Source organism: Nuphar pumila, chromosome 6 (assembly GCF_984573655.1).
Source record: "Nuphar pumila chromosome 6, dmNupPumi1.hap1.1, whole genome shotgun sequence".
NCBI classification, from domain to species: domain Eukaryota; kingdom Viridiplantae; phylum Streptophyta; class Magnoliopsida; order Nymphaeales; family Nymphaeaceae; genus Nuphar; species Nuphar pumila.
Window position 1 is genome coordinate 108,363,253 of NC_143254.1, and position 72,089 is coordinate 108,435,341.

The 72,089-nt window shown below is 35.4% G+C and overlaps 2 protein-coding genes across 3 annotated transcripts in view; one reads left to right on the forward strand and one right to left on the reverse strand.

Moving 5' to 3' along the window:
- Nucleotides 1–3,161: 3,161 nt before the first annotated feature.
- On the forward strand, nucleotides 3,162–52,609 carry LOC149835622 (Protein kinase superfamily protein). Of its 2 annotated transcripts, none has more exons than XM_090010595.1 (15): nucleotides 3,162–3,282; nucleotides 3,376–3,499; nucleotides 3,662–3,755; nucleotides 3,860–4,106; nucleotides 5,159–5,200; nucleotides 26,024–26,095; nucleotides 27,319–27,454; nucleotides 27,597–27,754; nucleotides 37,611–37,695; nucleotides 40,767–40,966; nucleotides 46,911–47,072; nucleotides 48,275–48,424; nucleotides 49,501–49,761; nucleotides 51,143–51,424; nucleotides 52,342–52,609. In XM_090010595.1, the coding sequence occupies exons 2-15, from the start codon at nucleotides 3,436–3,438 to the stop codon at nucleotides 52,591–52,593; spliced, it is 2,205 nt and encodes a 734-aa protein (XP_089866721.1). In that variant the 5' UTR covers nucleotides 3,162–3,282; nucleotides 3,376–3,435; the 3' UTR covers nucleotides 52,594–52,609. The 2 variants fall into 2 exon arrangements, with proteins under 2 accessions (XP_089866721.1, XP_089866720.1); XM_090010594.1 differs by having other exon boundaries at nucleotides 3,170–3,300.
- A 17,002-nt stretch (nucleotides 52,610–69,611) lies between these two features.
- The window catches only part of LOC149835623 (putative protein phosphatase 2C 59), a 3,768-nt gene continuing 1,290 nt past the window's right edge, over nucleotides 69,612–72,089 (reverse strand). The window contains exons 5-8 of the mRNA XM_090010596.1: nucleotides 71,377–71,463; nucleotides 71,176–71,267; nucleotides 70,032–70,106; nucleotides 69,612–69,930 (exon numbers count right to left, since the gene is read on the reverse strand). Coding sequence (XP_089866722.1) covers nucleotides 69,784–69,930; nucleotides 70,032–70,106; nucleotides 71,176–71,267; nucleotides 71,377–71,463 — 401 coding nt within the window. The 3' untranslated portion in view covers nucleotides 69,612–69,783. The remainder of the gene's footprint in view (nucleotides 69,931–70,031; nucleotides 70,107–71,175; nucleotides 71,268–71,376; nucleotides 71,464–72,089) is intronic.

A 72,089-nucleotide genomic window follows, 5' to 3' on the forward strand; every position in this document is an offset into this window, starting at 1 on the left:
ATAAATGCAGACGTTACTAGAGGAGGTTTGAGACCTACAATTTTGAGATTGATAGGGCCGCTAGAGATTAAGAAGTATAGTCGACTTATGGATTATGTATTAGGGTATGAGTTTTAGGACTAGAGGACAAAATAGAAGCCCAAGACAAAGGAGAAGCCTATATCTAGCAACCACAACGTGATTGAGTCTTCATAGAGAAAATTTTAGCAGAAGAACGTTTCAATCAAAAGTACCAAAAGCCATACGGAGGTCAGAGTAGTAGGCATAACAACATACCACAAGATAAAACTTCAAGCGGACATCATGCATAGAGGCAAAAGATGCGAGAACATACTCACTCTAACAACAAGTGTAAGACTTGTGTTCTTCAGAGGCACAAAGGTTAGTGTGAAATAAACAATATCAGATGCTATAACTGTGATCAGATGGGTCACTACGCTAACAAATGTTTGAAACCTGACCGAAGGAAGAATGCAACTCCAAAGTAGAAACTAACCATTTCTGGTCATGTGTTCATGAGTTTCAATATAATATGCATGTTAGAGAAATATTCTATTTCAGAAAAAAATACATATACTAAGCTTCTTGAGAACATAGAACTACAACATGAGAACAAGTTTGAGCAAATTTCTTTTGTGTCCCTTGTTTCAGTTATGAATTACTCAAAATCGAGTTATCATAGCATGTTAGACTTAACTCCTAAATCCTGAAAGTGATGACCTGTAGAAAGGGCTACCTTACGAAAGTCATAGTAAGAAGCGACACATCGTGGGCTACCAAAGTTTTATTAACGTGGAGGCACTGCATCTTTTGCATGCTTAGAGAGTTAAAATTTTGTGAATAACAGAACCCTATGAAAACTTTGAGAAATTATAGAGATTCATAATAAACAAATTGAAATTCATTCATGTGAAAAAACAAGGGTTGCATAATGTATATTTAACACAGTGTATGAGACTTTAAGCAAACCAGTTTATGGTAGAATGTAGCATGAACCAGAACCTTAGGGACAAGTATAGCTCCCCAGTTTGACTCTCCAGCTAGCAATCAGTGGGTCATCTTTCACTACAGTGCCTAGTGATGCACAATATGAGATCACTTAGAGTGGTATATAGTTTGGTCAACACCTTAAAATTGATGTATTCTACACGGGTTCCTATGCCCATAGTAGGCTATGATCGGTATAACCAACCTAGCTTGTGCGTTTGATAAAGTTAAGGGAGAATTAAAATAAACAAAGTTTTGTGTTATGTGATGAAAACTAAACTCAGATTAGGGGCTTAAAGTCCAATTATAAGTTAGTGTCTTAGTTGCTTATAATTATTCCTTATTGAGTTTTAGACATACTCATATAATAATTATAATTGTAGGTTCCAAGGACAATGTTTGAGGCAAAAACTAAAAATCTGACGTAGTCACTTTTTTCACAGGAGTGTGTATGCGATCTTAGAGTTGAACAAAGACTTTTATTTCATGTTTTATTTTGTTGAATCTTATTATGAGTTTGTAATCTTTTTGTTATGGATGATAAAGCCTATGAGGCCTTTTGTTAGGAATGGATTATGTTTGATTTTTTTTTATGCCATGGTTATTTGATGCTCACTTTAGACTATTCTTTCTGGGAAGTAATACCTACGAACCCGAACTTGAGAGGTCCCAAATCGGGGTGTTACAAAGCAACTTTAACAAGAATGGACAGAAGGGTTAGGGTTCTAGAGGCAGGAGAATTGGGGTTACCACACTTTTTAGATACAAATGAGAAAAATAAAAAAAACTAAACACACATTAATTATATGGGATAAATTTTCACAAGAAAAAGTAATTTCACAACTCGGGTATGATTCAAATGCAAGATTTCACAACATCAAACTTTCACAAATATTTTAGAATTTCACAATACTTCATGCGATACTCATTAATAATTTCGTAATTATCAGACTTTCGCAAATTTTATGATTTTCGCAGGTTTTTGCATGAAACTCCTAATGAGTTTCGCAAATTGTTTAGATTTTTGCATTCTTTTTTGGAATTTCACAACTTCAGATGCAATTTTGTTGATAAGTACCGTGAGTGTATTATTTCAACATCATGATGTTCGAAACTCAAAATTTTGCACATGCGAGAGGTAAAAGTGACAAGAAATTTTAAGAACATGCGATATTGTTCATTCGACGAATTTAGTAAATTGTGGGGAATTTTAGAAAACACGTAATGTTCGCTGTGCTGTAAGATACAATCATTTTTTGTTTAAATATAGTAGAAAAAGGTTGTGCCAATTAACCTCTACTATATGTCGAAGGTGGGAAACACTTACCAAAGGACTTCTCTTGCAAGCTCCTGTTTTTTTTCTTTAACCATGGGTTTGTGGTCCTTAATGACTTAGCTGCATCCCATGGTCTCATTTACATATATCTGTTTTTTTTTTCACGGTTAATGTTTTAAAAAACACAAGCTGTAAAGGAACCACCATAGTATTGTAAAATAATGTAAGTATCCCATTTTTTCACAGTTCTCGTGCCCGCACATATTTCTTCTTCTTCGTATTTTAGATCGGCAAGCAGGGGTTAGTCCGACCCCGACCAGTTACATGGATGGATACATTACATATCATGAAGGCTTGGGAACCAGTTCAGAGGTTTGTCCTTGCAAATCCTGTCCCGTTGAATAGACTGCAAACGAACATCGGAACTTGTTAAAACTAAATAACAGAATCACCAACTCAGAAGTGACATAGGTAAGGGCTCAGTAAAGCTTGCAAACTCACAAAATCACATGAACTTCATTAGACTTTTTTGGTTTGTGCAGCTTGTTGGCTATTAAGGTATTTTTGACCTTGGCAATGTTGATAAACTGGCTAGGGTTCCTCGTGGTGGGCCATCGTAAGGCAGGGTGGTCATGGAGATCTACCCCGGATTTTCTTCGAGCATAATGAAGCGAGCTGAGCTCGGTCCGAGCTTGACACAAGCCGAGCTTGAGCTGAGTTTGAGCACCATTTTAAGTGGGCTGGGCGAGCCGAGCTTCAACATGCCAAGTGTGCATTCATAGGTCACGCCTCTTAACCGCGTCCACGCGTCTCGTGTGAGCCGTGTCTACCGCAACTTTACGCGCGACAAATAAATAAAAAATTTCAAACAAACTGTTACTTTTCTTTTAGGTTTTTCGCGGAGAGGGAGAAAACTCTCTCTCTGGAAGGCTTCGGTTTCCTCCCCAATCCCACGAATCCCTACGAAACCCTATCACTAAATTTCCTTTCCGAGAGGAGAATTCAACCCACGAATCGATGTGATTACCGCCCACATTGTATGAGATTGCTCTTTCCCGTCTCTTGTCATTTCGGTTCTTCGGATTTACTGGCGGGAATTGGGTGTTCTGCAGATGATTCGTCGTGGGGTGGGAATTCGATCGGTGGTTTCATGGTGCGATCTGACATAGCTCATGAGGAATGCTGTTGTTTACGCGAAGAGGCGGGGCTTTGCGGTGGTTTCCCGCCCTTCTCCAGGTCAGTCACCTGTTTGGGTTTCGTTTTAGTCTCTATAGATATAGACATCTAAATTGTATGTTATCAGCTAATTTCCTCTATGTTCGCGTGCTCACGGGTTTCAAAATTGTGTGGATTTTCATCCCTAATCTCCATTTTTTTCGTGTCACTCGTCATTTCTAGGTATAGCTGCACTCTTGAGCAATCAAGCACAAGATGAAATGAGAAAAGCGAAGCAATTTGGTCGCTTCTTTACGAACTCGCTTCGTAGGCATTTGTACGTGGATGATCTCCACTTTGCATATCCTCCTTGCTCATGTCTGACTGATCCAGCTATGGTGTTCTAAGAGTCATTACTATTTCCTTTTTTCATTTATTCAGTTCTTCTACGGGGTTTGCTAGCGTGCATGGTGAAAGGGCATCAGCAGAGTACGCGAAATTAAGAAAGGAATCGCTTGAAACAAAATTCGGGCATTTGCTCGGGAAGTTTGGTTCGAAGAACGTTTCTCCGTATCACCATTTTGGCCCCTATTTAGCTTTGTATAGAGCTGCCATTATATCTTTCCATGTTGTAAAGCTAACGATATGGCACATCTTTGTTCGCGACATCCGTAAACGAGCTGTTAAGGTAAGTGGGTTTGCATGCATTTCACTGTGACTTGCCTCCTTTTTTCTTTTTCTCCCTCCAACATATTCATGGTCAGCTTGCTTTAGTTGGTATCGGCTGTCCGATAAAGTTTTATCTATGATAAGATATTTTAACATTTCAATAATCGTTTGTTGTCAATGAGAGATAATTATAATGTTTACTGTTATTGCCTTTCATAACTTTATTCCATTTCTGAGATCACAACTGGGTCCTATGCTGCGACGTGCTGATGTGATCCGTTCGATGAAACTCATTATAGTTTCTTCATTTGCTTTTAGCTGAAGATCTGATAAATAGTTGGGGAAAAAACTGCCTTATCAAGACTCTCAAGTGGTAGCTCATATATTCTTCAACTGCGTTGGATGAACTGGTTTCTGCACATTTTTTGTTAATGTTCAGTACGTCAGTATATCTCATGCTAATTACTGAATTCTTCGAATATGTCGAATATAAAAAATTTATTTTCAACTGCCAATACATAATAAATACATGCCTTGCCATAACAAGCATGTATCTAACGTATTTGTAACTAAAACTGACGTGGCTGCAGAGTTCTGTTGCTTATCTTGTTAGATAGAATTCTGGATTTATACAATGTTTCTCAGTTCATTGGTAAATGAAGTGAACAAATTTGATGGACCTTTTTGTTTCTTTTGAAAGAATAAAGAGTCACGTTGGCTTATAAATTGAATCTTTGTTGTGAATGCACCTTGTGACATTCGAAGATATCATTGCTGTGCCACATTCTATTTGCAATTTGTTGTTGAAATGGCCGTGCTTTCCTCTCAAAGGCTTTCTTAGTAAATTTAGTCTGTTGTATTGTGTTTTTGGTTCTGTTTCACCCCTGCATCCTACTCTAAGTTCTTTTGCAGGATGTCATTTAAATTTTTTATACGAGGATTCATTGAATGCAAAAGAATTGTAATTTCTGAAGTTTTTGGTATTTATTTGTTAATGCATTTCTAGCCCATCTCCCTATTTTTTAGCACTTGAGGGATTAGATTAATACAGTACCTTTTGGTATTTTGTAGTTTCGGGAGACCCTGATTCAGTTGGGACCTTTTTATATCAAGGTAACTCTGCTTTTTCCCTTCACATGCTGATTTGATTTTTTGGAAGCTGTGTTTTTCAGTAGGAATTGTTCATCTTGAATCTCTTTCGTACCATTTGGCTGTGCTTAGGATATTAGAGAAAAAATGGCCCTTTTAGGCTCAAATTTGATGAAATAAAACTGAAAACAACAAAAGAAAATGCTAGAAATTCATGTGTCTAAAAGTGGAAAGCCTTGAGTGGAACTGTTAGTTTGTGCACTTTCTGCATATGGTTGAAAGTTAAATGGTACTGTATCAAGTCCAGGGATCACAAAATAGTGAACATTACTAGTGCTGATCTTTCTCTTTCCATAATTTTCATACAACAAGCAAAATCTGGTAGCAGATTTGCAAGAGAAATATGCATTTAAGGGTGCAAGAGCTCATCAGTAAATCATTAATTTGTTAAAAATAATATCTTTTAAATTTTAAATTTAATGCTACAAGAGCTAATCACTAAATCATTAATTTATTAAAAATAATATCTTTTAATAAAGCAAGCATTGTTTAACAGATTTCATGTCAACCACTCTTGGGATCTGAATATAGTAAGGTGTCTGATATCCTCCAAATATGTTATCCTATATTTAATGATATCATGATCTCCTAACAGATCCTTTCTTGCACCTTGGTCTCAATAGCGTAATCCTCCTACTTTTGCTATTCACTCTTTTCTTTTACTTTTAAATGATTTTTGTGCCCCCAATTGCCTAATCAGCAAGCAAGATGCTATTGATTTTTCTCTGTTGTAACTTCTGTATATGCTTCTATGTATTTTAACTGCATTCTGTCTGTAGTTCCTTATCCCTTGTTGAATCTAGAAGTGAGAAACCAAGAGGAAACAAAGAGAAGTAAAAGAAAAAAATGAGAATAAGATAAGGAAAGGGGTATGCAAATAATAAGAACAACTGGGCTTGTTATCTTCAGACCATAGTCACCAATATCGCTGATATTTTGAAACCATCGCGATATTATCAGTATTTCAAGGTCAGCCGATATTTTCAAAATATCGCCATAAACGAAAATATCATGATATTTTCCTGAGACATTCTCTGGATATTAAAAAAGCATCTTTTTTTACATATTTAAAGTATATTTTCTTGTTTCTTTTATATTTTAAAAACTTTTCTATTTGTTTCTTTATATTTTTTGCAAGAAAAATAATATAAAACCTATTATTTTCTTATTACTATATATAATTTTTCAATTTTTAAAGTTTCTGATATTTTACCAAAAAAAACACTTTTTGAAAATATCTCCGAGAAAAACCCTTGCCGAGAAATTATCTTGAACGATATAGGTGACTATGCTTCGGACCATGTTTAGGATGTTCATTTCTCTCATGTTAACATATATTAGCTGTGAATGATGAGGAAAAAACAGACTATCCAAAAGTGGCACTGGATAAAAAGCCTTTAAAAGAGATAAGGAGATGTCAAGCATCACAAAATTGAATGTTAGCATATTTTATCTAACTCTTACTTAACTTGGGCTGTTTGTGTTTGAACAAGAAATTTTGATTAATTATGTGTGTTTTATGTTCACTGAAATTTTTTGCAATGCTAGTTTATTGTGGTAATATTTTATCTACTGACAGGTCGTTGAGGGTCGTGAGCATGTGTTGCTTACAAAATATTAAATTGTGATTTTTGCATTGCAAAATGATTTTGTTGGAAATTGGTTTTCCTAAATTAATTACACTGTTCAATTTGATGGGGCAATGACTCAAATTTGTTATTGTATGTGGATTTGCATAACTATTCTTGTGTAAAGAACTTTTAATTAATTAAGATGGTAAAAGATACCAAACAATGTAATAATTTTCTTTCCTGGTGTCTCTCTGAAAGGGTGGGAACCTTGGATGACAGTCGTGGAGGATCGTGAGAATACTTAACATTGTGTGCATTTGTTGTCCCCAAGAACCCGATGAGTAGTTCATGCTCCAAGCCATGGTTGTAGGGAACTTTCAATCACTTTACATGGGGGTGTTGTTGTTGACTCAACTATAGTTATTGGTATACCAAAAAAGTTGCGTCAATGGTTGTGATTTTTCATTGTTGTCTCAACATTAGGTGTAGATTCCTAATGTTTCGATGGATGGTGTGGATTATTGATATCGGTCGGGGAACAAGTGTGAAACTCAGTAATTAAAATACAAATTATGTGTTAAGTTAAGATTGAGAACTGCATTGAATCTCGAGAACTTTACCCGTTTTGAGTATTCGCGGGTTTGTAAGAAAGTGAAAATTAAATTTATGTGCATTAAATAGGGACATGCATGCCAAAACAATTCTCATAATTTAACTTAAAAAGTTATTCAATGCATGTTACACTGATTCATTCATCCCTAAATGTTTAACATTTATTTCATGGATCCCTAAATATTTGATTTAACATGAAATTGTTGAGTGCATGCTTGAACGGTTTAGATGGTAAGTTTGTTCTGATGATACGTTGCCTGTGGTTCCTCTTGAACTTGTGCTTGATTTACTTTATGTTATTTCCTTACTGTTGGAAATTTATAGGGTCTTGTACGAGAACTTCGGTTATTACCAGTTTTTTAAAAATGTTTTTCAGGCACTGAGACTCCGTGATGATGGGACTGGCTGGCAGGAGGACTTGAGGGTTATGGATCTAGTGGCTCGTGTTCTGAATGATATGAATGTTTTGTCTTTTTGTTTTGGGAACAGTGTGAAACTTTGTTAAGACTATTCAATTAAGTTTAATTTAATTTCCGTTCATGGTTTAAATTTATTCTATGTCTGAAATGGTTGATGGGTTGAGAATATTAAATCTATAATGTGCCCCTGGTCTTTGGGAGGTTTTCCGCAATTGTTAAAAAAAACAATTTCACATTTTTCGAGGGTAAGTTTGGGGTTGTTACAAGGAGAATAAATAACCTCAATTCCTAGGAAAAATCTAAGAAATCCAAGATCAATTATTTAAAATATTTTTTAAGAATACACTTAATGTACTTTACTGACTGTTTGTCTTCACCTATGATGATCATGTCATCAACATAAAGGAGAACAACAATCCGTGCTTCAAATTTCTTAGTAAACATGGCAATAACAGTATATTAAGATTTAAGCTCAAGTTTGAGCATAACAAAGCTAAAATAATCATACCAAGCTTTTGAGTGCTTATTTTAAACCATAAGGAGCCTTTCTTAATTGAAATACCTTACTAGGACGGGCTTCATATCCAAGAGGCGTATTCATATAAACTTATTCTTTTAGATCCCCATTAAAAAAAATATTTTTACATTCATTTGGTAAATAGCTCAACCTTTAACAACAACTATGAGGATCCTGACAGAAGTCATCCTAGTTATAGGTGCAAATGTTTTATCTTAGTCTATCCCGTATTCTTGTGCATAGCTCTTGGCAATTAACCTAACCTTGTTCCTTTCTAGGGTCCCATCACTCTTAGTTTTAACTTTATAAACCCATTTGCAACCTATAGTTTTCTGACTTTTAGGCAAATCAGATATTTTCCAAGTCTTAGATTTTTCAAGTGCTCCTAATTCTTTATTTATAGCTTTTATCTATTTTGGGATAATCCTTTGCCTGATTATATGTGACAGGTTCATAGTAGGACAAAATCTTAGTTAGACAAGCTCTATATTGTGGAGAAAAAGATTCATATGAAATAAATCTATAAGGGGTCTAGAATTCTGATATGATCTTCTAACTCCTAGTTGTTGAGTTTCTGAGGTATTATAATTTTCTAGAGCACTTGGTTGTCTATTATTTGCACGTCTTCTATATTGAATTACATTGGGATCTTTTGATTCAACATTCTCACCATCCTTGAGATTGAGTTGAGGCTCTTCGTTACTAATATTCTTAAATAAGATCTCATTACTATTTTGAGGTAATATCTTAAATAAAAAAATACTCGGAGTTCTTAAGCACATTTTAAAAGAAACTTTCATTCTCCAAAAATAAACATTCCTTATGATATAAAGTTTGTCCTTTTTTAAATCAAAACATCTAAATTCTTTTTGGGTTTCCCCATATTCAATGAGTGCACGCGATATAGCTTTAAAAGAGAGCTTGTCATTTTTGTTAGTGAGAACAAAGTACTTGCATCCAAAAGGTCTTAATCTAAGATAATCATGAGAGATTTTAAAGAGTTTTTTATAAAGAGAAATATTTTGGAGCTTAGATGATAAAAGTCTATTAATAATATACATAATAGTCAAACAGGCTTCAACCCAAAAATGTTTTGGAATATTTTTTGAAATTAAAGGGTTCTAGTGATCTTAATTATTTGCTTATGTTTTCTTTTAGCTAATCCATTTTGTTGAGGTGTATAAACACATGATCTTTGGCGTAAAATCCCATTGTTTTCAAAATAAGTTTTGAACATAAACTCTCCCGCTAGAGTCGGAGCGAACGATAAAAAATTCAATTTTAAATTGAGTTTTGACAAGATTATGATATTTTTAAAATTTTTCAAAAACTTCACTCTTGTGCCTAAGAAAGTATATCCAAGAAAATCTAGTATAATCATTAACAAAAATCACATAATACGAGTAACCACCTTTAGATAAGATAAAAAAAGGTCCCCATACATCCGAGTGCACTAATTTAAGCAATTTAGAAGAAAAGAAGGTTCGTATAGGAAAAGAACGAGATTTCATTTTGCCAATAACACAATCCTCACAATGAAAACTTTTATTATAAAATTTGTTCAAATGTGGTACATGGGATAACTTTGATAAACTAGGATGTTCTAGTCTTTGATGCCACAAAACTATGTCGGCATTTTGAATATTAAAACAAAAGTTTCCTTTTGAAAGCAAAAGACGATCCATGTAATAGAGTTCTCCTTCTCTATGTCCTTTCCCAATCTGCTTTTCGGACTAGAGATCCTGCACCAAATGTTAAAATACAGTTTGCGTATGGATCTAGATCCAAATCCATACGCATGTTAAATGAAACACATGCTCAATACAACTTCATTAATGGCATTCTTGTAATATCTCTGATATTACAAGGATCATTGTATATCTGTTTTGTTTTATAAAGTTTAGGGTTTGGAGGTCGAGCGATTGTGTGCCGCCCCAACCAATTGTGCATCTCCTCTCTCTCTCTCCCCTTTTCCTGTGCAAGCTGAACCACACATACATCCATACGAAATTTGTCATGGTATCAGAGCTCGGGGTTGCGGAATCCTATTAGAGGCGTGTTCAGCGAGATTTGAAGAAACAACGTGTTCAACGAGATCTGAAGAAACAATTTCCTTCTCCTTCTATGGTGGTGGCGCTACCTGTTTAACACGGTAAGAGAGCACATTTGATTCTAGATTATTCATCGAGGTGAGATCAAAGGCTTGGCTGCTTCTTTCTTCTGCTCTCTCTTCTTCCATCTTTCTTTCTCTCATTCTCTCTCTTGATATTCTCTTTAAATCCTGAATATTGATTTTTGTTCTTAAAGGCCTTTCTTCTCGGTTTGGGTTTTCCTTTACCCTAAAAAAAAATCTCTTTGCCCTCATTTTGGGTTTTATTTTATCCTATATATCGATTTCTGCATCTTCTTTATTGTTGAATCGAGATTCACGTGAAACCCTAATTTCACATTTTTTTTCTGCTGATTCTCATTCATCAACGTTTGTCAGTCTTTCCTCAACATCAACGACTGCAGCCACATTGCTGCAGCCATCGACGACTGCCAGTCATCGTTTCTTGATTCATCCATTCTTAACGTCTGTCAGTTTTTCCTCAACATCAACGACTGCAACCACATTGCAGTCATCATTTGTAAGTGTTCCCCTCTCTGATTGCAGCCTGTTTGATTCATTTTTTATTGTAGTCACCATTTTTATTCATTCTTTAATTGCAAACAATCTCTTTGATTCCAGAAATTTTTCCTTTCATTTATTGCTATTTTAGTGTTCCCTGTGCAACGCCTATAGGCAGATTATAACAGTTTACACTCTCAAACTTGTTTTTTTTCTTTCCATTCGTTTTGTTTGCTTATTCATTGTCCCATTGATATGGATTACTCATCGTCATCCGGTCCCTCTGCAAATTTCTTGAGTTAGCTCGTTACAGAAAAACTTACTCATTCTAATTTTTTGACTTGGAAGAGGCAAATCCTTCCTTTTATACGGAGTCAGGATCTCGATGAACATCTGGATGGTTTAGTTCCTATACCACCACAGCTTATTTTGCAGGAAACCAAGGATGAGAAGGGTGACATAATTACCATTTCTATTAAGAATCCAGAGTATACAGCTTGGAGGAAGCGAGATCAGTCTTTGGTTGCTTATATTACGTCAACACTCTCTCAAGAAGTGTTGGTTACTCTTTCAGATGATTGCACTGCGGCGGATTTGTGGAGTAAGCTGTCTCAGACATACTCTCAGATATCAGAAGCTCGAGTTATGTACTTAAAAAATGAATTTCAAAGTTTGAAGAAAGGCTCTATGACAGTCATGGAATACATAGGCCGCTTGAAGAGTATTACTGATCAATTGGCGGTTATTGGAAGTGCTATTGCAGATAAAGATAAAGTTCAACAACTTCTCAATGGATTGGGTCCTGATTTTGACATGTTTACCACAACTTTATCATGCCTTCCTCACTTGCCCACTTTTGACGACCTTCAAGCGAAACTTCTCCAGCATGAGATGATTATGAAACAAAGGGCAGAAGGAAATGAATCAGCTCGTCCTTATTCAGTTTTGGCCATGGACACTTCTGTAGGTTTTAGACGAGGGAATGAAGGGCATCAAGGAGGCAGAGGCCGCAGACGTTTTGGGCAGGGAGGACGTGGTATCTTGCCTACACCTAATATTTCAGGGGTTTTTAATACAAGGAATCAGAGGAGAGTGCCCACTTGTTTCTTATGTAACAAAAGAGGACATGTGAAAGCTGATTGTTGGTTCAATCTACAGAATAGAGGAAAAATAAACAAAATTAAGAATAAATCAGCTACTACTGTGGACACAAAAGTGCCATCCACATATGTGCAACAACTTTTGTTATCAGCATTGTCACAGATGACGATCAAGCAAAATGAACAAGGCAAATGGTATGTTGATTCAGGTGCTGCCACACATGTTACGGGTAATGCGGGTAAGTTATCTCACTTATTGCCTTATTTTGAAAAAGGTAGTATAGTTACGGGAGATGGAACTTATCACTCCATTAGTCATACTGGCAATGCACATATCCCTATGTCAAAGTCCTCACTTCACTTGTCCAATGTCCTCCTTGCTCCTAATATTAAAAAGAACATTATTTCTGTAGCTAAATTTGTTGACGATATGAATTCTTCCGTCGAATTTACTCCCTCTTCTGTTTATGTTAAGGATCTACGAACGAAGGAGACGTTCGCTAAGGGGGAGCGACAAGGAAACATGTACGTCTTCAAGAAGATTCCTTCAGTGTCTTCGCCTTCAGTCCCAGTCCTCCAGTTGAAGTCATCCAAGCATTCTTCAGTGTCTTCGCCTTCAGAGTCTTTGTTTTTCCCTTCATTGGAAGTTTTTAATTCATCTCATTGTAATAAGCCAGATATTTGGCATAGTCGTCTGGGACATTGTAGTCGGGGTTTCGTTGAAAATTATGTATCTAATGGTCTCCTTCCAGAGTCTAGTTTATGTTCATTTTTTTATAATAATAATAAATGTTCTTCATGCGAACTCTGCAAAAGCCATGTTCTTCCTTTTCATATTATAAATAAAAGAGCTTCAAAGCCATTTGAGATTATTTGTTTCGATGATTGGGGACCCACACCTATTCCTTCTCTTTCTGACAGTCGTTACTATGTTGTCTTTATTGATTCCTATTCCCGTTATACTTGGATATATTTCTTAAAACACAAGCATGAAGTTTTTCAAATATTTCGGGAATTCCATTCGATGGTCAAAACAAAGTTTGCTTATGATATTGTGCATTTACAATGTGATGGTGGAGGAGAGTATTCATCGAACGAGTTTATTGCCTTTCTTCGGGATAAAGGAATAAGTCGACAGGTTTCTTGCCCTCATACTCCTCAACAAAATGGGGTTGCGGAGAGGAAACACATGCATATTCTCGAGAGCGCGATGAGCATGTTACATGATAGCAATGTGCCCGTTAGTATCTGGACAGAAGTTTTTCACACATCTGTTCATATCATAAATCGTCTTCATATGGCACTTTTGGATCGAAAATCTCCCTATTATACTTTATTTGGGCAACATCCCTCTTACGATGCGCTGCATGTTTTTGGTTGTGTATGTTATGTAATATTGATTCATCTCTGCGAAATAAGTTTCAGGACAAGGCTGTCAAGTGCAGATTTGTTGGGTATGCAGATGAATACAAAGGTTATCGATGCTATGACTCTACTACAAAACGTATTAGGACCTCCAAAAATGTTGTTTTTGACGAACAAAATTTTCAGGTCAATGACTCTGCAGCGTTGCCATCTCGAGAATTAGAAGTATATGATCCATGGATGAGCGCAGATCTTTTTGCTAATACAGGAGAAACATGTCAAACAAATTGTTCTTCCTTCGGCTTGAGTAGGGAGTTGAATGACTCACAGATGCATGTTAAATTATCTCCAGTTGAGCCACCCCCAGTAGAACGCTTCTCTGGACAGATATACACTAGACATGACAAAAATACAGAGCCGATGAATGTGGAAAGCATCGCCAATGATCCGACTCAAAGGCCGTCACACATTAAGCATCCTATTCAACGATGGGTGAGTTATGAGACCTTCTCCCTTGATTTCTAGTTGTTTATGTCTCAGCTCACAAAACAGGATGAACCCACTTGTTTTAATCAAGCTCTTCAATCCCGTCATTAGACTGAAACTATGAATGAAGAAATGGAAGCTCTTCATGAATGCCAGACTTGGGAAATAGTCCCTCGGCCAGAAGGAAATAATGTAGCTGGCTCAAAATGGGTTTATAAAACAAAGTATAAGCCTGAAGGAAGTATTGACAGATATAAGGCGCGACTTGTTGCTCGAGGATTCACACAACAATATGGTGAAGACTACGATGAAACTTTTAGTCCGGTAGTCAAAATGGGTACTATTCGTGTCATCATATCCCTAGCAGTCGATCGAGGTTGGAGCCTTAGCCTGATGGATGTTAAAAATGCATTTTTGCATGTAACTTTAAAGGAAGAAGTGTATATGGAGCAACCTCCTGGTTATGCCGAGAAGGATCCTACTGCTTGGGTGTGCAAACTAAGGAAATCTCTGTATGGGTTGAAACAGGCGTCCCGTTCTTGGTTTGAAAGTTTCTCTATGCAAATTCAAAGTTATGGTTTTAGAAGATGTTCTCTGGATCACTCACTCTTTATTTACCAAAAGGCAGACATTGTTATACTTCTTATATATGTTGATGACATTGTGATCACTGGGAGCTCAGATAATCATGTGCAAGACGTGAAACAGTTTTTAATGAAAACTTTCAAGATGAAAGATTTAGGGGAGTTGTGGTACTTTTTTGGTGTGGAAGTTGACAGACAACAAGACACATTGACACTCATGCAACAAAAATACACTCTTGACCTTCTGGAAAGAGCCGGGATGACGAATTGCAAACCAGTCAGCACTCCTAGTGTATTACATCAAAGGCTGAGCTCTGAAGATGGTCATCTTTGTGTCAACCCTACAACGTATAGAAGTCTCGTGGGAATGTTACAGTACTTGACCTTTACCAGACCTGATATAGTTTATGCTGTCAATCAGGTATCCCAGTTTATGCATGCTCCAACGGAGGGTCATATGGAAGTTGTGAAGCGCATTCTACGCTATTTAAAAGGAACTATAGGAGACAAACTTGTTTATCGCAAGAACGATAATCTGCATAGAGGACATGAACTCATCACTTATACAGACGCAGATTGGGCAGGGGATCCAGATGAGAGACGATCTGTCTCTGGATATTGTGTATATATTGGACACAATTTAGTGTCCTGAAGCAACAGAAAACAAAAGGCAGTGGCACGATCGAGTACAGAGGCTGAATACAAATCGATGGCTACAGGCACGACAGAAGCCACATGGATTAGACACTTATTGAGTGATCTTGGGGAGACAATTATTCGATCATTTCTTTTATGTGACAATCAAAGCGCAATAAACATTGCATGTAATCCTATCCAGCATAGCAGAACGAAGCACATTGAGATTGATCAACATTTTATACGGCAGAAAGTCGATATGAAGGAGATAGAACTACGTCATGTTCAAACAGAAGATCAAGTGGCAGACCTGTTTACCAAGGGGTTAACAGGACGTCAATTTTGGCTATTGAAGAGCAAGTTGTACATGCTTCAAAATCACGTACAACTTGAGGGAGGGTGTTAAAATACAGTTTGCGTATGGATTTGGATCCAGATCCATACACATGTTAAATGAAACACATGCTCAATACAACTTCATTAATGGCATTCTTGTAATATCTCTGATATTACAAGGATCATTGTATATCTGTTTTGTTTTATAAAGTTTAGGGTTTGGAGGTCGAGCGATTGTGTGCTGCCCCAGCCAATTGTGCATCTTCTCTCTCTCTCTCTCCCCTTTTTCTGTGCAAGCTGAACCACACATACATCCATACGAAATTTGTCAAAACATTGCTTAAATGAGGAGACACTACACCTATGGTCGGTGATTTGAGAAACAGAGAGAAGATTTAAATTTAATTTTGAGACAAATCTAATTTTTGGAACAGAAAATTTTGAAATACTTTTGAAATTCTCAATGCCTTTTATATTAAGAGAGGACTCGTCAACGGTAAAAACATTATTTTGCATTGAATTAGTGTAACATTCAGAAAGCAAAGACATATTTGGCCTCATATAAAATGAGGCTTCAGAATCTAAAGGTCAAGAAACCTTACCGGGAGGTGAAGATGTAGAGACCGCGACTCTTGAAAGAGAGGAAGAGGAGTTCTTGATTAGTGGATGAAGGAGCTCCATGATTTAAGAGAACATGGCTCCAATGGATTTTGAATCGTCGTTGGTTCCACTTATTTCTTCATGAGATATTCTTACATATGCCACCTTTTTGTCTTCTCTTCCTTTGATCTTAGGACAATAGGGCTTGATGTACTGTGACTTCACACGATTATGACATATTATATTTTTTCTCTTGTTGTCATCATATCTAGGTCTCCCATAGTAAGGTTTTGAAAAATGTGGTAGTTTGTAGACATTTGTATTGGTACCTGGTCTTGACACAACCAAAACATTATCCTTGGTCTCCTTAGAATCGAACATGTATTTCAACCTTGTCTCCTCCATACGAACTTGAGCCAAGACCTCATATAAGGTAAGGGTTTTTTTCCTATGAATGATATTGACCTGAACTTATTCAAATTCGGGTTTAAAACCTCTAAAATTTTAGAACAATTGTTTCTCATGCTTGTATTTCTTCCATTCTTAAGCATCAATAGGTGTCTCTCATATAGGATCAAGCTTAACTAATTGATTACAAAGTCTTTTAAGGGTACTATAATATTCCTTCACCGTACTATGTATTTTCTTTAAGATCCTACATGTGAGCAACATCTTTTTGGGTATATGTTTGTCTAACATATTCTCAAGCTTCATCTGCTTTTTTAAATTCAAGAATATCGGAGCATGGTTTCTCATAAAGAGAGAAAAAACTTTGGCTTGACCCATTTCCCACTCTTTATAGACTTTTTTATAATCAAGCATAGTTTTTCCCCATTCAATTCCCTTAAAGGCTCTCTTCCTTAGATTAACTATCGGCTCCGACAACCATTCTTGTGAGAATTGGTTGTGGTTCAAATGCCTAACCATCAACAAATTGCCGCATATCTTTACCCATGATGATTCTTTTCACCGTTGTGGCCTACATATTGTAGCTTTTTTATACATACATCTTAACATGATTATCGTACCGTTACGATATGTGTCGTATGATACGTGGGTACGATACATCCTGTATTGTACGAGTCAACTCTCCACCTTTTTTTTTTTACTTTTCTGGTGCCGAAAAAGATGTGACCGACCACTTATGGGTGCCATTTTTTAGCCCCCAAGGGTTATTTTGACCTTGTTTTTCAAGTTCTCCCTCCCCAAACCCCTTTTCTAGGCCTACCCACTTTATTTTGAGATCAAATCCACCTTAAAAATTGGGGCTTTTGCTAGATCTGAGCCCTATATGTGTGGTTTGCCTCAAATCTCACCTATTTTCATCCTACCCACCATTTTTTTTGCTTCTAACTCTCAAAACCGAACCTTAAAGCTCATTTTTTAGCCTAAAACTTCTCATTTCCATTATATATACTCATCTTTTGGCTTTTAACCCTTAAAACTGAGTCATAATGACATGATTTATCCTAAATCCCCTATTTCCATTATACACATTTTTGTGCCCTCTATCCCTCAAATCTGAACCCTAGAGGGTTTGATTCAATGTATTTGGAGCATAGTTAGAAAACTCGTCCAGTCAACTCGTGACTCGTTCACCCCTTCCCATCGATATGGGACTTTTTTTTCACATACACATGACAAGACTACTAATGTACTATCATGAAGGCACAATTCACTAAGTGTAAAAAAACGAAGCCACCAACAAGTTCCACTACAATGCTAAAGTGAACACACCAAAAGCCACAAATGGGCTCACTCACAAAACCCATAAAAGGGGCAAAACAAGAAGCTAAAATAAATAATATTTTATTGATAACCTTTATGCAAGAAGCATGCAAATGGGAGGGGGTTTCACCCCTATATATACACAAACAAGAGGAGCTTCCAAAGAGATGTTGGGAGAGGCCCAACGACTCTAAATAGAGTCGTTGGACCTCCCCAACATCTCTTTTGGTTGACTAGTCAACAAATGTTGACTAATTCAATTTAAACAAAAAAAGAAAAATAAAGAAGAAAAATATATATTTATATAAATAAATATACATAATATATATATATATATACAATTTTTAACACTCCTCCTTAAACTTACGGTACAATAATTGAAAGTTGGTCTAATGGAAAGTAGAAACAGAGAGCAATGAGAGGTTTGGTGAAGAAATCTGCTAACTGGTATTTTGATGTAACATAAGGCAGATCAATGGTCCCATGTAGATACTTCTATCGAACATAGTGACAATCCATTTCAATATATTTAGTATGTTCATGAAAAGTACAATTACTGGCAATGTAGATCACACTCTTGTTGTCATGGCACATGCGGGAGATTCCTTTCCCTTGAGCTCCCATATCAACCAATAACCTTCTTAGCCAGACTACCTCCATCCTTGTAGTTGCCATGACCCGATATTCAGTCTCAGTTGATGAAAGCGAAACCTTTTGCTGCTTCTTGCATCGCCATGAAATCAGAGATTCACCTAAGAAAACACAAAAACCCATGGTTGAGTGTCTGTTATTGGGATCACCTCTTCTGTCAGCTTCAATATAAACAATTAAATCTAAAGAAGATGAAGCAAACAAAAATAGGCATCGAGAAAGATAAGTCTTAATATCTAATAACATGCAAAACTGCTCCCATGTGAACAGAAGTGGGAGCGTGCTGAAATTGATCAGTTGTGTGTACAACATTTGTTATGTCTGGTCTAGTAATTTAAAGGTAAAAGAGTGCTCTAATAAATTGTCTGTAAAGAGTAGGATCTTCAAGAAGTTCTACATCATCAATTCACATCTTGGTGTTAGCAATCTTAGGGATATCAACTCTCTTATCATCTGGGATGCCAGACCTAAAGACAATGTCAAAAACAAATTTAGACTGAGATAATAAATATTCTCTAGAAGAGTAAACAACTTCGATTCCTAAGAAATATTTTAAGAAGCCTAAATCAGTCATTTTAAATTTTTTTTGAGAAGTTTTTTAATATTTTCAATTCCTTGTTTATCTCCTTCGGTGATGATTATGTCGTCCACATAGAGAAGAATAATAATAATACCTGCATTAGAAATCTTAACAAGCAATATACTGTCAGTTAAATAAGTTTTAAATCCAATATCAAGCATAACTCAACTAAACCGGTCATACGAAGCCTTTGGGACTTATTTAAGTCCATAAAGAACTTTTTCCAAATGAAGAGCTTTACCTTTAGGAACACTTATACTTAGTGGTGCTTCCATATAAACTTCTTCAACTAGGTTTTCACTAAGAAAAACATTTTTAACATCCATTTGAACTATAGAACATTTTTGAACAAAGGCTAATGCTACTAGAGTTCTAGTAGTGGTCATTCTAGTGACTGGAACAAAGGTTTTCTTGTAATCTGTGCTATATTGTTGAGAATATCTCTTGGCAACTAATCAGACTTTATATCTTTCAAGAGTTCCATCAGTCTTTGTTTTAATTTTGTATACCCACCTACAACCTATAGGTTTCTTTCTTTTTGGAACATCTTGAATGGTTCAAATATTAGGCTTTTCTAAAGCTTATAACTCTATTCTCATAGCGTCTACTCATTCACAATGTTTTTTAGCTTGAGTATAGGTTGAAGGTTCCACATATGAATGAATTTATGCAATAAATGCCTTATATTTTGGAGGAAAAGAATCATAAGACAAACTTTTCAGGTGGTTTGAAAATCCTAAATGACCTAGTATGAACTTCAGGTTATTCAACATATTTCTCCAGTGCATATGGTTGATTAAAGTCTCTACGCCTAGAATATTGTAAATAGTTTTTGTTCCTATGAGGTTGCTCTTCAGTAATTATATCATCATGACCATTATCAATATCACATTCATCTATTATATCAAGACCACTATCCAGGTTACATTCATAATCACATTTTTTATGACTTGAACTTAAATCAAATAAAAAAGGAATACTCATCTACTTCCTTCACCTTTTTAAAGTCAAAGAAGTTTTTTTTTTCTAAGGTCACATTACGTGAGACATAATTTTTTATGTTTAAAATCAAAGCATTTGTAGCTTTTTTGGTTATTTGCATAACCCAAGAAGGCACAAGGAATAGCACGAGGGGAGAGTTTATCATTTTTGTTAGTAAAAACAAAACATTGGCACCAAAAAATTCTTAGTCTAGTATAATCAGGAGATACTAAATTTTTTTCAACTGATGTTATATTTTGTAATGAAGAAGTCATTCTATTTATGAGATACATAGCAGTTAAGGTTGCTTCGGCAAAAAATTCTTTTGGCACTTAATTTGCTATTAGTGGAGTTCTGGTTGTTTCCATAATATGTCTGTGTTCTCGTTCAACCAAACTATTTTGTTATGGTGTATGAGGGCAAGATCTTTGATCCGTGATACCATGCAAATTTAGATAATCTTTAAATTCTTTTGATAAAAATTCTTTCATTGAATTTGTGTAGAAAATAAAAATATCCTTTTTAAACTTATGTTTTACCAAGTTAAATATTTAAAAATGTGAGAAGACCTTATATTTATGTTTGAGAAAGTAGATCCCAGTATACCTAGAAAAATCATCAACAAAAACCACATAGTATGTATATCTACCCTTTGATGTAACTAGTCCTGGCCCTCAAACATCTAAATGTATTAGCTTAAGCGGTCTGAAAGAAAAAAAAATTCTTTCATGAAATGACAATCCCTTCATTTTACTAAGAATACAATCTTTACACGTAAAATTTTCAGAGTTTCAATTTTTTTTTTCAAATTTGGAAAGTGTTGAATTTTGGATACATTAGGATGACCAACTAGTTTGTACCATATATTCAAACTCTAATTTCTTAACATTATAACAAAAGGCATCCTTGGGTATTTCCAAAAAAATTGATGTAATAGAGACCTTCTCTATGGCCTTTTCCAATCAGATTTCCTCACTGGTGATCCTGTACCCAACATCCATAAGAAGAGGAAACATTATATCCATGGTCAGATATGTTTGGAAATGATAAGAGATTTAAATTTAACTTGAGAATATATTTAACTTAAGAATATATTTAACTTTTGAAATGGTAAATTTTTTAGAGTTTTGTAAAATCTTTTCAAAATTTCCTTTTCCTTCTATTTCAAGAGATGTACTATCGATTGTAAAAATATTTGACATGCTTGAGTTGGTATGACATTCAGATAAAATTTTACTATTAGGAGTCATATGAAAGGAAGCGCCAGAATCAAGAAGCCAAGGAGTTTTTCCGGGATCAAAGAAGGATGAAACTACTGTTGTAGTTGAGGCTTCATTTGAAGAAGATACCCCTTTGAGAAGTGGTTGGAGAATCTCCATAAGTTGTGACATTGATACGAGTGCATCATTAGTTTCTTGTGAAGAGCCAACTGAAACCACCTTATTTTCCTCCTTTCTTCTAAACACTGGGCATTGAGGCTTAGTGTACTGGGGTTTATGACAGTTATAACAAATAATTTTTTTCCTGTCATATTCATTGCCTTGTTCCGATAAGGCTTGTTATCATGTTCATTTCCTTGTTTCTAATGAGGTGACTTCTTGGGGCGCATGTAGTTTCCCGGTCTAGAGACGGCCAAAACTGAGACGTCTTCATTTTTCAAAGAGTGCCCTTTTAGCCTATTCTTTACCATACTCAATTCTTTAATAGTGTCAACAATAGAGGGCACTTTCTTTATATGAAGAACGGATTTGGTGCTTTCAAACTCCGGTCTCAAGCCATTTATAAATTGATAGAAATGTTCCGCATGAAGTTGCTTTTGCCGGAGCTCTATATCTTCTGCGTAATGCCACTTAGGCTCAAGAATAGATAATTTTTATTAAAGTTCGGATAATTTATTGCAGTGTTCCCTAATATTTTTGTTTTTTTGAGTGATTGTCCGAATTTTATTTTGAAGATTGCACACATGAGTAATATCCTTAAGAGAATACATATTCTTAAGGTATTCTCAAGTTTTGTTAGCATGCTCAAATTTTGCGAGACTAGAACATTTTTTAATATCCACGCTATTGATTAACAAAGACATGATCTTGGCATGCCCATTCTCCACTCTTTCCATTTTTTTTCATAAGTGGCTAGTGCCTTAGTCTTCTCACCATCTATAAGAGGCATTTCTTTTTCGTTTTCTACCTTTGTGAGGGCTAGTTTAGGCTCCGGATCAAAATCATTAATCAATCTCCATAATCCTTTTCCCCATATGCGGTGTTTCATTATTGAATACCACATTGCGAAATTAGTATCATTGAGTTTCATGGGTACGATGGTGACTTTCTCATTGTCATCCATCCTTACATAGTAGAGACAAAGAAAAGAAAAGAAAAGAAAAGAAAAGATAATAGATGAGAAATGAGAGAGTAGTAGTATGAGCACACCACCACGAATACACGAGCACTTGAATCACCAAGAAATTCATTCTTTCTTCCACTAGCATGGAAAACGAGGCAGTACACAATCCTCTAGAGTCAAGAGCGAACCTTGCTTTGATACCATGTAAAAAAGCGAAAGCCACCAACAAGATCCACCACAATATTAAAATGAATACACCAAAAGCCACAAATGGGCTCACTCACAAAACACACCAAATGCCACAAATGAGCTCACTCACAAAACCCACACAAGGGGCAAAACAAGTAGCTAAAATAAACATTTTATTTATAACCTTCATGCAAGAAGCATGCAAATGGGAAGGGGTTTCACCTCTATATATACACAAGCAAGAAGAACTTCCAAAGCGACGTTGGGAGAGGCCCAACGTCTCTAAATAGAGTTGTTGGACCTCTCAAACGTCTCTTTTGGTTGGCTAGTCAACAAATGTTTACTAGTTCAATTTAAACAAAAGGAGAAAAATATATATTTATATAAATAAATAAACAAACACAATATATATATATATATATATATATATATATATATATATATATATATATGTACAATTTTTAACACTAGGCACCAACACTAGCTTCTTCTAACTAGGAAAAAATATTGAAAAACTTATATAAAGTATAATATAGCGAAAAAAGTTCTATTTACTAAGAAAAAATATAGAACCCATCAATCAAAAGATATTATAATATTGAGATAATCAACTGGTTTGTTTACATTTAAGAAAAAATAAAAATATTAAAAAATTGTATAAGATACTAAAATATTTTTAAAGATTTTTTTAATATATATACATATATATATATATATATATATTATAGGTGTTATATATATATTTAAATATATATGTGAGGAATTCATATTTCAAATGAATACTCTTTAAAAAATGTTTTTGTATTTATGAAACATATGCTTGTTATTAATTTTTGATAAAATTAAATAAAAACCGTGACTCACCTGAGTCATCGAGTCAGGTTTGGCTGATCTGATACCGAATTCCGAGAATGCCAACCATGATTTGGTACATGGCTGAATTAAGAGACTTGGCATGGGATCATTGTGCACTGGTTTATGTAGGAAATAGGTTGCTCAACTGGTGCAACTATTTGTAAGAGAGATTCATGGAGGCATTTCTAGGATGAAACATTATTTAACTGACACAAGGCTTAATGTGGCCACATGCACTTCTAAACATCTGTCGTGAAATGACAGATGCATGAGATCTTGAAGGAATCTCAAAGGAAGAGAAAAAAAAACAGTAGGCGACAGACAAAAATTAGGGGTTACGATATGTTCCAACCCTGGGAAGAGCTAGAAATGCCACCTGAGGTGTATGGGGAAGTAACTAATAGTGTGGCCGGCCTTGTTGAGGAGTTTTATGAGTAGAAGGGCAAAGACGTGGAGGTATGGACAGACAACAGTGGTACTGGACGTGTACCATCTCGTGGTGGACCTGGTGGTAGTAGTACAGGAAGAAGGGGAGGAGATAGGGGATTTACGAGTCCAAGACGTGAGATTGATACCTATTTCCCACCTAAGACAACCCTTGGAGCTCAACCAGATATACGTTCTGCCATGACCTCTAGTCAAATGATTGAACATTCAGATCTAGCAGTTGGCCATTTTTTTATGAGACTTGCACATCATTCAACGCTGCAAACTCGTATCATTTTCAAGCTATGGCTGATCCAATAGCTAGTATAGGAGTTGGTTACAAGATTCCCTCCTATCATGCATTGAGGGACCGGATTTTGAAGCAAGTTGTTGCAAAAGTGAAGCAATGGTGTGATGAGTTCAGAGTCTTGGAAGACAGGGCTGCATGGACAGACAAGTGACAATGAAATTTGGTAAATTTTTTTGTTTTTTGTTCTAAAGGTGTTTTGCTTTTGAAATCCGTTGATTTGTCTAATATACAAAAGATGACAAAGGAGTTGTTTGTGATTTTAAAGATGTGGTGGAGCATGTTAAGCCTAAAAATGTGGTCCAATTCATTACTGATACTGCAACAAACTTCAAAGTTGCTGGATTAAAGTTGCAAGAGAAATATAAATGCTTTGTATAGTGTCCATGCTTAACACATTGGATTGATTTCATGCTTGAATATATTAGTGAGATGGAGGGCATTTCTGAGTGCATTGAAATGTGCAAGAAAGTAACAAAATTCATTTATAATCATTCTACCATCCCAAACTTGATGAGTAGGTCTACCAAGTAGCCGAGTTGATATGCCTTGCATTGACAAGGTGTGCTACAAATGTTTTGACTGTACAAAGCATTGTCATTCATCAAAATGAATTAAAGCAATTGTTTGCTTCAGATGAGTGGTTTGCAATGGAGATTGCGCAAAAATATATTGGGATTGAGATAAGGGAGATAGTCTTCTCCATGGAGTTTTGGAAGAGGTGCAATATGTTTTTGAGGATGACAGTGCCACTCATGAAAGTGTTGAGAACAGTGGACAGTGATGAGGCTCCAGCTATGCCTTGTATGATTACATGGACATGGCAAAAGAATATGTTAGAGAAAATTTCGACAACAAGAAAAAATATTATATGCCAATGGCAAAGAGAATTTTTTTAACTCTCTATATGTACGGGTAGAATAATTTGGTTATTTGTTGCTTTATCTGATATAAAATTCTGGAGAAATTTCAGAAAGTCACTAGAACGGGTGATCTCAAAAAATACTGCAATGATGACGATTGGATGTTTTGGATCATAACACTTGACTAGGTAGTTGGAATGGTAGATCAATTTTGGCATATGGATGTAGCTCTTTGTGGGTATTTAAGAAAGGCCCAAAATCTAATAGTAACAATAAGGAAGTTGCAACAAGGAAAGGGAGATTGGCTACAATGAATTCATTATGTACTTAACTAAATGAAAGATTCGCTTTGGCATACGGTCTAACATTGGCATGGGAAACTATCCTTCCTTGCTTTTTTATATGCTTGCTGGAGAAGATCTGTGAAGCCCAGGAATGCTGTGTGACTGAACTCGAACTCGAACTCGAACTTGAACTCACCGAAGTATATGCAATGATTTTAAAATGCTGATGTTATTAAAATTGGCAGGTTGAGGATATCTCATGGATCACCGACTTTACGGGCTTAACATCTATTTTTTTTTCTAGTAAAGAGCATGTGTGCGTGTGTGTGCATTTTATTGTTTGACTTCTTTTTCTTCTCGTCATCTCTTTTATCTGCTTGAGTTCTTCTGGCCTCTAATTGGCAAATTTTGGACAAAATGTTGGCAAGAGAGGTGGTTGAAGGGGGGGGGGGGTGGGGAGAAAAGAGGAGTGGTATGGCATTATTGTCTATTTTCCTTGCACAATTTTTTGAATTTTGTTTTTGTTCCTATTGCCAGACTTTTTTTATTTAATTGGCTTCAAGTTGAAAATACGTGCATTCTCAGTGATAGTGTGTCATCATTTTTCTTTTCACATTCTTGACACCTCTAAGGTTTTTTTTGCTCTTTTTCTTCCCTTTTTTAATACATGGAGAATCTACTGCATTTCTTCTTAAGGATGGTTTCTCAGGGTTAAGACTTTTTCTTGTGCTTCCTTGCTGTAGCTTGGTCAGGCTTTGAGCACTCGTCCAGATATATTACCTAGTGCTTACTGCCAGGAACTTACTAAGTTGCAGGTACTATTACTATCCATCTTTTTTTTTGGCTATTTCACTTTTGGTTAGTGAGTTCAGAAAGCGGTGTATATTGTGTTGCAAGTATTTGATGCCATGTTTGTAAAAAAATATTAGTTTGGATTATTAACAGTTCAAACCATTGTTACTGGGAGCATAAAGAGTGGGAATCCCGTTTCCTAAGAAGCCCGATTTGAAAGCCGGTAGTAGTCCACTTCCAAAATATGCAGGAGTCCCAATTTCTACTATGAGGAATCCTGACTCCACATATTCAAGAAACTTTATTCTTGAGATTAAGGATGGGTTAATATTTGGTGCTATTGAAGGCACAAAACAGTATAAATTAAATAACCTTTCTTTCACATTTTTTTGGGTTTTTTTTGTACATCGGACCTTATGAATGTGATCTAGAAGGTTTGTTTAGTAGAAAATGAGTTTTGAATCATGTCATTGTGAAATGTAAGCAGGTTTTTTCAAGGGCTTTAAAAATCAACGGCCCACAATACACTAAAATTTCACCACTCAAAAAAATCATATTTTTGACTGAAATAACACAGTCCAATATTTGATCCTCAGCAAACAAGCCGTGCTGAACACATCTATGTGGTCAGATTGAGTCGATAAAGCCTGAACCTCTGATTTCCATTTCAATAGTTCTGTGCCTTGAATAACACAAAATATTAACCAAGTGTGTATATATATTTATATATATCAAACACCATACAAGAATGGATAAAAACAACATTTCATGCACCTTAAAATGGATGAAAGCAGGCAATGGATCATGTCAATTGAACATTGGTCTGACCCATATCCTATGAAGTGCTAGTACTAGTATCTGTGTCGACATGGGTACAACACCCTTCTTGCAGTACCTTACATAGGAATTGAGATTCTTTAAGCAATATTTTATTAAATTATTAAATATTTTTTACCAAAAAGTACCATAAATGTTTATAATGTGAATTGGCATTTATGACGCAAAGGAAAAGAAGAAAATTCCATTGGCACAAGTGCAAAGTGAAGCACTGGTTGTGATTCAATGCATATTTATTGTATGGGTTTTATCCCATCTTATATTGGTTCTTCTTTGGGAATAATGGCTATTTGCTTCTGATGGAGTATATTTTACTTCATGTCTTCTCTGTATTTCGTGTGAACCAGTCTTTGTTTGTGGCATGCATCTCCCTCTCTCTCATATTTTTATCTGTTTTTTTCTGCCTCAGGACCAAATACCACCCTTTCCAACTCATGTTGCTCTAAAATCTATTGAGTCTCAACTGGGTGCTCGAATTTCACAAATATTTGCTGACATCAGTCCAGAACCCATAGCAGCAGCATCATTAGGTCAAGTATATAAAGGTTAGTAAAGGACATGCCATAGTTTCTTTTCAAGATATAGTAGTACATCTTGGATGGCATTATTCGTGCAACTCTTGGAGAGTAAAGATCTTTGTCTGATATTTAGTATGTTTAATTCCTTCCATGTTTCCAATTCCTGCAGCTCATTTGTCTTCTGGAGAGCTTGTAGCTGTTAAGGTGCAGAGGCCTGGTATGTTGCTTTCATTGACACTTGATGCCCTGTTGTTTCATATGATTGGTGGGCAATTGAAGCGGTTCACAATGGCCCGAAGAGATCTTTTGGTAGCAGTAAATGAGATGGTGAGCGTTGTTTTTTTACCTCACTTGAGTTGTTAGACTTTCTTTGTTAAAGTTTGGAATGAGATAATCAATCAAAGTTAGAAACAGTTATTAGATCATTAACTTTGGCAAAACATATATGGTTCTGGAATCTGGACCATATTAACCTGTGCAAAATTTTATATTATGAATTTGCTATTTACATCCTACTTCTAGCATTCCTCTGAGAATGCTATTTATCAATAGGATGTCCTTTTTTGATCTTTGTTTCATATTTTGGAATTCATGCCTGTTAAGTCTTGCCATCCATGGAATTCTCAATGATTGACTGCCTTCTCTCTTATCTCTAATTTACAAGGATCTACAAAGCTTTCAGCTAATTATTATAAGTTGTAACATGTTTTGAACAGAGGCTGGATAGAACAGCTTTACCTGATTTCTGCTGTGGATAAAAGGAAAAATGTATAGCATGTTTTTAGTCGCTTGCATCTGATTTGTGCCTATTATTGACATCATTTTCTTGGAGGCTTAACCAACCTAAGTCACACAGACTCGGCTATAAGGTCGACGCACCCGTGTCGACACGCCCCGACACGGGTGCGGCTTCGGACACGGGGCAGACACGGTCAACCAAGTGTCGGACTCGGTCAACGCACTGAGGCCGAGTCTGTCTACATTTTGGACTCGGTCAACTTTGACCAAGTTTATTTTTGTCCATTTTTTAGGGTAAAAGATGTATAAAAACTAAAAAATTGATCTTTATATATATATATATATATATCCCCTAATGGGCACAACTTTCACTATATATATATCCCCTAATGGGCACAACTTTCACCGAGTCTTATTATATATATATATATTTAAAATATATATACATATATATTTTTAAAAATATATACATATATACAGCCGTGTCCCCGTGTCCAAAATTTTTGAAATTGCTCCGCACCCGTGTCGCACCCATACCCGTACCCGCTCCTGCACCCGCACCCGCACCCGCACCCATGTGACATAGTAATCAACCTTTTTATGATGACAGCTCACAGCAAAAAGTGTACAGCTCGCAGGATTTTTTTTACACCACAAGAATAATCAGCAAAGAGATTGGGATTTTTGATGAAATATTAAAGAAGAGTGAAAGAATAAGAAAGGAAACTTAAGAAAGGATTCAAAGGAAGAGATTTAAGAAAAGAGAATTAAGACAGATTCAAGAGAGAAAAGATTTAAGAAAGATTTCAAGAAGGGGAATAGGAATAAAGAGATATTATTCTTTTTTGAGAGGAATAAGGAAATAGAAGAGAAACCAACCAGGAGAGAACCGGTGAAAGAGAAGAATCAGCAGCAGCTTTGTTATAATTTGGTCCAGCTTTAAGAAATTAACCATCCTGAATATATATATATATATATATATATAGGGATTTGCATGAGCATTCAAAACTCACGAAAATTCAACCTGCACATATATATAAATATGTATTTAATACTTAAGCCGAAATCGACAAAACTGAATATATGTTAGTATATATATACTCGGCAAGCATAAGCAGGAAAAAAAATTGTTAACATGTATTACATGCATGTTCAATTTCAAATCAAGAAAGACATCTATAAAATCGAAATCATACATATTTTCAGGATTTGACACTCTAGAGAAATCGATAACCACAAAGAAATAAACATATGTACACACACACACATATATATATATATATATATATATATATATATAAAAGCATCACTTTATATAAGAATATATACCTTTTGAATCAGATTTTCCTTTTTCATCTAATACTTATACATAAACTGATTTATACGTATTTCTTCCCGTACGAACTTAGAGGAAAACCCGTACCTTGATCGAAAAGCGAAAAAAGATCGGAAAAATCGATGGATGTATGAAGAAAAACTGTTTTCCTTATTCTCCTTTTCTTTCTTCCTTCTCTTTTCTCCCTTTCTCTCCTCACACGATTTTGAGTTTTCGCTTTTTTTCTAACTCTCTCTAACTCCCACTCTCTCTCTCTCTAGAACACTAGTTCTAGAGAGAGAGAGATACCTGTTAGGAAAAGCCACGAGGAAAAACCACGAGCAAGAGACAATCAAAAGGAAACAAAGAACAAGAACGATCAAACAAAACACAAGAACACAGATTTACGTGGAAAAACCTCTCCTCAAATCCGAGAGAGAGTAAAAAACCACGGCCGCCCAGAGAGAAATTTTATTACCCTTAACAGACAGTTACAAGTTCGGGAAAGAAAAGCGAGAATATAAACAAGGCAAGGGCGACAACCCTAACCCTAACCAAATCGGGTCGGATCCACTGAAAACATAAGTCCCAAACATAAGACCCGCGCCGGGGGGAGCCCCCGGACCCCCTTCCCGCAGGGGCAAAAACAGTGAATCAGGCTCCACAACTCATCAATACCAACCCCTTATATAATATTTTTTAATATTTTATTTTCTTTATTTTTTTTCTAATTTGATTTAATCTAGAAGGGGGTGACGTCCCCTCTAGATAGCCTTAATTAAATAGAGTTCTACTTCATGTAGAACTCTACACTACCTTCTAGATATTATTCTTTTAATTAATTATTTAATTTAATATTCTAGAGAATATTCTAGAGGGTGTCGCCCCTCCGGAAGACCTCTATGAGGTAGAGTTCTACACTTTTAATTTTAAAGGTGATTTTAAAGTTTTAAATTGGCCATGAATGAATTTCGAATCCAGATCTGGATCCAAGATCCAAATCTATATGGATCCTACCTGAACCAGATCCTAGTCAATATGGATCTTGGACTGGGTCTAGATCCATATTAGCTTGGATCAAATGGAGCAGATCCAGTTTGAGCCAATTCAGAAAAAATGTTAAAAATAGAGGCCAGTCATTTTTGACAAATGCGATTTTCGGGCCAATCGTAATCCGATTTTGAAAAAATAGGCCGCCAATGTGATCAGTATTTTGAGGCGAATCTAACGGTGTTCATACCTGAATTTAACCTGAATTTTGCTCTATTTTTGCTTGAATTTAAAGGTTAAAAACAATTTTTTTTCAAATTATATTTAGCTCAACTAGGTCTTGTTAGTGGGCTCTGGGCCACACCTAGACCCAACTGAAGTCACCTATAAAGTAATATATTTTTCTATGATTTTATCAATTTAGTTAAATATATAATTTAAAAATCATATTTATCAATTTTAAAAATCATGAAAAATATGAAATATTACACATATAGATGCATATAATCAGATTTAGTGATTTTTATCGTTCATGCCGTTGAATATATATATGGATTCACATATGTTCAGATTTCTGGTCATGTAAAGAGTTACATGTATTTAGGTTTAATAGTTTTATTAAATTATATCTAAAACTATGCATGAAGTTTCAAATTGTCGATTTTGATATTCATATACCTGAATATATGATGCCAATTTTTTTAATGACTATACTTGCTGAATATATATATATATATATATATATATATATATATATATATATATATATATATATATATATATATATATATATATATATATATATATATATTCGAGTCTGTCGACCTTCTTGATCATTATCTGAATATGTGCATATAGTTCATGTGTAATGATTTTTAGCCTCTCTGAAAATATAATATGGTTCAGATTTGTTCGTTTTGCTCATATATATATACATATGTTCAGATCTGATAATCTTTTTGACATGCATACAGCTGAATATATTTTACTGTTCAAACCTAACGTGTGGATACATATGCATATGAAATTATGCATCTTAGTAGGTTTTACTTTTTCAGACTATATAAGTTGCATGCATATACATATGAAATTATGCATATGAAAATATGTTTTATTCAGATATGCCGAGTTCATGCTCGGGCAGATGTGGTTTAGATCTGTTGAGTATATGCATGCAGATCCGAATCAAATCTGCCGAGTTTGCATACACCTTGATTTGGACCAGATCTATCGAGTTCGTGCTCGTATCGTTTTGATTAAGACCTGTTTGGTTGCAGACTTCTGAATTTGAATGCATGCATGTGTATTTCGGTTTAGATCTGTCGTGACACGTACTCATGTATGTGCTTATGTTTATATTCAGTTTTTATTGAGTTTAGCATATATAGATACACATATCAACATGTGTTGTCATGTACACAGGTCTGGCCGACCCATGTACATGTTTGTGAATATGTAGATGGATCACCCAGCAGGCTGGTTGTTGTGTATTTTGGTTTGGCCGACCCATGTACATGATTATGATAATATACATAGATCAACCAACGTGCTGAAAATACGTATTTTCAGTTTAGCCGACCCTTGTAAATACATGGGTCAGCCCCAGTTGTTGGCTTGTAAAAATTTCTGCATAGTTGTTGAAATTGGTCATGTACATGTTTAATATTGATATATGTATTCTTTTTGAAACAATATATAAATCTGATCCTGATTTGATTATTTTGCAATTGTGCATATTATACACAAATTTGAAAATAAATTGATGATTGCATGACCGAGATCATATGCATGTTTTATTGTTTATGCATGAAATTGATCATGATGATGTGTTTTGTAAGCATCTATTTGCATGCGTATGTGCTTGGATTAATGTGTATTCATTTTGTGTGTTTTTAATGTGCATTGTGAACATGTTTGAAAACCGTGTGTATTGCATGTTCACTAAAATTTTGCAAAGATATATAAATCACTTTTGAGATGTGTTGGTGGTCAGATGTGAACCACTGCGGGTCGTGTAGGTCAGGAGCATGTGTTGCTCCAATTGTTGATTTTATTTATGCAATGCAAAAGTTTATTTATGAAAATTTATTGGTTTTCCAAAGTTAATTGCACTGTTAAATTGTGAGGGCCAGGGACCGAAATTTGTTGGTTTTGCATATTGATTTGCAAAATGGTTCTTGTGTAATGAACTTGAAAATTTATTTGAAATGGTAAAAGAGACCAAACATTGTAATTAATCTTTTCTTTGATATCCCTTTCACAGTGTGAGAATCTTGGATCATGGTCATTGGGTGACCTGATGATACTAAAACTTCGTGTGCGATTGTGTTCCTTGACCCGATATGGTGGTTCACCTCTCGGCCATGGTTTTAGAGAGATTCAACCACTTTGCCGGGGGGTGTTGTTGTTGACTCAACTGTAGTTATTGGTGTACCAAAAAAGTGGTGTCAGTGGATGTTGATTTCCCTGATGTCTCGACATTAGATGCTGATTTCTAATGTTCCGATAGATGGTGTTGATTCTTAATATCGGCCGAAGAACAAGTGTGGAACCCAATAATAAAATAAAAATTGTGTGCTAAACTATAACTGAAAGCTTAACTTGAATTTTGAGAATTTGTATCCGTTTCGAGTACCCTCGGGTTTAAGGAAAAGTGAAAATTAAATTTTTGTGCATTTAATAGGGATATGCATGAAAAAACAACTTCGATAAATAACTTAATAAGTTATTCACGCATGTACATTGAATCATGCATATTTTATTGTTCAACATTAGTTCATGCATTCATGCTTATTTGGTTTCACGTGATATTTAGTTGAATGCTTGAATAGTAGAATAAATGTGGTAAGTTATTACTTGTGATTCCTTTAAAATTTATGAATGAATTTGTTTATGCTATTTCTTTTACTCTTTGGATTTTTAGAAAAATTTGTACAAAGGACTTCGGTTATTACCCATTTTCTTAAAACTGTTTTATAAGACATGGATGCTCAATGACTAGCTGGCTAAAGACTGCTAGCCTTGTGATTGGTTTCTGGTTTCTGGTTTATGACAGGATGGTTCGATTTGATATAGATGATTTTATATCTTAGATTATTTGACAATTTGTTATAAATAAATAAAGTTTGAATTATTCTTGAGTTGATTCAATGCACGGTATGGTTTGTGGTTTGGTATATTAAATCTGTGATGCCCCGGATCTTTGAGTTAGTTTCCGCAATTGTTTAAAAAAAAATCACTATTTTTACGAGGGTCGGTTGGGGTCATTACAACTATGGGCAAAGAAAATTTACTAATGAAATGCTTAGAAAAGCTTGTAGTGAAGTATGCATAATTAAAAAACAAAGTGCAAAGGCATATTCAAAAGGGACAAATGCAAAATACAAGCACAAAAGTACATAAGCATAAGTCCACTGTGGGACAACACGAAGAGACAACAAAGGGCAACACATACAAGTCAAAAATATATTGAATATATGCTTGGGAAAAGCATAAACTTATGCAAGACAATCAATCATGGAATGATGCATGCAACTAAATCATAATGCAAAATACATGAAAATATTTTAACAACCATTTCTCATAAAAGAGCAAATGAGTTTAGAAAAATTATAAAGAGATTAAAAAATCTTATACATCATAATAAATGAATTTTTCAAATTAAAATACTAGTTTGACCATCACAAGAAATCACCTCACTAGACTTCAAATCCTCAAAAATCAAGTATATCAACGACTAGAACAAGAGTATAAACATAATGCCACCAAAAGTCCAAAGACACACACAAATGTGTGCATAAACATCTCTTGTCTACATATAATGACACTTAAATCAAGTTTATCAGCGACTAGAATAAAACATAATCATAATGCCAACAATGAGCTAAAAATACATGCAAAGGTGTGAATAACTATCTCTTGTTTACGACACTAAAAAAACAAGTGTATCAACGATTAGATCGAAAGTATAATTACGATGCCAACGATGGGCTAAAAACACACACGAAGGTGTAAACAAATATCTCTTGTCTACATATAATGACACTTAGATAAGAGGCATAACAAGGAAAAGACCCTTGAAGTAAGAAAACTCATAATGGAAACACACTAATGTTACTAATAAGAATATCAATTTTAACAATCTTTCGAAACACTATGGTTTAAAAAAAATATGACCATCGTAGATAAACAAAATTATAAGCATACATAATAATAACAATGACAAAAAACAAATGAGTGATCCAACACACTCGTAGATCTAAAAATCAAACAACCTTCAATTAAAGCAAAACTATAAGTTGACAATCTAAACTGACATAAAACGATGTGCATACAACTCACCTCAACAAACACGTCTAATTCAAGGATAAGAAGGCCAAGAGAAATGATGCATAAAATTTTGTGATGGACAAAATCAATGCCATAAGAAGACAATAAATACTCACGAAAATCAATTTCCAAATATGTGAGTTCATATCAAATAACTGATTTGAAAAAACAAGTTTCAAACCAAATTCAATAAAGGTAGATGAAAACCTTAGCATGAATATAGTGCAATCATATGCACAACAATATGTCAATTGATCAATTATATGTAATACATGGTGTATTATAATCATTTTTCACAAATTTAAACAAGCAAGCAATCTACAAGGATCATGTTCAATTTAAACAATCAATATAGAGAAGATGAAAATTTTGAATTACCTTTCATAAATTTGCCAATCAAGGAACACGTGCACCAAGGCACAAAGATTCAATAAAAAGAGACAAGAATAATAGTTTTAAGAAGCTTAATTTAAATCATCATAAGTCTACTATGAGACAATGAAGGCACATATGTAGAGATTCATGAAGATCTTTCATATAGATGTTTAATACATAATTTTCTTTAATCACGAACTCACATATGTCATATAAGAAATTTTGCAACAAGTATAAAATCTCTAAGATTCATGATATAAAATATCAAAGAAAGAAACCACTAAGAGTTGCAAAAGGACACAAGTATCCAAGTAAATAAATCATCAATGGGCAAAAACACATAAAGTTACTAGACTCAACAAGGATTTTTCAAAAATAAGTTTTAACACAAAGGGAAACAAGGTTTCCCAAAGATGTTCACTAAATCAACAAAGTGGATAGTGGACACTTAAAGAGTTTCACCAAAGCATCAAAAGAACATACACAAGCCACAAGAGTCCACCAAAACATCAAAAGAACATACACAAGCCACAAGATGGGCTCACACACCAAATCCACCCAAGGTGCTTAACACAACAATAAAAATAATATTTTATTGATGATAGAATAATGTAAGAAGCATATGATATGTGATATAAGTATTTGCCAAGAGATGCTCATAAAGGCCTTTAGGGATACATGAAAACCTATGTCACAGAAACTCGGCAAACTGGGTGCCGCACCCGCGTGGACGCGACGCGGGTGCGCGTGCAGGTGCAACACTCAGTGCGGTCAACCTGACCCTGGGTGCGTTGACCGCACCCAAGGTCATTTATGTCCAACTTTTGAACTTTATATATATATTTATTTATTTATATATTTTTGCCGCACCCCCCACCCCCACACCCAAGTTTTTTGAAAGTGCAGCACCCTCGCACCCACACTCGCACTTGCACTTGCACTCATGTGACATAGATGAAAACCACTAAGACTACATACTAAAAAGGGTACAATAAATTAATTTATAAATAACAAGTATGCAACAAATCAAGAGCCTTTAATCAAGAACAAAAGTGTCCACCAAAGCTCTAAATGGACAAATACAACAAGTGTCGAAGGGCACACCAACAAAGCCCACAAAAGGGCATACAAGTAGGTTCAATTACAAAAATATTTTATTCATTCATCAAAGTGCAAGAAACATGAAGAACATGTAATTAGAATTTTAAAATCCTTAAGAAATCACATATTTACTTAGTACATAATTTTTAACATGCTTTGATAAAACAAAAGTACTAGCATACTCAAAATATACTTCGAATCAACATGCTCACACAAGAGCCAACAAAACAATAATATATTTAAAAGGAGATTTAAAAGAAAGATTTAATTTCAATTAATTTTAAAAACACGTCCAATTTTTCAATATAAAATACCAACAAAATCAATTTTTGACATTTTACCATAGATGCTTCACCAAATATAAAACACATACTGGAATGTGAGATCATCGAGTCCAAGTCATATACCAATTTAGAGTTTTCTTTAGAAGACCAAACATGAACAAGATACCAAGACCAAGATGCCAAGCTCTGATACCATGTCATGAAATAACGCGGGTCTCAATGCACTCCAAAAAGAGCTCTAAGTGTTGAAAATAATGCATTTGATCTATGTCACATAGGTGCGGGTACAGATGTGGTCATGCGGCACTTTAAAAAAACTTGGGTGCGGGGGTGCGGGGAGTGTATATATATATATATATATATATATATATATATATATAATTTTTTTTAACAGTTTTAAGTTAACACTACACATATTTGTGTGCATTTATGTATTTATATATATAATATAGATAAAAATAAACTTGATTAAGGTTAACTGAATCTACTTTTGGATAGAAATGGACCTCAATGTGGTTGACCTCACCTAACAAAGGAAGCTGTGTCCAAGTGTCGCACCCGCGTAAGTTTATTCATTGTCCTGATAAAATAAATGTTTTGATTTCATTGTGACACCCTCCCTATATGCAACTTAGGGAGTACTACTCCTTTCTATCTTAAGAATAATTAACTGATGTTAGTTTGTTAGCGTTCCAAGAGGTTCCTTCTCTAGCCATTCTTATCATTGATCAATTATGTTCAATAACATTATTATTTCTTTACATGTACTTTTGTTCTTGCTGCATGGTGAATCTTAAAATTTTTAAAAGAAAAAAAAAATGATAAATATTTAACTATTGACTTAGCTTCTATGCATATCTACTAAAAAAAGACTTAGTTTCTATGCATATATGATCACCTCCAATGCAGGAACGATAATCTGCCATTCTTTTACAAATATTTGGTGCTATGTGAAGCCATTTTCTAAATTAAATTTTTGCTCATAATTTTGATTTTAGCGTGAACATAGAGGCAGTTTATTCTTATGATTTAGTTTTTCCTGCCGGAACAGGTGAGGCATATGTTTGCAGAGATTGATTACATCCTCGAGGCACAAAATGCTGACCGGTTTGCTGCTCTTTATGCTTCTTATCCGAGTAATTCCTTTAACTTTCTATCTGATGCATCCTTTGATCTTTATTGATCAATAGGCTTCTTCCCCTGCTTTTAAGCACGCTTTTGCATGGAGCCAGCCTCTAAGTCAGATTCATAAAATATTTATTTTATAACTTTAACTTGAAAGCTAGACATACAGTTTTAACCTGCTCTTGTATATTATCCTTAATAGACCTTACAGCTTGTTTGTGTAAAATTTTGATTATTAATTGACTGCCTCCTGACACTGCACAGATGACATAGAGAGGATATTTGCTTTAATTCTGCAATTCTTGTTTCTGAGTCAGCATATATCTACCCACAAAGAGGGAAAAAACTTAAACTTCTCAAAGAAAAAAGAAGAAAAAAAATATATCCAAAGAGGCTGGTTTTCTTCTGCTGCATCTTTCTGAAGTAGTTCATTCTCTTGTCTGATAGCATTGACGTGATATATCTGCTGTCTTTGGGGTGTGTGAGTAATTAGTTTCCTCATTCACAAAATTTCCAGCTCTACTCCATTTTTCACTCAGATTTTTTTCTCTTAACCATAGTTATCATTCCCTAGCTTGTTTCTCTTAAAGTCTCTATTCTAAGATGTGTATCCATTTTTTAGGTTATCCATATGGATTTATTATTATTATTATTTTAAGTTTTGCTTGAGCAATTTCTCTCCAGTTGTGGGCTTTTACTTATTTTATCTATTTAAACTCCACCTCTGTTTTTTAACCTTCTCATTTCAGTGAGATTGCAGCAATATCACTCTTTAACCTGCTTCTTTATAATCATAACCATCTGTTGGTCCAGTATTTCTTCTTGAGTTCTCCCTTAAGACAAATCTGTTTTTTCCTTTCTATGATTTTTCAACTTTTGTATCTTCTTTGGCAGACAAGCAGGTTTGGATCCATATATTTAGTAGATGGCTGAATGTTAAAAGGAACTTGTTTTGAACCATACTTTGTTGAGAATCATCAGCAATAATTCCACAAAGTAAGCAGCACATAAAGCAGGTTTCCAGTTTCTCATGGTGATAACGTAGATGGAGACCCCTTTTAAGCCAAGTATGAGGATTGGGATGATGATCTGTGGAGATCTTGCATGTTTTAACGAAATTCTGAAAGATTAATCTTGCAGTGCATCTTGCAAAATACTTTATGACCAAAGATGCTTGAAATTACTTTGTATGCCTTGTAATCTCTTTGTGCTCATGGATATGCACTTGAGCAAGAGTTTCAATTTGAGAACCAAGGGGATAGCTCTATAAGTGTAAAAATAGTCAGGTGCGCAAGATTCTTTAATCCTTGTAAGGTGGACTTCTTGTTGTAACCCGGCTTAACCACAAGAGCATAATGTATGAACTTAACACATTGGGCTAGGCAAAGAAAATAAAATTGATGATTGACTGCTGTGCATGTTCCAGGTAGATCCACAGCCAAGTGACCAGAGGCCGCATCTCTAATTTCTTCCTCTCTCTCTGATCAATCTAAACAGAAGTAACTTATATTAGACTAGGTTGTGTTGATTATGGTTGTCTGTTGAAGGGAGCTGAAATTGATTAAATAACCAGAATGCATGTGTCTAAGTGTCCGGCTATGAATTTATACAATTGTGCCCTATGCACGCATGGTGTTTAATCCATGTGTGCGTATGCACGTGCACATGCATTCCTGCTGTGTTTGTGTGTTGGATAGTCACCCGTGCCAATGAGGGTTGTCCTTCGGTTAATTAAAAAGTGGTTTTAGCAGGAAAATCTCAGAATTTATAAAATAATAATAATAATAAATTTAAAACTAAGAAAAATTCTGAGAATGATTCAATAACATCGTGATATTAGTGCATTTGTGTTACTTTATAATATTTTCCCAGTTGTGGTAGTTTGGGTTTTTTATCTTTTTTAAGAAAAGAAACTATGAGAGACAGGCAAAATGTCATGATAAGATATGGAAACATCATTAAAATACATCTCTTGCAAATTATGATGATATTTCTCCAAAGTTCATTAACAGTAGTCAGCACCAAGTTATTCATGTAAACTAGGTACTGCATAGGAAACACAGCATAAAAGGAGTGCATTAGTTCAGTGTGTGTATGTTATTTTAAACAAACTTGAAAGGAGTGCCTTTGTTTGTGATCTCACTGAATGCAAATAATAATGGAAGTGAGAAAGTCAATAGCTTCTGCTTTGACTGCAACTGCATCAAGCTCTACTTCTCTTGCTTAATGCATATCTATCTATTCTACCGGTTATAAAGGTAAAAATAAAAAAGATGTGCTAGTGTTCATGAGGACCTGACTGTGGATAACAGCTCCATGACGAACTGCTACATTGTGTTTGTTGTCTTTCCATCATGCTGATTGTCTCATATGCTTGCGTGCAGTGAAAAAATGGATAATTTCGTGGCAGTTGTAAAAGAAAGAAACCAAATATGGGTACACAATGTAGTCAACTTCTGTCATCAGGTGTATCGTGAAGCTTGAAAAAAATAAAACTTTTATTTTCTTCTAGCTTGTATATGGAAAGTTTATATGATTTTCTCTAATGCTTAATTTGGTTTATAAGCAATTGGAGAAGCAGTTCAGTAAGTTGAAATACTTTCAAGTGTTTCATGAGTGGGATAAAGCTCAAAAGACTAGGCTTTAGGACTTAGGAGAAAATGATTTGCATTGTTTACACCAATTCTTGATTTTGCTATAAGACTAATCTCATGCCACCTTTTCTTTGCATTTTTTCTGCTGAAGATCACCAGATGTCTTTGAAGTTTGAACCTGTCTGCATATTGAGTAGATTATGATTGGTACTTCCCACAATTTATTTTGTGATGAGCATGTAGTCTATCTTGTGGCTGATCCCATCTAGACATTTTCATTTTAGTTGTCATCATGACATATTGGTGTTGGAAACAAATATTCCTTACGGTTGCCATCTTTTATCCTGTTAAGCATTAAGCAGATTCTCACCTTTCCCAACAAGTCTGATTATTCCATGAACTTTTGAAGTGCTAACAGAATTTGAAGTCCAATTCATTTTTCATTTGAGTTAATTTAACTTATTATATTAATCATTTCTGATTCACAGAAAATCGTCAGAATGTTCACAGGGCGCCCATGGCAGATGCTTTTGGAGAAAAAATGACAAACTGTATCAGGGTTCCAAGAATATATTGGGAGTTTACTCGCAAAGCTGTCCTTACAATGGAGTGGATAGATGGAATTAAGCTGATAGACTCTGATCGTCTGGAAAAAGCCTGTTTGAACCGGAAGCTATTAATTAATCAGGTATTTTTAACTTAATGGTTTCACATTTTCAATTTATCATTTTATGTTTGACTTTTTCACTTTGTGATAACAGACCTGACATATGAATATATTATTGCTCACTCAACAAGAATTCACATCTTTGAGGTATTGTTTAGGCACCTATAAGAAAATAAATGGAAAGAAAGAATAGAAGAGAAAAAAAAGTAGGAGGAGAAGAATTGGGTCAGGTTATCTGCGACCTCTTCTTATTTACTATGTTGATTATTAATAGGTACAAGATGGCCAAAGAGACCCTTACATATTCCCGTATTATGTGTGCACAACAAAGTCAAACCATCCTCAAAACAATCAGCTCAAGAAAGACAAAAGTATCCCACTTTCAACACTCACTCTCACATTTGGAGTGAGAAAAATATGTTAATCCTAACTTGTTAAGAGTTCCATATGCCTCAATTTGTTGACTGCCTTCAAAATGATGTTGGCTAGTTGATATTGTCGTCACGTGCGGAATCATGAATATTCTTTTTAGATCTTTTCTCGGTTAAATGGCAAGCCTATATTAATATGCATTGGGAGTGAGAAAAACATGTCATTCCTAACTTGTTAAGAGTCCCATATGCCTCAATTTGTTGACTGCCTTCAAAATGATGCTGGCTAGTGTGGAATCATGAATATTCTTTTTAGATCTTTTCTCGGTTAAAATGGCAAGTCTAATTAATATGTGTTGTCCTTTGGTGATAACCTATATTTTTGACAATGTGTATAGTAGATTTGTTATTGCGATGAAGTGTCATGGGTAAAGTTACCTCAATACCCATCTCAGTTAGGATTTGAATTTATCCAAATTTCTTCACTGGCATCAAGAGTCATGGCTCTATATCAGTCTTTTCACTTGACCTAGACACCAAGAGTCAAGGCTTCCACCCACAAAGACACTAGCCAGACGTAGATTTTCTTTCACCTAAGGATCCTGCTCAATCCACATCAATGTGTACCTTCACAATACAATGGTTGTTCTTGTAGAGGATTCTTTTCCCATAATTCTTCTTCAAATACCTCCACACCTTAAATGTGGCTTGCTTATGAAGGTGACTTATGGAGAAAACATGTATTGACTCAACACACTTGCAGCATAGACAAATGTCCGGCCTTGTGATAGTGAGATAAGTTAATTTTCTCATAGGATTCTCCATTACCTTGACAAAGTTCGTAAGTTTGCTCCATAAGGGTGTCTATATGTTTGCACCCTACCATGCCAGTTTCATTCAAAAGGCCTAATTGCATATTTCCTTTGGGGGATCACTGTTCTCTTGTGTGACTTCAACATTTCAATTCCAAGGAAATACGTTAATAGTTCAAAATTCTTGATATCAAATATCCAAGTAGTACTTCAACTTTGTGATCTCTACCTCATCATCACTTATTACCACTATGTCGCCCACATAAAAAATAAGGATGGTGACAGCCTTGCCTCAGAGAGGATATGGTCAACCGTCAATGTTTTCATTTGAACCCAAACTCTATAGCAACCCTACCAAACTTCAAACCAACCACGGGGTGATTGTTTCGATCCATTATTTATATGTTAGGTTTGTAGTGTATGGTTATATTTATAGTTAGTTGGCTACTGGTCACAAGATTGACCTTGTGACCAACAATCACAGCTTCTACTTTCTCAGCTGTGATTGTTCATTCCCACCTGTGACCAAAGCAAACATGCCCTTGTTAAGTGCCTTGTTTTCCTATTCTTTTCATCTCCTACATTGTCCTTATCATCTTTGTTAAAATTTAGAATTCCTTTTCTTACCCTAGTTTATGCTGTTTAGCATCAGACTTGCTGTAATTCAATAGTTTCACATGTTTCCCCACACCCAAACTTTCATTAAAGCCCTAAAATCCTTTTCACCTGTTTTCATCAAGCCTTTTCACTAAAATATGTTTCAGCTGTATTTCATCCAGTTTTATGACAACACTACCATATAGGCCATAAGGCAAGACTCATTGTGCCCTTGCTGGCATCATTGCAAGATGCAGGTTGTCATCTTGATAGTGTGTTGTGCCATCAAAATTGTAGAAAAAGGAAAAAAGAGGCAAGGATGGAAAAAAGGAGGAAAAAGAGTGACTCTTAGAGGGTTACAAAACTGGTTGAATCTTCACATGTAATACTTCAAAGTTCAAAGACTTCAAACACTCATGCTACCAGTCTAGGAGTTTCTTCTTACAACCCATTACTGATTATCTTCATTTTGGGGCTGCCACTAGCCCTAATATGGTAAAATCTCGAGGTATCTTCTCCAATTTGTTGAATCTTCTTCACCTCCATCTGTTCCTCATACATTCTAATTACGAGGCCATCCCTATGCTGACCAATAATTTCACCCTAGAAAACTTTAGCCCCAGCAGCAGGAAATTCCTTCAAAAAATCGGTCATATGCTGTCCAAACGAGATGCAACTTGCTTCACAAATCATCTAAAAACACCAGGGTATAGGACCCACACGAAACCAACCTTACTTTACGCCAGGCATAAGATACATTGCTGCCATTAGCTGGCGGGTGGTTTGTGGCTGATTCTTGATCCCAGAGCTCCAAATAGCTTGGCTACTGTGTTCATCACATGTCACACAGACCCTTCACTTAGCATGCATATCCCATATTGACACGACATGACACTCGTACACTTCACAAACACGACATGACACTTCATGGATATAGTCAAAGCAGTTTCTCACACGGTCAATATTGTGTTGTTAACTTTATCTATTTCCTTTTAAGATCTTGTTTATTTATTTTGTATCCACTTGAGTTCTTTTTTTTAAAAAAATTTGTCATCAATTACATTACATGTCAATTTCAACTTGGTTTTGTTATTGATGTTCCTAATTATAGTGATTTAGAATTGTTTTATACATACACTCACACACGTATACATACATCTATCTGTGTACGGCCATGTCCCCACGTCCTAATTTTTAAAATTAGTGTATAGTACCAAGTGTCTCCGCATTGTGTCCTGTTTCCACATCTGTATCCATGTGACAGTGTTCAGCCAATAGGTCCTTGTATCTTTGAGGTACTCTTTAGACATCTGAAAAAAATTAAATGAAATAAAGAATAGAAGAAGAGAACATGAGAACAAGAGGAAGAAGAAAAAGAGAATGGAGAATAATAAGGCCTAGTTAAGTCTATAATGAAATATAAAAACACAAGTAGATGCCTCTTATGGGCTTACAAAACACATGAGAGTGCATACAACCAAGGACCACTTATGGGTCAATACAAGAGCACAAGCACAAAGCCACTAAAGGGAAAGAGAGAGTGCATAAAAATATAAAATGGATTTTATATAAATGCTTGAGACAAGCATAACTAGAGAAGGGGGAGTTCCCCTTTTATACACAACATAGGCTCAATAGAGCCGTTGGGAGCAACCCAATGGCTAGAAATAAAGCAGTTGGGAGCTCCCAACAGCTCTATTTGGTCAATGACCAAATAGCCCTTAGTCAAAAGGGAAAAGAAAAATAGATAGAAAAGACAAATGTGCCCCTAATGGGCACAACCTATTACAGTGACTAAAAAGACTAAAATACTTGTAATGGGTATAACATATTACAACAATGTACAAACAATATAATATATATATATATATATATATACATATTGATATGTATATATATATACATACACAAATATATAGGTATATATAGTATATATAGTATATATAGCTATATATACTTATATGTACATATTAACAAGGTCAACCCTTCTCATTCACTATGTTGATTAGTAATAGATACAAAATTACAATAAAAGGTCCTCACATATTCTGATCTATGTCACATGGTGCGGGTGCGGCGATATGACACTTTAAAAAAACTTGGGTGCGGGGGTGTGGGAGTGTGTGTGTGTGTGTGTGTATATATATATATATATATATAAAACCTCGGACCTATGTCACATGGGTGCGAGTGAGACACGGGTGTGCTGCAATTTCAAAAATTTTGGACACGGGGACTCGGCTATATATATATATATATAACAATAATAAGACTCGGTCAAAGTTGTGCCCATTAGGGGACACGACTATATATATATAACAATAATAAGACTCAACTATATATATATTGCCCTAAAAAATGGACAAAAATAGACTCAGTCAAAGTTGACCGAGTCCAAAATGTGGACGGACTTGGCCCCGGTGCGTTGACCGAGTCTGACACTTGGTTGACCGTGTCCGCCCCGTGTTCGAAGCCGCACCCGTGTCGGGGCGTGTCGACGCAGGTGTGTCGTCCCCCTAGCCGAGTCCATGTGACATAGCCTCGGACAGACCTGGCTTTGTATACCCAGATAGATTCAAACCTGGGTTTACTTTGACCCATGTCTGAATCTGACTGAGTCAACAGATGCAAGTCCAATTCAGACCTAGGTCTGCTTTGACGCAAGACTGAGTCTGACTTGGGTCAGAATAGGTCCAAGTCCAATTAAGGGCGGCACAAGAGAAGTTGAGGCCCTAGGCATATTTCTTTGGAGGCCCATATTTCTCCATATTTTTTTTCATTGGAGGCCCTCATCCTGAGGCACATGCATGTGCCATGTTTCATTGGAGGCCCTCGTTATATATTTTTTTCATTTGAGGCCCTAGGTAGTAGCCTCAAATATCAAAGATGCCAGCCGACCCTGGGTCTAATTCAGATTTGGGTTGCTTTGACCCAAGTCTGAATCAGACATTGGTCTAAACAGATCCAGGTCAATCAGAGCTGAGCCTGACCCAGTTAACACCTGGCTGCTTGCTTGCACCAGGTCTTGTAAAACTATAAAAAATAAGAAAAAGAGGAAAAGGGGAGAGAGAGAGAAAGCCTGGATGTGTACGCAACAAAGGAGGAGATGGAGGAGGGGGCGGAAAAAGAGAAGCTAAAGGGAGCAGGAGAGGAGGAAGAAATGGTGGAGAGAGAGAGAGAGTTTAAGGTGGGGATCGCTAAAAGGGATGTAGGAGGAGAGAGGTACATACTTGAAGGTGCAATGGAGTTATGGAGGAGGGGCTGACCCCTTGCCCCTCTTTTCTTTGTCCTTTTTTCTTTTCTTTTTTCTTTTTAACTTGAAAGTCTGAAATTAGACTCGGTCAACACTGACTGAGTCTAGTTTTGGGTTTGGGTGAGGTTGACCGCGCACCCAAAAAGTTTGACCGCACCCGGTGCGGCGAGTCCCACGTCGCATCGCGCCGGTGCAGGTGTGAGGGGTGCTTAGCCGAGTCTATGCAACATAGATTCTGATATTACATATTCACAAGTCAAACTACCCTCCGAACAGGCAATCTCAAGAAGGATAAAAATGTGTCTCTTGCAACAACTGCGTTTATGTATTCTTATATTTTTCATTTTTTTTTCATTTTCTGGTAACAGAATCTTTAGATAAATGAAAAGATTGTGGTAAGTAATTTAACATGAGCATAAAAAATGCACATATTGTTTTGTATATTGAATTGATAGCTTGGCAAGTAAAAATATAAAAATTGGTTAATTTTGCTCAGATTAAGAACAGTGGTGGATGAATAACTTATTCTAAGTGGACTAAACAATGAGCATACAGAGCCATCATGGTGCTATTATCGTGAAAAACCACAAAGCATTAGACCTAACATGTTTACTAGTGGATCTTATAAAGAGCGCAGCATCATTTGGTTTTATTTTTTCTGACATTGGAACTAACTGACCTTATCTTTAAGCTGTCCTCCGTCCAAATGTTTATGAGAGTACATCCTTACAGTAAAAGTCCTTAACTTCTAGTAATAAAGGTACTGGACCATCAGTTGCTCATATATTCATGCTTTTAACCCCTAAACTGTTCTTTTCAGTCATTGCTCCATACTAAACTCATTGGCTTCACTAAACTATTTCTGAGCCAAACACATGGCACTTTTTCTTCAGATTCATCTGAATTTATATTTTCTGTTCTGCATTTTGCAGGGACTTTACTGTTCTTTGAGGCAGATGCTTGAAGATGGCTTCTTTCATGCCGATCCTCATCCTGGCAATCTTGTTGCAACAAGTGATGGATCTCTGGCATACTTTGACTTTGGTATGATGGGAGATCTTCCTCGACATTACCGTGTAGGACTTATTCAAGTGGTTAGCTTTATACCTTTATTCTTCTCCGGAAATATTACACTTAATTCTGTATGTTCTACTTACAGTAATTGTTTCATATTCTTTTCAATTTAAAGATAAACAAAAGTTTTCACCCTCATTTATAACAAACCCAGAATCAAGAGATTTAGAAACACATCTTTTTGGTTCTTTTCAAAACTTAAGCTTTAGGAACAAAACTAGGCAATTTACAATAACCTTTAACAATTTTTTCTTCTGAGTTCCCATTGTTGATAGCTCTTTGCATGTGTTGTCACTATTTGGACTAAACTTTTGGATATTCGTAAAATTTTTATTCCTTTTGAATTAACTAAGTGCTATGACTTTATGCTGTTGTATTTTGTAGTTTCAGTACTACGGCATTTAATTAGTAAGTACCTTATGTTATACCCATTGCTCATGTATGGATCAAATTCTTAGTTGCTAGTGCTTCATTAATAGTTGGCTTGTTTTTTTTGCTTTTGGCACTAATAACTTATTTACGTGTATACTACATACTATAGATTCTCAACTACCAATTGTGCTTTGTTCTGTATATGTTGAAACATAGTTATTATTCATCATATATTTTTTAAAAATTTTTGTATAGGTTGATTCTACATTTATTTTACCATTTATGTTTTTTTTTGTGGCTTGCAATTCTAGAGAACACCTTGTGGGGCGAGCCACTAGGTGAGGCCCAATGCCTAACACTTTTAATAGCATAGTTTTCTGGTAGTCCTGCTTTGTCTGTTTCTCTTGAGCTCTTATTTTCGGTGGTGTCGAAGAAGCAGTGGGGCTTGGCTTCGTTTGTGTCTATTGCAATTGGTTTTGCTTAACTATCAGAGTCTCAAGTTGGTTGATGTTGTTCTCTCATTTGCCCTTCCTAAAGTATTTTTTGTAACACGAGGTTATTTTTCTCTGGACATGGTTAGCATTTGTTGTATTCATTTAAGATGTTATTCCATGTATTAAATACGTGAACAATGATCTGAAATGGCGTTTATTATTTAATCTCTAAATGTTCCCATGTTCATGTGTTGTGTAAGGGACATAGTTCTGTGTGTTTCTTTTTCATGTATTTTTTTTTAGTTTCTTTCCAATTATTGTCAAAGTGACCAAACTTCTACAGTGTTTCTGCATCTTATTCTCTTTCATATGTGAGTTGCTCTTCATGTTCATTGTATGTCATTTGCATTTTGCAGCTTGTTCACTTTGTTAACCACGATTCCTTAGGCTTGGCAAATGACTATCTTTCTTTGGGGTTCATTCCTGAAGGGACAGACATCCAATCTGTTGCAGATGCTCTGCAGTCATCCTTTGGTGATGGAACAAGACAGTCACAAGATTTTCAGGTGGACATTTAGTTTCTGTTTCGTTTCATAGCCTAACTTGAATGGTGAGACCCTGTTGAGAATGATCAATGAATTTAAAATGGAAAAACTGTGAAAATAGCCAATTCAGTTACATGTGCTCAACTTTGAAATTGGAAGAATAGAGACAATGAAAAGTTAGATATTGTCTTATGGAACATAGTCTGAGCTTAATAACTCTGAAGCAATTTGTGAAGCAGGTGGTCATCTAGGCTACACACGTTTACTGGATGTGTCTGTAGCAAAATCTAGATTGGCTATATGGAATTTAAAAAGCAATAATAGTGGAGATTTCAAGTCCTGAAATGTCATAAATTCAATATGATTGCAGTCATAGTCACACATCTCGTTCTCGGGATATTCTCAGCAAAGGAATATCTCGGGATATTTTCGACAAGCGAGTTTTTCTCGGAAAAATCTCGGCAAGTTAAAAAAAAACATAAATATGTATGTATAAATATTTTGTGAGAGAGAGAGATGTTGGTTTCGGCGGAGTAATAGACAATAAAATACAACATATGGGAGGCGACTAAGAAAATGTTGTGAAATTCACTTTCAAGTTTCAAGTTTTCAAATATGAATAGTACCATATCGAAGAGGGCAGGAGAGGGAGGGCCCTCCGACGTATTATAAAAAAAGAAGGCACTCCCCTCTCTTAGCAGCTCAATAGCCTGCAGGTTCCTCATAATGGGGTGCCTGACAATGCTGACAAAACTTGATTAGTCATTTTGTCTGAATCTCTGCTATATGCGGATGCTGAATCTCTGAAAGATCAATCACAACCACCATATGATTAAGTCTTCAAGTTGTTCGTCTCATCTGGAGAATATCTGCCAAAACAAGCAAAATAATGTTGCTCAGGGTAAGGCTGGAATGAACCAATATAGAAGGCAGTAATGATTTCTATGTCCTTTAGATGAGGATACGATGTGTTAGTGTCATGATTTATGGCTGCTTTAGTCACTTGCTTCATTGTCCATTACTATAGTAACTATGCAAGCTTTTGGTGCTTTGCTATTGTATAAAATTGCTCAACTGATAGTCTGCATGTATCTCAGGGTATAATGAATCAATTGTATGATATTATGTATGAGTTCAACTTCTCTTTGCCACCAGACTATGCACTAGTGATCAGAGCATTGGGATCTCTAGAAGGGACTGCAAAACTATTGGATCCTGATTTCAAGGTTGTAGAGAGTGCATATCCTTACGTCATAGGGAGACTTCTTGCAGATCCAAGCCATGATATGCGGAAAATACTAAGGGAGCTTCTTATCCGCAACAATGGCTCTATCCGCTGGAATCGGCTGGAACGCCTGGTTGGCTATCTTCCTCTTTTGTTTGAACTTCATGTCTTTGTAGTTAACATTTTATGCTCTATCTTGTTTCTTTGGAGGATATTATTGAATATGCATTAGCTTTTGCATTCCTGAAAAGCGGAACAAGACAGTGGCCCAGTCCATTGTTCTATTCTATGGCAGTTATCAATTGAGAACCAAAGGGCCACCACAGATGGTGATGTGAACAAACAAAAGCAATGAGAGTTTTGGTTTGCTATCTCTAGTGATATAGAATCTCATGTTAAATTGTGGGCATTTCCAGACCTTTTCCATCCTTTAAAAAAAAAATGGTATAGTAATCTCTTTTGAAGTATTATTTTTTCTTGGGCGAGTAATATGAAGCATTTAGGAATTGTTCACTATCAGAGATTGCGTCTTGGAAAGTGACATGATAAAAATCGTGCTGTTATGTTAACATAGTGTTACATGTTTTTTTTTATGACGAAGGAACCCTCACCGAGAACCGGGTCACTAACGGGCCCGCTTCCCTACAAGGTAAAACTCCAGGTTGGGGACACGACCACCCAGCCTTACATGCCCCAACCATGTAAAAGCAGCAGCAGCCCCATGTGACAGTGGGGTTCGATCCTGGGTCTTCAGCTTGACACAGGACCCTGCTTACCACATGGGATACCACCTCTGTGGTAACATAGTAATAGTAACCTTGTCGTATATGTTCTTTGATCATATAGGTTATATTTGGATGTTACCAGGCTAGAATGTACTCCTTTTTAGATTATTGGTTTTGTACATGCATAAAGATATCAAATTTATCCCTGATATCTTTATCTTGTTGCTCCTTTTGTTCCTTGTATACTTTTCAAAAAATGACCACCTTTTAATCGAGTGTGACAAGAAAGCTAACTCTTCTTTGTATTTACTGTTGCTTAAGTTCAAAAAGATGTTTGTTATGCTCACAAACTATCCATGCGAAGTTTTTTAGTGTTTTATTTCTTATAATGTTGCCACATTAAATGTTAAAGAGTATTTGAACAGTGTGGCAAAGTGTATGTTGTTTTCATCTTGCAGCCTTAAAAGATAGGCTTTAGATGAGGTATATTAAGATTAAGGTTACATTTAGCTGAACTTTAAGGCCCAATAGAGTCACTTAGTGGTGTAACATTGTTTGCAAGTATTTTCTTGAACTACATCAATACATAAGTTTCCATTATTGAACTCTTTTCCTTCCCATTTTCTTTTTCCTTTTTAATCATGCTGGATATTCCTTGTGGGACCTGAAGTAGATGCACCTCGACTAAGATGGAGCTATTTTTACCATTTAACCATTGCATTGGTCCATTCTGTGAAATCTTTTCCTGTATCCTAAAAATTTATTACAAAATGTGCATCTTTATTGTAGGTGATGGCGATTTCTGAAGCATCTGAACCAAAAGTGGGAGATCAGAATGCATCTGACAGCGGTGCTTCAGCTGCTGAAGAATGGAAGTCTTTTGACATGCGTGCTGTTGTTTCTGCAACAGAAGACTTGTTTAATTTCATTTTCTCAGAGAAGGGCCTCAGGGTGCGGGTTTTTCTAGTTCAGGACATTGTCAAAACAGCGGATGCTTTCTTTGATGAAGTCTTCTCGTTTCTTTATTCAGAAGGTGGAGAAAAGGAGAAGTCAAGGCCAGAATCCGCAGAGGTATGTGTTCCAAACTGAATTTCCTCAAGACTCTGTTTTTCTCTCTATAGTAGTGGTATAGATTTGTCCAGTGATCGAGTTATTGGTTGTCTTTTAAGTTTTCAGTTTCCAGTTGGACAAATTTAAGTCTATATTGTTCACCCTTGCTGCATGTTACTAGGGCCAAAAGAGGTTGGTCAGACCTCTACATTTCCATTTTTTCAAGGTCACACAGCTTCATGTTGACACAAACTTGGTCCACCATGCACTATCTAATGATGGATCCTATTCTTTCTAGATTTTCCAGTTAACCCTTAACAAAATTGATACTTGGATGGATGAAGTAATACTAGGTCTAGTTGATGACTAACTTAGAACGGGCTGGATGTAGTTTGAGTATACAGTAAGTTGACTTCACCTGGCTGAATTTTGACAGTTTCCTCAGCTTAGCTACATTCTAGGCTTTTGAAGTGCAGCCTGAAGAGCTAAATTGGCCAATGTTTTTTGTGCTCTTGGTTAACTTGTTTCGAGTTAACTAAGATTGTTGTTGATTGACTGTTTGACTTGACACCAACAGGCTGAGGCATGTTGGGTCACTGTAACTTCACTGGATGAAGCAAGTTCTAGGTGCCTTCAAGTTCTAGAGTCTAGCTTTAAGCTTGTTGGACGTTCCTATGGTACTAGCTCAACTTTTTTTTTTTTTGATAGGCAAGCTGGGGTTAGGCAGACCCCCACCAGTTACACAGCATACCATTGGGTTTTGAACTTGCAACGTCCCAACACATGGTGACGTGAACTAACAGCTCCTACCAAACAAGTGGAGCCCCCCCATGGTACTAGCTTAAGTTATACTTAGAGATGGAAGCATTCAGAAAAGTTCCTCTCTCTCTCTCTCTCCCTTAGTTTTAATATGCTAACTCGTGTTTTATGGACATCAGAGGAATGCAACGATTCTAAGGTTGGTTGGTGGCCTTCGTTCTTTTCATAAAGCAGTCAGCATGGCGCCTGAAGTTTGGATGCCAATGTTGATACGCACGGTCCTCAAACCAGAGGCTCATCAATTTGGTATTGATATCCTTTCTGCGCTGTCTACATTTTCATCCCGGAAGATACCAGAAAGTTTTTGGTTCTGTATATCTAGGTTGCTTCACAAATGTCATTTACAGTGCAGATCTGAAGTATATGAATAAAATTCATTTTTTAAAATTGTTTTGTTACGGGGGGTGGGCGGTTAAAAGTCATGATCCTATGTTTGGGGAAGGACTTATTTATTCTACTCTAGAATCACTACAAGAATACATGATCTTTGGCTTGCCTGAAATCATTTGGGGGGGGGGGGGGGGGTTCTTTTGTAGTGTGAGATGAATGATGGTGGATTCCTATTCGTGTTCATGTCGAGAGAAGGCAGACCACTAAAACGAGGAAGAAGAAACGAGGACGATCAACATTAGAGACAGACTCTTCTTAGCCACCGTAAGCTATGGCAGTGTCTCGCCAGGGGCGTCTAATAAAATGGGAACTGACGCAACGATATGCCAATTTATAGTCCGTGTCCAGGGAAACATGTTATTGTGCGACTGAAAACATACGGTGATTGTTATATTGCTTTAATTGGTTTTTGTAATTTTTGTAATATTTTAACATTTTTTATATACTAAAACATCAAAAAATATTTTTGATTGATTAAAGATTAAAAAGGTCCACACGTAATAACTTCTGCACCACCACGATTCTTAGAAAGGGCGAAATGGTTTGGTCAATCGGAAAATTACCGTACTGTCTTTGCAAAAATGGCATACTTCTCAAAATACTTAGCAATTTGAGGAAATCTCTAGTTTATCCAAATTCATCGATGCCTGTCTGTTTTAGAACACTTTTGCCCATCTTGTGATATACGTTGTAGGAAGTTTGCAACTTTTCAATAAAAAGGTCATGAGAACATCTTCCAACACACTGACATTTATAAAATACAAAAATATTTTTGTGAATATAACTTTCAGACCTCATTTAAATAATCCTCAAGGAGCTTTACTAATTTGTGCGACATTCAGTCTCAAACATTCTCACTCTGATGAGATCTCTGCAAATATAATATGATATTTGCAAATACAATGCGACCTTTGTGAATATAACCTGCAAACCTCTTTTAAAGAAATACTTTTTGAGGTGTGTAAATGTTCGTTGGCATTTGCAAATACCTGAATGTTGTCAACGTTCGCATTTTAATGAGACCTATGCAATTACAGTACGATCTTTGCGAATATAACTTGCAAACTTTTTTTAACTAAATATTCCATAAGGAGGTTGGTAAATGGTCAATTGTTGCAAATGTCTTTGACTTTTGCATGCTTGTTGATGAAGAATTGAAGTACCTGATGCATGCAGGCGAAGAAAATAACAACAATGAGGTAAGGTTGTAACAAGCCTTCTTCAAGAGGGGGTCTGCTTTCTCAGTTTTGCGTGTATATTTTGAGTAAGCCCTCTCTCTATTTTAAGGGAGAGATTGAGGCTGTCAGTTTTTACCCTCTCGAGTAGTCGTTACCCAGTTCATGTGGGACGAGAAAATCGGTAAACAATTTTATCATAAGTTTATCCAAATAAAGTACATTCAAATATGCTTTATTTGGATAAGACCCTCTATTGGACGATTTCACGTGTTAGAGAGAGAGAGAGAGAGAGAGAGCGAGAGAGAGAGAGAGAGAGAGAGAGAGCCCACCTCTCTCCTCAACGCATGAAATCCTGCGTGAAACATGACCACTATGGTCATGTATGACCAATATCTCGTACTTTTGGACATGTGAAACTAATTATGATGCAAGATTTTACCTCCTACTATTGAAGTATTTCACTTGCATCAATATTCCTGAAATGAGTTATATACTTTAGCTACTCATCCAGCCATGTCTTATCAGATATCTTAATCACATACAAGATACATGTTTCGAGAATATTTCCTTTGATATGCTCTTTGTTAAAGGATTGACAATCATATCAGATGGAGCTAAGTAACTGACTTTGATTTCATTCCTTTCAATCATATTATAAATATAATAGTATTTTATCATTATATATTTACTTTTGAATTGTCTGCTCCACTCATAGCAGCTTGGTTATCACAATAAATTTGGACTGACCTGTTGGTTATATCCTGTTGTAAATCATTAGCGAAGCAACTTATCCAAACGATAAATGTGCCAGCTGCATTGCATGCAGTATATTTTACTTCCTGAGTATGTTGAACTACACAACTTTGTTTCTTACAAGACCAGAAAACTGCTCCTCGAGAAAAGCATATTTAGAAGTTGATTTATTATAATCTCTATTGCCTGCAAAGTCAGCATCAGAATACCCAGTTAATTCTAAAGCATCAGCTTGAAAACATAATTTCAAGTTTATAGTCTCTTTTAAATATCGAAATATTCTTTTTACTGCTTGCCAGTGAAGCCAACCAGAATTACTTTGGTAGCGACTAACGAGGCCAACAACAAAGTTGATATCAGGCCTTATGCATAGCATAACATACATCAAGCTTCCAACAACTTGTGCATAAGGAACATTCAACCATACTTGTCCGTCACCAAGACTATCATTCTTACTCAATTTGACACCTTTTACCATAAGTGTTCTAACATGCTTATAATCACTCATTTTAAATTTCTTGAGTATATGATTTATATATCTTTCTTGACTCAAGTTTAAAAGTTTAGAATTTTTATTTTGAGTGATTTTAATTCCAAGAACATAGGATGCTTCTCCCATGTCTTTTATCTTGAACTGAAAATTTAACCATGACTTGGTTTTGACAATCATATCGTTGTCATTTTCACTTAAAAGAATGTAATCCATATGCAGTGAAAGAATAACAAATTTACTTTCACTTTTTCAGACATAAACACAATGGTCAAATTTATTTACCACAAAACCTAATGATGTAATTGCCTTATGAAACTTTAAGTACCATTGATGATTGCTTGAGTCCGTATAGAGATTTTTTTAACCTATATGCTTTATCTTCTTTGCCTTTTATTATGTAGCTTTCAGGTTGTTTTATGAAAATGGTTTCCTTAAACTTACCATTAAGAAAGTCAGTTTTAATATCCATTTGATGTAAATCTAGGTCGTAGTGAGTTACAATAGCAAAAATTATACTTATCGAGGCAAATTTTGCAATAGGTGAATATGTGTCAACATAATCTAATAATTTTTTCTGAGAAAATCCCTTAGTTACTAACCTTGCTTTAAATTTATCAATACTACCATCGGACTTGAATTTTTTCTTTAAAATCTATTTACATCTAATGGTTTTCCTTTTCTCAGGTAAATTAGTCAATGCTTAGACCTTATTTTTTTCAATAGACTCAATTTTTTTGTTTGTGACTTTTACCTAGTTTGTTGACTTACATGATTTTATTGCCTCACCATATGAGAAGTTATCTTCCATGTCATCCATGTCTATAGCATAACACAGTTTCTCCAACAAGTAGACATAATAGTCATCTAAGTAAGACATAGAAGCTCTAAACTTTTTGTGCCCAACCTGAGACTAATGAGAAGAACATGAAAAATTTGCAGAGGGTTCGTCATTACTTAAATGTTCTTGCAAGTCCTGAAAATCATAATACAAATCAAGAGGATCATATCCATTTATTTTAGGAATAATTTTTTTTATGTTTTAATTTTTCAAAAAGATAACATCTCTACTTTCAATAAAACCTTTATCTGAGTAGTAAAATCTATAACTTTTGTATCCTTTGGAATATCCAATAAAGATACACCTTATAGATCTAATATCGAGTTTATCTCTTGATCACTCTATAAACTTTATATGAGCTACTGAACCCCATCTACGAAGTTGACTTAGGTTAGGTTTTCTTCCTGTCTATGATTTATAAGGTGTAGAGACAATAACTTTACAAAGAACTCTATTTAAAATATATGTTGTTGTATGTATTGTTTCTCTCCAGAATACTTTGGGTAATAAAGCATTAAATAACATGCATCTAACCATGTCGAAAATGGTCCTATTAAATATTTAAGTCACACCATTCTATTGAGGAGTACCTGTAGTTGTAGTTTGAGGTCTGATCCCATTAGCCTTATAATATTCAGAAAATTCATTTGAGGTATATTCTCTTACTCGATCGGATCATAAAACTGTAATTTTTTTACCAAGTTGGTTTTTGACTTCTTGACGATATTCTTTAAATTTGTCTAATACTTCATACTTATAAGTTATAAGGTAAACATAACTATATCTTAAAAAGTCATCAATAAAAAATATAAAATATTGCATTCCTTTATGAGTTTGAGTCTTGAAGGGACCACAATTGTGAGTGTGTATGATTTTCAATAATTCAGATGCTTTAATTACATTATGTGAGAAAGGTTTTCTTGTCATTTTTTCATAAATACATGGTTCACATCTATGAAAGAAAGATTCATTAAAGTCAATTATTAGATTGAATTAAATAAGTTTATTCATTTTCTTTAAATTAATATGTTCAAGTCTTTGGTGCCAGACATTTACATACATATTAAAGACATTGTCAATATAAGCAGAAATCAAAAGAATTTTATTTATATCAGAATCATAAATTTTGAACAGACCATGATATTTATCAAAGACCCCTTCAAATAGTTATCGACCAAGTTTCCTCATATTAACCTTTCCTTATAAAAATCTAACTTCAAAACTTTTGGCAACCAAGGTTGGAACCGATACTAGATTACATCGACATTAGACAACAGAACATTGTTTCTAGAAGTTTCAATGTGATAAGTCCCGACACCCATAACATCATAGTAAGTGTTGTTGCCCATGTACACCCGATATTCATAAGGTTTATACTCAATCATGTCCACCATTCCTTCCTTGCTCAATACTATATGACGTGTCGCCCCCGAGTCCACCCACCATCCAAAAAGAGCCTGGTCCACATAAGAGCATTTCGATATCACATAGATTATATCACACCTCTCTTTTTGCTAGCCATTTTTGTTGTTCCTGTCATTATTGTTGTTTGTCCGATTCCAGAAATATTTCTTAAAGTATCTAAGTTTTTCACACTGCCTGTAGCTTGCGGAATGTTGGACCTTTTCTCTTATCAAATTTGCTATTACCTTTTAAATTTTTTTTTAAATGTGGACGTGTAGAAGGGCTATGGCTATGGTTGGGAGCATCTTTTGTGAAATGTAATTCACTTTTCTTATATTGTTGCATATGTTGCTGCTCAATTTTAAGTTGAGCAAGAAACTCTTTCGAGGTTTGATTTTTCGAGTTCAGTCTAAGAGCAATTTGCACAATCTTCCATAAAGATGGAAGACTATGCAAAATGGTGGATATCTGTATACGATCATGAATTACATTCCCAACTATCGCCAAGTCCTTTGTCATTACTAGCATTTTATTCATGTGGTCAACTACATTGTCATTTTCTTGCATCCTCCACAAATTATATTACTCCAAAAGCAATTGAATATGAGTTTTAGAGGTAGTATCATATTTCTTTGAAATAAAATCAAACATGAACTTTATTATAGGATAATCTTCGAACACCCTAATTAGATCGTCATCCATGTAGGTAAGCATAAGGGTTCTAGCCAACATGTTATCTCTTTTATATTTAAGAAAAGCTGTTTTGTCTTCTTTGGTAGCTTCATCACCAGGGTCCCTCATTTCAATAGTGAGGGCATTCTCGATGCCTTCTAAGGTTAAAACAAGAGGAATCTTCCTATTTCAAATATGAAAATTGATTTCATTTAGTTTATCACTTTTGGTCAGTTCGACTGCATAAACCCTACTTATCATTTTTCTGAATTTACGTATTTTATGATGACAAAGTATGATAAATATATGTTCAACATTCAACAAGTAGATAAATAAAACAATATTAGCCATGAACTCCTAAAATATCATGTTCATAATTAGCAAATTCATGATATCTAACTTATTTTGTCATGCAAATACAAAAAAAAAATGTACGATAATCAATTTCTTCTCATTTCAACTAAAACAAAAATCAATGAGGCAATTTGCAAACTCTGAGAACTTTTTTGTAATTTTAAAAAAGATAGAGGTGGGTACTATAGAAAAAAAATGATCCTCCAAAACAAGACTTTAAAAAAATCCAAGGGGTTTTCTGCAAAAAATAAGAAATTTAAGTCTGTTTTGAATATATGTCAAAGTTTAGGTCTCTTTCTGGAAATTACCAAAAAATTAAGGACATGTTCTATAAACAAGGGATACAAATGTCAAAAATAATAAAGAATAGGGGCAGAACAATAACTTTATTACAAAAGGATTGAACATGCATTAACATAAAAGAGTAGGGACAAAAATGTAAAATAACTGAGCAGGGGCTTGACCAATAATATCGAAAAATACCATGACAATTTTGTAATATTACCTTGGAAGAGATTTGATCGAAATTACCAAAAAAGACTAGTGGTAAATAAGTAATATAACCTTGGAAGGGATTTGACCGAAATTACCAAAAAAGACTAGGGACAAATAAGCAATTCAACTTGTTAAACTTTATAAAAGGTATGAAGTTTTGAGAAAACCAGAGGCTTCGAGAGAAAGCTTCTGTTCCGGTGGTTCTGTAGTTTTTTTTCTGTCAGCGAAAAAGATGGCGATCATCCAATCGGCCTGCCGATTGGGTCACTGAAAAGCAGGGATGATGGCTGCAGTGATGAGCTGACGACGATAAGAAAAAAAATAGGTAATCCCCTTTACCAGTGGGCTGACGGGGCTACCGATGGGTCACTGAAACATCCTCACCCATCGTTGCAGCGGTGGAAGATGCAACAACGACAGAGAGAGGAAGAGGTAGTCTTCTCCCTCGAAACTTCTTCCTTCCCTTCGATTTTTTAAGAATAGGGGTCGCCTGATACTGATGACGCATTGCATTTTCCTTTTTTTTTTGTTTTTTTTATGTATCGAGGTCACTGGATGCCGACAACCTCCTGTAAAAAAATTTCAGTGAAGAGAGGTCATTGGTTAATGGCGACCCACTGAAAAAAAAATTTCTTGTTTGAAAAGAGAAAAAAAGAATTTCTTTTCATTTTTTTCAGAGAAGAGAGGTCGCCAGATACCGACGACCCTCTATATAAAAAAAACCTTTCTTGTTAATTGAGACGGAAAACAAAAATCCCCTTTTCCCTTTTTTGTTTTCAGTTTTGTTCCCTTTTTTTTTTCTTTTTTTAAATGATCACCACGAGCGACCGGTGTCGACGATCGAAGACCTTCTTTAAAAAAAATTCTTGGGACCCTCTGGTGTCTAACGCAGACTCTAGATGGGGTTTGTGTTCTACTTCCTTTTTTTTAAATTTTTTTTTGTTTCACTTTCTACTTTCTAAAGAATGGCCGCATACCCTGATTCAGGGTCTATTTTTTTTAATTTATATAAAAAATAAAGTCTCAAAAAAATGAATGAGAGGTTTTCTCCAAATAAAAAAAATAAAGGATTAAAAAAAATTCTTTTTTTTATTGTCACAGGTAGACTCGATTTTTTTTTTATTTTTGTAGATGCAGAGACAAAGGTTGCTGGAATTCGGTGATCTGTCTAATACACCTTATAAATAGAAATGCCCATTTTCGAAGAAGAGGTACTAACCTTTCTTTTAATTTCTATTTCAAGTTTTGATGTTCGCCTGAACTGCGAACGATGGCCCTGAGCGGTGATCTGTTACCCCGGTGACCGACAAATTTGAATTGCAATAGAAGGTTGTGGATTAGTCTCTGTACGTAGTAAGAACCTAGGCTCTGATACCACTAAAGAATTGAAGTACTTGATGCGTGCAGACGAAGGGAAGAACAACAATGAGGTAAGGTCGTAACATGCCTTATTTAGGAGGGGGTCTGCTTTCTTAGATTTGCGTGTGTATTATGAGTAAGCCCTCTCCCTCTTTTAAGTGAGAGATTGAGGTTGGTGGTTTTCACCTTCCTAGGTAGTTGTTACCTAGCTCATGTGGGACTTACTGATTTTCTCTCTGAAGAGAGAAAATTGGTAAATAGTTTTATCGTGAAGCTTATCCAAATGAAGCATGTTTAAATGTGCTTTATTTGGATAAGGCCCTCTACTGGGCAGTTTCACGCATTGGAGAGAGAGTGGGTTTACCTCTCTCCTTAATGCATGAAATCCTGTGTGAAACATGGCCACTATGGTCATGTATGACCAACAATTGATTCATATAAGAAGTCATTATGGTATTTTTTTTGTTGTTTTTTTTGTTTCTCGCTAGAACCCTAACCCTTTTCCCTCTCTCCTTTGCAGTGACTCATATGAAATCATCTTATAACATTCCAGCGAGGTTATAGCATCCTTTTGATAAACTTTCCTATCTTTCAGTTAGGTCATAAAGCGAGTTATATATATATGCCATGTTTATAAATATAGGTCATAGTTTACAAAAAGCGTACATTCGCAAATACAAGTCTATGTTTGCAAATATGTGATGCAAACATCTTGACCTTTGCAAGTTTGTGATGAGGACAAGGTCTGCATGTTCACATCACATATTTGCGGATGTGGGGACTCATGCATTATTTTCATGCGGATCTACTTTAAATATACAATAATTTAAAGTTGAAAAATGACATCCACAAGTATATAATGTGGTCTACAAATATGCTATGCGAACATCTCGACCTTTGCAACTCTCGAAGATGGACATTCTTAAATACATGTCCATATTCACAGATATGGTTTTAGGTTTACACATATGTGTTGATTGTATGAGAACCTCTTGTACGAGAACCTCCTGTCTATTAAAAATTAACTTTTGTACACTCTTATGTGCGAATGTTTTGAGGTTCATGTGAATGTCATCTATTTGATAAGGTTAAGTCCTCATTTGTGAATGTACTGAGGTAAGCACATTCTGATATGTGAATGTCATCCAATTGTCCTCAATTGCGAATGTCGTGAGGTTTGTAAATTTCAATGTGTAAATATCGTCTAATTGATAAGGTTGTCCTTAGTTGCAAATGACATGAGGTTCACAACTCTGATGTGCGAATGTCTATGGTTTCGTATACTCTAATGCATATTTACATTCATACAAAAATAAACCTACTCATACATATACTTATTCAATTCATTAAAAAATGAACTTGCACATCCATACAATCATTTATTCAAAATGAATCTGCTTATTCATACATTAATTACATTCATTCAAAAATGAACTTGCGCATCCATATAAGCATTCATTCAAAATGAACGTTCTCATCCATATATTCATTCCATTCGTTAAAAAATGAACTTATGCATTCATACAACCATTTATTCAAAATGAACCTGCTTATCCATATATTCATTTTATTCATTAAAAAAATAATAGTATATATATATGTTTGTTACAAACATTCATAATATATATATTTGTTACAATTTGTATGTATATCCACATATTCACACATCCACACATTCACAATATATGCATTCAAACAATGAAACACAAGTTTATACAAACAAAAGAATATACACATATCTGTTTATGAATGTATCTATACAATAGAAACAAATAGGGGCGACTGTTGTGGAGTCTGCAACTATTTCTCTCATGTTCTTAGCTCATCAAACTCCCTATCTTTACTATAGATCTCTTTATCCTTGCTAGAGAGCAGCTCTACCCGAGTTTGTGAAAGCGCTTGTAGACTATGTATAATGACATCATTGCTGGAGAGCACCTTATATTTTGCTTTAAGTAGATCTTGCAGCCTACGGATTTTAGCTCTTGCAAGAGCTAAGTCTGTATTTTCTTTACTTATAGTCTTTTGTTGCTTCTATCTCCTTTCCTCTATTTGTTCCTCCTCTTTTCATTTATAATCAAAGTATATATATATATATAATAAACTTATAATGAAAGTAAATTTATAAATATAGTTAATATTATGTATAAGTGCATTACAATCTCAATGCCTCTCTTAATCATGTAACTGGTGTCAATAGGTACGTTCTTATGATTACAGAGTCCTATAAAATATAAGTTGATGTCATCGCTGTTGTCGTGCAAGTTTTCAAGTTCGAAGGAGAACAACGTGAGGTAATCATTCGACATATCCTTCAAATAGGCTGACACACTTTTGCTAACGACATGAGGGTGACAGAGTTGTTGCTGAGCATACCCAAACTACCGAACCACTTGACTGACCATTTGGCATTTAACTTTATTCATGTTGTGCAACCAAATATCCTTCATCATGAGGTCTATGACTTAGACAACCATATCCTCATCTGCTACATCTTCTCCGTAAGGGCACCACATTACCTACATAATGAAGTTTTATTCATGGTTAGTCATGTATTGTATTATTTATAAAACTATAACCATTTTTTAGCATATACTTGCATGTGCTTCAGTTAGCTAGCACAACTTTTTTTCCCTCCCCACTCTTCCTCTTCAGCGCTTGACTTGGTCCACATAACAATACATGAAAATTGAGAAACTGGGTCATGCCCAAAGGGCCTTCCAATGGATATGTGCTCATATATTCAAACCTGCAAGGATCAATACACAAATTAGTACACAAATTAGTGCATAAAGATAACAAAATTATGTTTTCATATCAATTAAATCAAATCAATATTTGTACTCCAACAACACCAATATACTGGTAAGGTTTTTTCCCACGCTTGACTTGAATCAATGTTGCATAAAAGTGTGCAAGTGAAGTTGCTTCCCATGCAAATGCATTGACGCAATCCAGGTCTTGCAGTAGTTGCACATATGATGCATGAATTAACTTTATGTGACAAAACAGTAGAGCAAGAATGCCCTCAACTCCTTTACCTTAGGACAGACCTTCTCTTAAACACAAAGTATCTTTTCTTTCATTCTTCTCACCTTGTTGTTGTCATATGTCTTCCTCAACCATGACAACTTCAACCTTTCACCTTCGAATGCATCATTGTGTGCTCTCAATAAAACTTCACATTGGTACTTCAAATCTCAAACTGATGTGCATTCACTAGCTCCCCATGGCACTTCAATTCGGTAATATGTGCCACAACTTTCAAGGTAATGGTCATCTTAAAATAAAAAAATCTTAAACGTGTTGGTTGTTAGATTTCATAACTACACCATGGAATCTGCGAGAGGGCGTGAACTGCAAGAATTTTCGAAAATGATCTAACCAGTTATTCGCTTTCTCTGATAGTGTTAAGAACCATGAATATGCTTAGAACTAATAGAACTGATGCATAAGACATGTTGGATCCTCTGTTTCTTGAGCCTACGAATCCTACAACCACAATAAAATTTGTATGGAATAAGTCAAATATCACAATTCATAGGAAACTATATAACTCAAAATTAAAATTTTGATATAAATTCACATTTCAAATTCAAAACTAAGCACATAATTGAAATTCAAATTTACATCCAAATACGAACTTACCATTCAAATTTTGTTTGAAGTTTAAAATTCACAATATAAAATTTAAGTAGAAACTTTCAAAAATACAAATTTAAACTTAATTTCTTAATTTAAAATCTAAATATAAATTCAAATTTAAAGTCATAATTCAATTTTGAATACAACTTTAAAATTCAACATTAATATCTTTAAATCCAAACATACAATTTAAATGTAACCTTATAATTTAAATTATAATCTAAGCAGAAAATTCAATTTGAAATTCAAACTCAGATTCAAAATTAAAATTAAAATTATAAATTAAAATACAATTTTAAATTCAAGTTTCATATGAAAATCTAAACTCATAACCCAAAATCAAATTTAAATTCAAAAATGAATTTTAGTTCATATTCATCTTTTAAATTTTAATCCATGCCCATAATTATAATTCAAATCTAAACTCACAATTAAAATTTTGTTTGAAGTTTAAAATTCGTTTGAAAATCAAATTCAAACTCAAATTAGTTAAAAGTCTAAATTCAAAGCTTAAAATTTATAATCCAAATTTAAGTAGAAATTCTTCAAAATACAAAATTCATAATCTAGATATCTTTTTTATAAAATTTAGTTTCAATTTCAACTCCAAACTCATAATTAAATTCCGACTCGAACTTCAAATTATAATTTTATAAACTAGTTATCTTATATATTCAATTCACAATATAAAATTTATTTTAAATTCAAATTCAAACTCAAATTTATACCCAAATTAATCAATGAATTACAAGAATCAAACCAATTATTCTACACAAACATGTTTCACACACACACACACACACACATATATATGACTATATATATACTCAGACTAGTTATCCTAAAAACATGCTTCACACATATATAATAAATTAATCAATGAATTGATTATTCAAAATAGTGATCTTATGTACATGCTTCACATACACATATATAATATTTTAAAGATTGAATTGCAAGAATCAACACAAACACATATATGACAATTTATTGAATGATTGAATGTAACATTGAAATTGATTGCAAACATCTTACAAACATATTGCATACAATAACTAATGAAAAAGTACATGTCTAGATGCACTAGACCTTCTTTGACATTGTGATCTCTTCCTGAGAGCATGCACTTGCTCCTCTAAGGATTGCTCTTTCACCTTCTCAGAATCCTCAGAATCCTCCTGCGCACTCTCCACCCTAACCTTCTTCTTTTGCTGAAGTACCTCTTCTACAAAAGGACTCACACTCTCTTTTTCTTTCGGCTAAAGACCATCAACATCATTCTACACCTCATCATCTCCACCTTTTATCTTCTCCATCTCAGTCATGGCATCATCTCCTTGCTGAGGTATCTCCTTCGCCCTTCCTACCATCACAATGTCCACACTATCTTTCTTTATTTTACCACTGCCACTGTAGGTGGCCATGTCTCTTGCTTCTTCTAGCTAAGCATTGAGGTTAGCAGCAACCTTAGACTTAGCCAATAACTCCAACTTCTTCACCATTGATTGCATATATGAATCTCTCTCCTTAAATACTTTCAAGATGGGAGACATGATTTTGGCCACATGCTTCTCAATCTTTTGTTTTGCAATACTTTTAACCACTGAAGGTGTTAGCTACTTCTTATTTGAGCACAACTTTTTGAGCATCATCTTACTCATATTGCATTTATTGTGGTATATGTGAATCATCCATACTTTTAGCCATGAAGTAATTTTTTTTTCTATTCACATGTGAAGCCTCATTCATACTCCATAGCAGGACCGATCAACCAGTGGGTAATCTCCCTATTCCTTTGTTTGCTCTATTCTATCAGTAGATGTTGGTGTCTCCATGACAAACTTTTTAATCATAATTTTATAATCAATAAATAAAGATTTTTTTATAAAAATAAAATAAACAAACTGGTGATTGAAAAATCATTTTTATAGCAACTAACAAAAGTAGGCATCAACTCTTTACATTAAAAAAATATTTGATATTGCATATGCCTAATCATATGTATTGCAAGAAGATGAAGCAGACGATAGATATTCATTAAAATGCAGACAAAATGTTAATTATTGTACTTTTCTTTTCTATTTTCCCTTTTAGATATAATGCAATCATCTAAAATGAGATAAGTCTTAATAGCAATCTGTATAACATTCGATGATCATGAAACGATAGGGATAAAAATAATTGATACAAAATAGAAAAGCAAATACTAAAAAATAATGCAAACAAAAAAGATCATAGCTTTGATTGGTTCACTATGGTTTCAATTATGTAAAACATGATAGGACCAAGAATCTTTTGTCAACCTTCGTAAACTTTTTCTCATGTAAATTTTCCCATAAGAGATTCTATGAAAAGGTATAGGCTCATAAGCATTTAGAATTCATCAATCACGTCTCAAAAAAAATTATATTCAACAAATTTAATGACAAAAAATTTGATCAATACACTTATCAAAAATAATAAATTTAACGATCAATGCACTAAATATAAATTTTATGTAGTGTAAAGCTCATGACCACATCAGATAAACAACCACATAAAAATGAAGGCATACCTAATTATGAAAACACAGTGAGAAACAAACTCACATGAAAATAAATTAAACAAATAAAAAACAAAATAGACTATTAAACATGCAAAGATAACTTGAGAACCATGCAATTTTTTTACAAAATAACGGTTTCATGTCAATATTCAATTAAAATAATTGATTCAATGCTAAAATTTTAAAAAACATTGTTTGAGCAGCTAAAGATGTACTTACCAGAATATCTCGTTGTTGATGATGTCTTGGATGCTAAAAAAGCCACTGACAAAGTGCCATCGAAAAATCACTAAAAAATTTTGCTGGAAAAAACACGATAGGGCAAAAGTGGTTGGAGACCACAAATCACCAAAATGCGAAAAAACCCTAAAATGAAAACCACCACTTTTTTAAAAAATGAAGCATCACATTTAATGCTCATACGAACATTCACAAAAACATGAGGAGATTCACATTTAAGTCTTGAAAAAATTTGTGAATCTCATGTCTAATGTGTGAATGCTAAAAAAATTCGCAAATGAGGTACAATATCAGCATATACTAAAGATGTTTGTGAATTATCTTGCGAACATCAGAAGGTCATCTGCAAATGAGTAATAACATTCACAATAGGTGTTTGCGAATGTCAGCAAAAAAGTATTTACTTAACGGAGGTTTGCAGGTTATATTCGCAAAGATCAGAATGTATTTTTGGAGGTCTCATCAAAGTGTGAACATCAGGGACATTTACAATAGGTGATTGTGAATGCCACACACATTAGTGGAGCTCCTTGATTGAGTGTTGTACTTATTTGAGGATGTTCACAAAATCACTTTTTTATTAAAGGGTTGCTAACTTCCTACAACGTACCTATATATCTCTTGAACCTCATTAGCATGTGCAAAGGGCAAAAATATCTTTAAAAAGTCAAGCATCGGAGAAATTGAACATGCAGGGAATTTTGTCAAATTGCTAGGTATTTTAGAAAGCACACCATTTTGCAAGGATAGTATGGTCATTTTCTGTTGGTCAATTTCAAGAACACCATCCTCTCTCTCTCTCTCTCTCTCTCTCTCTCTCTCTTTCTCTTTATATATATATATATATATGATTTGTTAGAATAAGGGGCGCACGGTCATGGGGTAGCCCATGTCCAACCCGCCCGCCATAGTCCGATCCAGGCAAAGCCAAGCTCAAAGTGGTCAGCCCAATCAAGCCGGGCAGCTACTGGTCTGTGGGACTCGAGTCACTAATTTGCATAAAGAATTTGCAGAAGCGAGTGATGCACGGGGGTTTCGTTGTATTTGTGTCGTACCATATAAGTTTGTGTTCGCGTGTGTATTTGGTACGTCTTGATTAACGGGGCAGATCTGGTGATCAGGTCCGAATATTTTACAAAATACACAGACCATACAAAACACTTGCTGTTTGCGTAGCGATTTTTTGTTTTGTATTTACACACAAAATCACTATGCGGTATCGATTTTTGTGTTTTGCGTTTTACACGAAAATCACTACACGCGGTAGGGATTTTCTGTGTTTTTATGTGATCCGAGTACTTTGTAAAGTACTTTTGCCTGATCACCATACCATGCCTCCTGGATTAACTGCTACATTTGATTACCTCGGATCTCAAATACAAAGTGATCTTAAATCCCAGGATTTCTATGATTTCAAACTGAGCCTAAATTCTAGTGTTTGATATATGAGAGAGAGAGAGAGAGAGAGAGAGAGAGAGAGAGAGAGAGAGAGAGAGAGAGAGAGAGAGGGGCCTAAAATTCATGACCCTCAAGCCAAAGATCTATGAATCTACGGTTACTTTTGAATCTCATGATTGCAAGCTGATTCAATACACAAAATCATGGTAAACGCTCCATTAGTGTTCATCAATGTCCTCTATGACAGAGTTGGAGCATTTTTTTTGGATAATTTAAGGTAAAAATTTTTAAACCCTCACATCACTGACCACATGCCGGCCTACCAAAAGACGACAGGCAAAAGAGAGAGAGTGGGAGGCAGAAAGAGGCGATCGGGGTTGCTCAGGGAGACACCGGCGCAGGCGGTCTGGTGAACTGAGGAAGAAGGGGGGAGAGAGTGAGTATCGGGGAGAGAGAAGAGGCAGCAGGGGAGGGAGAAACCCTAACCCCCTGCGTGCGTGCTTTAAATAGGCACGGGGGGAGGTCTTACCGGGTTTGGATCCAGGTCGGATCTGGATCCGAACCGGGTCCAAATTTTTTTCATGGGTTTTTATAATTTTGTGTAATGAAAACGCACGTGTGTTGAGTGTACATCGAGCACGCAAACAAGCAAAAAAAGAACATTTATTGGCGATTTTGAAGCATCGCTAAATGCTCAGCGGAGGTGCCATGGGGTTAAAAAAATTAGTGACACTTCAAAAGCATTGTGAAATGTTATTTTTTTCTCTTTGGGTGTTGAGCGTCTATCATGTACGTGAATGCGTTATTTTTAAGCACCGGGGCATTAAGCAGCTATCACTATATATATATATATATATATATATATATATATATATATATATATATATATATATATATATATATATATATATATATATGTGTGTAAAGTATGGCAAAGGCTCCACTCATCTAGTAGGGGCGACTTGTGAATGTCACCAAATTGACAAGACGTCACAAGTTCAAAACTCGTAAGTGACATCCTTTGTTGTGAGGTCTCTGGTGGGCAAGAACATCAAGGGTTTTACCAACAGGAGGCCAACCAACATAGCCTGAAGCTTTCACATGATAACCATCATAGCCTGAAGCTTTCCAACCCAACGAATCCTGCACGGCAGAATAGATTTCCTCTTCAGTGAAAGAAACCTGCATAGATGAAGAAAGAGCACGATCCATAAACGGGTCGAACTGGTCTGCAAAGTAGAGTATGAGTTTGACATCTGCAAAAGGTTTTGAAAATCTGATCGAACTGGTCTCCACTGTTCGATCAAATCTAGAACAGTTAAGAATGGTTCTAACTGCTTCTCATAATTTTCAATTATCGAAACCATCGCTAACGCCCCCAAGGGAAGGGAGGTACCCATCATTATTTAAAAGCCTTTTCGACTGCGCTAAAGGTCCCACTAGGACCTCTAAACCCCGATTTTGCACAAAAATGATGCTGAAGAAGCGTTTTTTTTCAGGAAAAATGCTGAGCATCCACCACTTCGTTCCGTGCATCACTTATATATATATAGGCCTTTACGGTATCTTACAGTAACGCACCATCTACACGTGCTTCCTACGGAAAACAAAAGGGAACTGGGGTTGAAGAGAAGAGGAAGAGCTTTAACACTTGCAAGGACCATTATCGTTTCATAGATAGTGCTTAAATAAGGGAAAAAGAAAAAGGTAAGGGCAATCCGATGCCATCCGTTCAAGGACATGGAGCCAAACAACCCTTGCTTGAATAATAAAGAGACAGATGCACTTTCATTGTCGTCACTTTCGAGGATTTGCATGACCAACCAAGAAACGAACAACAACACAGGTTATGTTATCTCCGCTACCCCTTTGATCGGCTTCCTGCATCAATCTCTTAGCCGCCTCTTCAGGATCTTCAATAGGTTTAACCATTGAAACAGCATCCTGAACAAGTTGAAAGAAATACAAGATCAACCAGCTGCTTCATAGATTTTGAACTCTATATGGGCTCAGACATCTCAACAAATGAAAAGCAAAATATGAACCTCATTTGACACCACATCCCAAAGGCCATCGCTTGCAAGTATAAGAAATTCAAGAGATCCATCAATCACCTCTTCCTGTCATTCGCAAACAAAACGAAGACTTGGTCATCCAGTTAGGCCTTGACGAGCCCTTCACCAAGGGTAAAATAGGACGGACATTTGTTTGCCCAACATTCTATAAGACAGTGGTGCTACAGATCTACAATGAAATTTTTCTTATATTAAGAAACCGTGCTTTAGTGGCAAATGGAACAGTACGTTTAATCTCAAAGCAAAGTGTTCAAATTATATGCAGCATCGCCGGACGGTGGGCACGGAGGGACCTAATTGACTGCCACCCATCTTGGCATTTCTAGAGATAGGTGTGGTGACCATCCCTAGAACTATTGAGATGGATGGTCATGCAGCGAAGCATCCAGCGCCGCTGAATAAAAAAAATGACCTTCAATGCAAAATGCAGTGTTTTGATGTATGTCAGCGTTTTGTCAATCAAAACGGGACTTTGTTATCAGAAGGGCGTTGAGGAGTGGTTCTATGTTGACTCCATGCAATTCTAAGACAAAATATCATCATAGATTAGAGGCTCAATACACATTGTGGCAGATGGCGATAGGTACAAATAAAACAAAAAGTGATGCATATGGCATTATGATATATGTCAAAGTTTTGAATGATGAAGCAGACTTTGGGAATCAGAGAAACACCACAGTTGTTCCATACTGAGTTACCGTAGGCCAAGAATCAGACACCAGGGCCACAAGCCACGTTGGTATTGGACACCCAAGTTTCTAGAACAGGTTAGGTCTTGAAAATGGGTTTGCGATGAATAAAACTTGAATAGCTACTAGAGGCATGTTTGTAATGCTCCGTGATTCTTGGATTTTATCAAGACTAGTGATTGTAAGTCACAATCACAATACTTTGTCAAGGTCAGTGAAACATTAGAAAAGTAAATATTGTGATTTTGATTGCCAGCTATGATTATTTTTGCCTTGGATGTTATGAAAGTTGGTCACAAGATTGACCTTGTGACCAACAATCACAACTTCTAGTTTCCAAGCTGTGATTGTTCATCCCCCTTGTGACCAAAGCAAACATGCCCTAGGAAAAGCATTGCCTGTCCATATCCCACTGAGATTCTGACCTGAATTTCAGGGTCTGCAACAACATACTGTTTCAGCTGCCTATCACCAAAAGCCCGTGAAACAGCTAGAACACCGCCAACTCTCCAAGTCCCTGAGGGAGGTAACACATGGTTAGTCTTCCCAAAAGGATTTAGATGGAGCATGGCAAGAAGGGAGCCAAATCGTTATCAGCAGCAGAGTTGAGAAAGAATGTCACTTGCCTGCCCACATCACAAATCCTCCAGCATCCTCAATCCTTTGACGCTCATCAGTCTGGTCAGGCTTGTGGTCACGTGATACAGCTTTAGCTGTAGCAAGAGAGCAAATCAATCAATATGTAGCAAGCTAGTGCAACAATGTAGTTGTCTTGTCTCTCTCTAGCGCCTATTGGAATCAACCTTTGGAGTATAATGCTAGTTTGTTTGTTGCATAATGGTAATTAGAGGCATGAACTAAATGAGCACATGGACAAACAAAAGGCTTCGCCATTCTATAATTGTGAACAAATTCAACCATAGACACAAAATGGAACAAGTAGGCAGAGTGGACGTTTTTATACAGAAAAAAACATTCTAAATAGCAATAGACAAAAAGTTGAGAATTAAAGATTTAAGAATCCCTGAATTCATCCAGTTTGATTGAATGCAATCAGGTTAAGACATTTTAGAGGACAAAAAGTTACTGGTGGCAAAAGAAGTGACTCAAGTTACACAATGTCACACTTGCACAAGACCTGAGTTGTGGATAACTATGCAGGAGCAACAAATTATGTTCTGTAAAACAGATGTGCACTAAAAAGCACTCAATTTCAGTGCGTAAAAACAGCCTACTTAGCAAAAAAGAGGAGATTAAATCACAGAACATCACCTACAATTTATCATCCAAACAGGGAATGATTTTCAGTAATTGTTTATTATCTGAGTATAATGAAGAT

Excerpts from the sequence above, each read along its gene's own strand:
- LOC149835622 (XM_090010595.1), top strand. The coding sequence starts at position 3,436 with ATGAGGAATGCTGTTGTTTACGCGAAGAGGCGGGGCTTTGCGGTGGTT. Across the intron at positions 27,755-37,610 it reads TGGTAGCAGTAAATGAGATG|GTGAGGCATATGTTTGCAGA; the intron begins GTGAGCGTTGTT and ends CTGCCGGAACAG. Across the intron at positions 40,967-46,910 it reads GGAAGCTATTAATTAATCAG|GGACTTTACTGTTCTTTGAG; the intron begins GTATTTTTAACT and ends TGCATTTTGCAG.